The sequence below is a fragment of the Ananas comosus genome, linkage group 16 (genome assembly GCF_001540865.1).
Source record: "Ananas comosus cultivar F153 linkage group 16, ASM154086v1, whole genome shotgun sequence".
Classification (NCBI taxonomy): Eukaryota; Viridiplantae; Streptophyta; class Magnoliopsida; order Poales; family Bromeliaceae; genus Ananas; species Ananas comosus.
The window spans coordinates 10,527,286-10,581,166 of NC_033636.1; the positions used below are offsets into that span (position 1 = coordinate 10,527,286).

A 53,881-nucleotide genomic window follows, 5' to 3' on the forward strand; every position below is an offset into this window, starting at 1 on the left:
ACCGATGTGTATAGTGTGTATAATGAAGAGTAGCTTATTTTATTTGTATAGGATGACACTTCTAATACAACTTGTCTTGTAAGAGGGTTTTTCCTTTTCTCTAATTTTTAGATCAAATTCTCTTTTGTATTCGATAAACGATGAAGAATTGCAATTCCTGTTATATGTTATGTTAGTTGCTCTAATTATGCAAGAACTAAATGGCGAAGCAAAAGATATTTTGGCATTGTTCGTATTAGAGAAATAGAGAATTCAACATTTTTTTTTTTTGGGTAATAGTTCTTTACTAATTTGCGCAAATTCAACTGTTATTGTCATCTCATCTCATGTGATGACTTTTGAATTTTCTTTATATTAGTAAAGTAGACAAGACTAAGTTTTGACATAGTTCCTGTCTCCACAATATATAATGGAAGTTGATGTGTTAAAGGAGAAGCCAAATTGCTCTATGAAATACGGAAAACCAACTTGTGTGGAATATCTCGCGCATATCTGTATACAAATAAGAAGCTTATGCACAATAGTAGTTCTTTTTTGGTTTCTTTCTCTCTTTTTTTTTTGTTTCTTGAATATATATAGCATTTTATTCTTATTATTTATGTTTGGCTATATTCATTTAAAGTTGCATAATTTGTGGCAAAGCCAATGGTATCCGGTCCTTGGCCTCATAACTAGCAATAGATGAAGAAAATGTTATTACTAATTATGCAATAAGTAGAAAGAATAGCTTTAATCTTTTCAGTTTTGTAATAACGAAATGATTTATACCTAAATTGTTGTTGTAGGAGTTCATTTCCTTTCGTGATGGCGAAACAAAGTCATTCTCATGCATTCTTGAGTTTTCAGAGTACAGATAGTACCAGCTTTTTGAGAACTCATCATACTCTAATCTTTAACTCATTGTCCTTCTTGTTGCTGTTTTTTTTTAAACAAAGAAAATAATACTAATCCATTCTTCTTAGTCAACAAGAGATTCAAAGCATCAAAGTACCCAATAAAATAAGAAAAGAAAGAGTAGTTTGATTAACACTTTGCTTGGTAGCAGGGTAATTGTACCTTCATTTGGATGTGCAATGGCAGTGCCTATTGGTGCGCCTGAGAAAAGAAGAAGATCACTGACTAAGTTCAAACCAATTTGCGTGATCGGAATTAGATAGATAACCTTTGTGAGGAAGAGCAAAGCAAAGAATCTTTTCTATATCTCTCTTTGCATATGCAAATATGTATAATGAAATTCAAGAAAAAACTCTGGAGGTAGCTGCTAAAAAGCGACATGAAAGGAAAAGTATATTAACAGCTAAACTGATAGAGTTACTTATAGCATCCTTTTCACATCTACTGGATGGTGCTGTTCCTTTTCGTTAGTTCAACAGAAAATTGACAAATAGTTATTATGAAAGACCAGAATTTCAGTTGTTCGGAGTATGATAAGATGCACGGTGGGCATACAGAATACGAGGGAAACTGATATATTCTTAATTTCTTCTCTCAGGTGAGATCCACCATCTTCAAATCGGTTGCTACCGGAGACATCAATTGCATTCGCAAGCACGGCCTCGACAACGCACTGGCTTCGGTGCAGGAGAACATTCTCCGAGCTCTCTTCAGACGTGGCTTTCTTGAAAACAATTCGCCAAAGTGTCTTTCCCGGAAGCTTCATAATCAGCTGAGGCAGGTAAAAGAGCATGATGGTTATGTACTCCCTCGTAGGTGGTTATCACGTAACGCGAGTCCTCTTTTTCTCTCTGCACTCTTTTCTTGACATTGCATCCGTCGCTTGAGCAGCGATAGTAGTTCCTGCGATCCATTTCATCCATATGCTGTTGATGATGGTTTTATCATGCGAATACCCAAGAAATAAAACTTAATTGTGTATTCAATTTTATCTGGATATATCATGCATATAGAGTCTATTCTGCATATACAATCTTTCTCTCAAAAAAAAAAAATGATATGATTTCGTTGTTCTACTCATGGCTTTTTGTTTGCCGGAGAAAAAGAGACTAACATGAACTTTGATAACATACACCGACTTGCCGTTGCTTCGCTTTGTTTTGCTCGCTTTCCGGTCGCCTAACTAAATATGGTCTTATTAGTTGAAAGATATGAGCTTCATTACCTGGGATTGGGACTGTTCTTCACCATCTTCTTCCCGTACTTCCTCCACTTGTATCCATCATCCAACACCTCAAGCTCCGACTTAGTTTTGAATGCAACCTTCATTCTACCGCCCTTCGAAGAGCTCGCTCTCGCACTCTGACTCCTGCAAACAAATCGTATGTTAAAAAAAATCGTATAAGCGCAAGCAATGGTTTCGAAGATAAGGTCTCGAACCGAACACTTGCTTGCTGCAATCACCACCAGAAGTTCTGCTCGCTTCGCTGCTGTTCTCTTGCAGGACAACATGACTCTGCTCCCAAAATGGGGGCTGATCGCGAGCCGAGGTCTCTTCTCGCGGATGTTCACCGAAGGTGAGGAAGTCCATGATCTCGAAAGACATGTCGTCGGGGTGATCATTCTCCGAGGAATTCGATGATAATAAGGAATACGAAGACATTGCAAGGAATCCCCAACTCCTATTAGCTAGCCAAAACTGCTGCACAAAAATTACAGAAGCTTCCCAATTTCTGGGAATTTATGGGGGCTAACTTGAGCTGGTGCGATGACTTTAAGTGGACTTGAAGAGTTGAGGCTTGAATTCCAGGTACTCCTTTTTCTTTTCTTTTTTTCATTTTTTGCTTTTCTCACTACCAATCAATTGCATTGTAATGTGAACTGAATGAACATTAGTAGCACCTGGTGCGTAGACTAGTAGTACACTGCAGTCCTTTTCTCAGCTGCGAGTAACTCATTGCCTGCACACTGCATACCACGTCGGCCGTGGTTCAGATTCATCGTCACCTGATGATCGATCATCGTGAATTGTTTCTCTCCAATATCAGATCACAGAGCGCGCGAATTGTGGTTTAAGAAAAGCTGCGACTCACCAGTTGGTGAGATCGTAAGTCTCTCCGCCGTGGCCTACGAAAGGAGCCGGCGAAAGCGAAAGGTTTTTGGCTCTTTATGGTTTGTGTGGTAGTCTCTTTTGCGTAAATGTATATGTTAGAAATGCCGAGAGGTTCCCATGAAGTGGACACAGATAAGTTTGCGGTCTTTCATTCAACTTCGGTCTCTACGGTGATGACTTTGACCTGTGTGAAGTCTTTCGTGGCAATAGATAGGACAGAGTGCCGTGTTTCGGCTTTCAATTAATGCTAGAGAAAACTTAGTGCCGTGCTGTGGCGTCAAGTTTTCTGCATCTCCTGAGTCAATTCCATCTGAGAACGACTCCGACGCCTTCACCGGGCAAAGGAGGGATTAATTAAATGCTTAAGTAATGTTGTGTGCACTGACACTTTTTATAACTGTTTGTAGATAAGATGTATGGTGGTACCGATCATAATCAAAAGAATCGATAAAAATTTGTTTTTTTAGAAGAGAAAATTGAGCAAAAATGAACATTTTAAAAAGAGAAAATTTTAGCTCCTTATATGTATATAGATGTTGGGTTTATGGAGGTATCAACGTTTTATATGTTGGGTTTAGTTGGTTGTTGACTCTAGTCTAGGCTCACCTAATAAAGTTTGGGGACAAATTAAGTTTATTGTACATAAATCAAACCATATGTGCCATGCTCGCTTGATCTAAATTAACAGTAACACATTTAATACTAATTATTAATTATCCTTCATACTAATTAAGTAACCTAGATATATATTCAAGGTGCGTGCACTTCATTTCATTTTCCCTTTCTGCTAGCGCAGTTGATAAAGAAGGCTTTCTGCGTCAGCCTATAATTTAATTCATGTTTTTATTACCATTCGAGTGCACTCGTACTCGTTATTACTTATAAAAGTATAAGGAGTGGGGAGAAAAAAATTATTTGAATGAAAACCATTGGAAAATGACGTTGCTCAATTTGAATTTTATGCAACCAAACTTGATACTTCAGGTTCATTGTGGGATAGGAATGGTGAGTCATGGGGGTCCATCGATACCCCTTATGCGAAGTAATGCAATGCACACCACAAAGAATCTGATGGGTTGATGTTGCAACCAATGCCATCACCAAACACACACCATGCATTAACATCTCTCTCGCCCTTTGCATATTATAGAACTGTTATATTCTTATGCGTATGAAGTTCTTCATACTTAAAAGTTATTATTTTTTAATGATAGATTTTTTGAATGTATGATTCATACCGTTAAAATGATCTAAAGTGTTTGAAGTATGTAAAAGTCGAATCTCGCTACTATCTGAATTTATAATAAAGTTTATTGGGTGGGTATAAAATGAACAGTGAAATTTAAATAATTTTCTACAAATAGGGGTATAGAAGTTTTAAATTCAAGGTTGGAGTTATCAATCTTGGTTTATATAGTGAATAAAAATATTTTATCAAAAATTCAACCAATCATTATTCTTCTATACTGTTAATTGAAAAATATCTTATACTGTCCGCTAAAAATGTCACTTTTGAGGCTTTTAATCGTAAAAGATATTATGTCTAAAGATATATGATTTGGTTTCTAGATAAATATTTTAAATTGTATTTAATAGTATGGATCGTCCATTTAAAAGTTTTATCACAAAAAATGACTTAGGAATATAAAAACGATTATTATACTCATAATAGTATAGCAGTCAAATTCTATAAAATTCTACCAACCTTACGGTGGTCGATAATATAATTTCCCTACTAATATATTCCCCTGTGGGTTTTCCATATAAAAGTTGTGTCAAATTTGTTAGGGAAAAAAAATAGGCCAAAAAACTCAGCAGATTGAATTTTAAAGAAGGAATTTTTTTTTTATTAGGGTAAAGAAGAATGCTTAAAATGTGGATCTTTTACCTTCACAACCCCTTCGGAGAATATTGGTCTCTTTCCTTACATATTGATTCATCACAAATCTTGCATTTAATGACCGACCGTCCTTAGAGCAAGTGGCAAAGAGCTTAGTGGTTGGTATCCGAGACCCAAGTTCGAATCCTAGTTGATTCACATTTTCAGTTAAGTTTATTTCTAAATGAAATAAACGAAGCGGGTAGTGTGCTATCTATCTCTCAAAAAAAAAAAAAAAAATCTTGCATCTAATGGGGTGCAATGCACATATGTGCTTTTTTAAGCAAAAGTTTTACACTTAACATCTAAAAAAATCTTTCTGAAAGGAAAAGTGATGCATATTTTTTAAGAAAATTATTAAACTTTGCAAAATTCTTGTGAAAAATGAGAAAGGGTGGTTTAACTGTACAAAACCAGAGGCACATGAGAGCAGGAAAAATTGTGGTGTTTTGTCTCATTTCCTGTTAAGTAAAAAACAAAAGATCACTGTCACAATTACGGGAAGAGAATGATTTGACAAAACCCTTGATTAATTAAATATCTAATAATAAAAAATTTAATTTAAAGCACAAAATACAAGCACACATTGGATACTCCTAATCCTAGCATCTCATAGTTGTAATCCAAAACTCTTACAAGAAATACATATTTTGGATTACATAGAAAGATGCAATAAATATAATTAAATTGTTGCTAACGGAGCGAATTCACATCAAAGAAGGTCACCAACTATATTTCATACACCAAATATATATACCACCAACTATGAAGTTATAGCTGCCTCTTTTTTTTTTTCTTTTTAGAAAAAAATAGTATGCTTCTTATTTTATTCATTAGAAAAATAAATTCGGCTGCAGAAATGAAACTGCAAGATCTCAAAACAGGATAGAGAAAAGCAAAAAATCCAAAACAAAGAAACAGAAAAAAAAAAAAAAAAAAAAAAAAAACCTATGAGGCCGTAAGGGCCCAAATAGAAAAAGAGAGAAAGAAAAAGAGAGCCACTACTCACATTTAGCCCGATTGAATCAGCGCTTATAATTTTTTTTTTTTTTGAGAGAGAAAGGTAGAACGGAAAGGAGAGCCACCGCACACATTTAGTCCGATTGAATCAGTGTTTATAATGTTTTTTTTTTTTTTTTAGAGAAAGACAGCATGCTACCCGCTTTGATTATTTTTTTAGAAATAAATTTAGCTGAAAATGTGAATCAATTATGATTCGAATTTGAGATCTCAAATACGAATCACCAAATTCTTTGCCACTTATATTTGGAACGGTCGGTCGGCGCTTGCAATGTTGGTCTCATAACCCCCTAATGGTTGAAATATCACTCCAAATTCTTGTCGGATCGTTGGCGCTAATCATTAATTTCAAAAGCTCGAGCTGTTAGAAATACGCAACCAATTTACTTAAAGCGTACAGAAACAGCGCCCACAGATCTCGATTTGACTCAGCCTATTTGGCCTCACGCCACTTCGAACATGACTCAGCCCAATCCAGCCTCATGTCATTTCGAATATGACTCGGTCCACATAGCCTCCGGCCACAAGACAGGATGCTGGCCTATTTAAGCCAACAATTCTAACTACATTACGACCCTTCTTCTGGAAAATCTTACTATTCCTCTCAAGTCAAAGTCGTCTACGGCTAAAGTAGTTAGCTCTCCTCTCCTTTGGGGGCTTTTCCTGTCTGAAATAGAGACTTCCCAGAGTTCCCTAAAACATCTTTTAAATCTCCGAAGAAGATGCAAGTAATTGTGAGTCGAAAACAGGGTGGTCTCGCAGTTCGCAAATAGGTGGTCAATCATCTCCGAGATCTCCAATGCATAGCACACATTTGTTGTCTCGTTTGTTCTCTCTCTTTTTACAAATTATTTATTACGAGTATTTATTTCCTTCACCACTAACCTCGCGAAAACCTCAACTTTTTCTGAAACTCTTAATTTTTTTCTTTTTTGAGAAAACTAAAACTCTTAATTTTCATATCTATATCGTGGTAACGTTTCTAATCCCCTCATTCGTCAAAAATTCATAAAGCGACGTAACCGTAAAGTGTAGCTGCTTATTATTTCATTTGTATCAAAACTATGTTAGCTTTAAAAAAAAATAAGTAACTTTTTTTAAAAAAAATCTAGTCAAAGAATTATATAGAATGGGAGGACTGCATTCTCGACGGTCAGATGGGTTTCTTAGGCTTCGTTTGATTCGGATATAAATAAAAACTAGCTTATATAAGGAAGAGTAAGAACTAGCTTATACCAGGAATAGTAAGAACTAGCTTATACTAAGAATAGGCACAAGTTTAGATATAAGCGAGAATTAGATCAATTTTGTTTTTGGATGAAAATTTGGTTGTTTTCGGAAGTAAGAAAAATAGCATTTGAATAGAAAAGATGGAATAAGAAGAATAGTTGATAGTTATAAATAGAAAATAATAATATTATTTCTCTCATTATATTTAAAATTTAAAATTTAAATATTTAAATTTAAAAATTTTAAATTTTAAATTTTAAATTTAAGACCAAATTTAAATTTGAAATATATAAAATATAAATTTAAAATTTAAAATGTTAAAATATCAAATTTAAAATTTAAACTTTAGAATTTAGAATTTAAAATTTAGAATTTAGAATTTTTAAATTACAAATTTTTAATTTTAAAAATTTAAGTTCTATTTTAAAACAAAACTCTCTCCTTTTCTTTCTCTTTCTCTCTACCCGGTGGGTGGGAACAAGTTTGGTGGGAACAAGCTTGTTCCTGCCTTAGATGGGCAACTATAGTTCCCACTAAGCTTAAAAAGGTGTTTGGGTACAAGATGGGTATAAGTTTACACCCTATCTTGTACCCAATCCAAAGGGGAGCTTAGGAACTTGATCGGAGAGATCAAGAGCGTCGACTCATAAGCCACTAAGTGTCTGACACGTGGACGAGTAAAACCGAAGCCTTAATTCCGATCGACCTCTCTTCTCATTGGTGGCGGGAGATTATTAAACACCATAAGGGCAATTCCGTCATTCGGACGGTGCGACGGGACTTTTCGGGGACCGTAACGGATTTCGGAGAATCCGACGCGGCACTTCCGATTCGTGTCCGCATACTGTCGTGTTGCTCCGGTCCCCGTATATAGAGTGTCCGCACCTCCGGTGAGGTTACCGCACCTCCCATCTACTTCACAATACTCGCTGTTTTTTTAACATTTTGTATTTTGCAGGGCGCATATATTCTTAGCAGATTCAACGTATTAAATTTATTTTATATTAAATTTAATTTTATGCATCCGTATCTAACTGTCCATTCACGATGCATATAAATTTCCTTGATTATGATTTTGATGTTGATTGTCGAATTAAAATAAAAAAATAGAAATATCATATTACCTCAATGAGAATATGCTACTCTTTCATACAAAATATTACTCTTAGGTTTGTTTTGTTCACTTATTTTACATTATAGAAACGGAATGAGATTTATTAATTTTGATAGTTGTTATTTGTTCTACAAAAATTGAATTTCGATTAAAAAAACGGAATGAGATTTATTAATTTTGATAGTTGTTATTTGTTCTACAAAAACTGAATTTCGATTTTAATTCTACTCTGTAAAGAGAACGGTTCAATTTATTTATAGTTCAATTTGACTTTCAATTCTAGCTTAGATAAATTTTAAAGTAAACAATCCAAACTCCTCTCTCACAAAATTTTACATGTCCTAATAATCTATTCCGATTTAAATTCCAATGATCAACCAAATACTTTTTACTGATTTATTATTTTATTTTTTATTTCAATGTAATTTAATTTAATTTTTTATTTCTATTTTAATTATGAATTAAACATGCCCTTAATACTATGTCCATGTTAAAGAATAAAACGAAATTTTTTTTTTTATCAAAAGTAACGAGAGATAGGTGGCATGCTACCCGTTTCGTTTATTTTATTTAGAAATAAACTTAGCTAGAAATATGAATCAACTAGGATTCGAACTTGGGTCTCGGATACCAACCACCAAGCCAAAGCCACTTGCTTTAGGGACAGTCGGTGTAATGGTTTGAAAATTAAAAAGGAACTTTTGAGTGTTTTGTGACTTTTTGGTGATGTATATGCATCTGAATTTTAGTTGTGTGGACGTTGATCTGATCTACCAAAATATAGTTACATGGGTTTCGTAGTCTCTCCAAGCCAATGGATGGCAATTTGTAGTGTAATTAATGTTGTATGCGTAGACCTTCATAATGGTCTCAAATTAATTGGGCAATATTTTATTTCTTTTTTGAAAGGTATAACTCTCTAATTAATAATTGAATGAAATGTATTTGAAGGAGGGGACAGCTGTTTTGTAGTTGGAGAATATAACATTGCCAGTATTTAATTGTGGAAATTTCTAAGTTTTGGGAGTTCTAAAGATATTACAACAATTAAGGAATATGCGCCTTGCATCTACTCTGTCAATTTCATATCTCTTTTTTATTTTCGTGTTCTGCTATCGACGTCTAACATGACATCTCGTAAGGAGTGAAATATTTTTATCAACTGAATCAAAATTTGATCAAAAAGAGAGAGTTCTTTATAGCTGCTCCAACATGATTGTTTCCTGAGTTTCAGGTATTTTACTTTTGGACTTCTAAAACTCATTTTAGTTTTTACATCAGTTAAAAATTTTGAAAATTTTTGCTAGCCAAATATATCGCTTCTGTTTTTTAAAGCTAGATTTGGTGGTCTCATGTGTTAATTGGAGATACGTAAAATCAGTGCATGCATGGGCCCAAGTAGTGTTGTTGAGTTAACATATATACCGGGCCAATATCCAATTTATATGGTTGAATTTATGGGTATTTATTATTCTTGTACTCTTATTTCGACGTGTTAGTTATAGTCTAAGATTCACCTAACAAGTGAAATACAACTTATTAGCATGTTTGCGTTACCTAGAAGTACAACATATGTACAAATTTGTTGAATAAAAGAAATTCCACTAGGTACAACCTTAAAATTAATGAAAGAACAAAGAAGTATTATGTATGTATGGTGTATCTGTTGAATTATGTGACATCATCATTATTTTTTGCTTAAACTTAGCTAATAAATTGTGATATTTTTAATATTTATGTTCACCAGTACCGTTCAAGAATAGATGAAAATAGCCTATTGCTGAATTATACTAACATCTCTCCAATTGGCAAAAGATAAAGAATGTGTAATCAATGTTGAAAGGTATGTATGAATTTCTCTTTTTTATTTGGACGACAAAAAGGTACGAATACACAAACTTATCTGAAACGAAGACTAAAAAGATACATACGCTTTCGATCTTGTGTGCATGCTGATAAGTTAGTTGTAATGAAGGTCGAAAATAAACGAATATTATTAACTCTGATCTCTTTTTCAAAAGTGGGTAAATTATTCTTGTAATATTTACCTTCTCTCTTTCAAATTAGTACATCTTTATTTTGTTTTACCAGACAAATAAGTTTGTTTGCTTTGCGTTCCTAAACTTATAGCTAAATGTTTTGTGGCAATCTTTGTATATGATTCTCCACACTAGAACCATGTGGCATTTAAAATAATGCTATGCCCGCTTTGGAAATACACGAGAACAGTATCAGGTCGAATTGATTGATTAGTTTTATTGATGTGAGAGATTCATATTTTGTGATCTATATAAAGCTTTTGATGATATATTTATGTTCCTACTTACTTTGATAAGTGAACATAGTATTGCTCATGACATCAATAGATATGTTTGTTCTGAAATTGTGCCAATTAACGCTTGTAAAAAAAAAAAAAATCCCACAAATCAAGATGTAGACAATCCACATTACCTTGTTATTGTCATGGTACTATTTAATAATCTATAGAATAATAATATTAAATTTACCTTAATTGCTTCATTAAAATAATTAATTGGGTACTATTAGCACCCAAGGGAACACCTTACAAAAATAAACCACAAGGCCAACTTGGATTAGTGGGCCATGGCCCACTAGCCAGCCTATAAAGAGGCCACCCAATCCACCACCATAACCGTTCATTGCGTTGGGCCTACTCTACATCCCTACAAGGACACAATTTAGTACAATCCCGGTAATATAAAATCAGAGCAATGCTATCTGTACACCTGCCTTATAAGTCTAAGATTTATATTTTATGCTTTCTCAAAGATTAGAATAAACTCAGTTGTCATATTATTATTTTTTTTCTAATACAAAAAATTTTTAAAAAAAAATCATGGATGCAAGAAGTGTAAAATATTCGCCCAATAAAGAATATAGGGATAATATTTTTTATAAAATTACATGTGTACTTGGTATTACCGTTTTATCCTTTAAGCTATTTTAAATTACTAAAGGTGAAACTGTATGGAGATTCCCTCCACAATGGTCTCTTTTGAAATTATTTTTATTGTCCCTCCATAATTGAACGATATTGTCCTTACACGATTATTGATGTGTTTGCATTGCTAATGTCCCAAACTTTGGTTGCTTATAACACGTAATCTAAATATATTATATAAATTTATTAGCATATTATTGATAATATATAAGGACAATGTTTTGGAAAATCAAAGCACCACCCATTTCAAAAATGCCCCCTCCAACTTAATTTTTTCAATCGCCCACACTTTCAATTTAGTAATTTTCATTTGAATGGTTTTAACTATTTTAAGTTGACGATTTTACTATATTCAACAGTAATTTCGTTAAAGTTTAATACTTTGACATTTTTTTAGTGAATAAAACTATAACAATCAACAATCAATAAACTTAAAAAACTGTTAAATTTGACAAAATTCTTTAACTCAACTACACATAATAACACAAATTAAAAAAATTAAATTTAAAACATTAATAAAGGATAAGTTTATATTTATTATTATATTAATATATTCGAGAATCTATGCTATGCTATGCGTTTAAATTGAAGGGCCATTCGAAACATTCCACGCGTCAGTTTCAGCGAACATGGTGCTTCCGGGTTTGCAGAGGATCCGGTGGGGAGGGGGGAATGGGTGCGGCGGTGCACGGACTCGACCGAAACGGCGGACCCGAAGGGAGGGGCAAAACCGTCATTTGAAAAACTCGGAGAGGGGTGGGGGGCAATTTCGTCCTCGCGGGGACTATTAATGCCGGAACGCCGACCCCCTACAACACATTTTCGACATTTTCGCCGTTTCTCGTCGAGCGAAGTTCTCGGGGAATTACCATCCCTGTCCTTTCTCTCGAGCTCATGCACACCACGAAGCCTCCCTTCGCTTGACCGACCCCACAACACCCCACCCCTCCCTTTTCCCTCTCTCTGTCTCTCTCTGTCTCTCTCTCTCTTACACACACACACAACGAAGAGAGAGAAAAGTAGAGAGAAAGAGAGAATAGAGAGAGAGAGAGAGAGAGATAGAGAGAGACGAAACCAGAGGAAGAGGAAGAGGAAGAGGAAGAGAGAGGGAGGGGGAAGGGGCGAAGGGGAGAGGCGGCGCCGTCGATCGGGATCATCCAACGAATCCCTCCTCCCCACCTTGGGATCCTCTCTCTCCGCATCGCCGATCTCGTCCTCGATCGATCCCTTTCCGTAGCCGCAGCTGCGATCCATCCCGATCTACCGCCGATCCTAGTCGCTGAATCGTCGTCTGATGATCTATGGTAAGGCGAATTGTTGTTTCCTCGGATTTAGCATCGAATCGCTTCGATTTCCGATTTTTGGATTGGCTTGATTGTAGTTTGAACTCGATTTTGAGTAGTTGCGTGGTCTATTTCTGTGGTTGTTGCGGAGATGGATGCTCCGATCCTGCTCGCGTTATTTAATTTATAAAGTTAGTGGTAATTGTTGCCCTCAGAAAAGTAGTAACTGGAGGATCTCTACGAAGTGAAATGGTGCACAATTTTGCAGGTTTAAGATGATTAGGTGATTAAACTAGCAGCGGCAATTTAGTTGGAATATTCATAACTTTCCATTTGAAAATTTCAGTTCTGGTGCAATTTAAACGATAGTATAAGAATCTTCTACTGGGGAATTTGCTGTTATAAGCCTTTACTTCTGGGGGATAAGATCTGTTGCGTAGCATCAGCTCCTATGTGGTGGGAAGTCCTTCTTTACATAATTTTTGCCATGTGAAATCACAGTTTAAGGCCCATTCATTCACGGGATTTTGCAAAACTGGAGGCAATTACGGGTGAGGCTTTTGGTTTAATAATCCTGAAAGTGATGTGCTCCATTTTTTTTTTCTTAGGAGTTTTCGAATAGTCATTTAGCAAAATGCAAAATAAAGGGCAATGCTCTTCACCCTAATTTTCAAATTTTCAAACTTATAAGAACTATGCTTTTCTATATATATTGTAAGAGATTGCTTTTCTATATATGTTGTAAGAGAATTAGCTATTACTTCTCCAATTCTGGGTCGAAGACTGACTAGTAGTTTTTGGTACAAAAATTAACAACCATCCATTAGCAGGTAATCCTGTGTTGCTTACTCTTTTTGTTTTTCATTCTTAACATGTTGTGTATGGACATCTTCTCTGACTAGTACGCTATTTTTCAGGCATCTACGGATAACATTATCGTAGGCTCCCATGTATGGGTTGAAGATGCAGATTTAGCTTGGATAGATGGGGAGGTTTTCAAGATCAGTGGTCACGAAGTCCATGTGCATACAACAAATGGAAAAACAGTAAGTCCGGGCTATTGGCTCTATGCTCTATTCTTTGTATAGTGTAGAGTGTTACAACTCCTGATTGTTGCATCTTTTATTGTACAGCACCTTTGCTTAGTGTTCTGCACTGTGGTAAAAGTTATGCATTGTTTTGTTTATTTGTTGATTAATTTAGGAAAGATATAGACTGTAAAAGTCTAACTACAACTTTGGACAGAAGGCACAAGCCTCTTTTGGTTGAGTATTTCAAGTTTTCTGCAGTCGTTTTTTTCTTTTCAATTTTTGTGAAGTTCCCTAAATGACACGCTCTGACGGAACAAGAGCTTCATCCTTTAGTCTTCATTATGTTGGACAAGTTTCATATGCTTTGACATAATGAACTTTGTTTCTTATGTGCTTCCCGTTCCCAGTTTTGGCAGCTTAATCATAATATCTTTCTTTCATCCTTATATTGAATTTTTGTAACCTTTTGCTCGGTGGAACAAGTGCGTCTAATGTGTATGAATTTACAATCTTAGGGATAGGTAGGACATTGGAATAATTCTTCATTAGTGTTGAAATTGATCAATTGCATTTGATATGGTTACCCAAAAGGATTCTCCATTTGCAGATATCGGCATTATTGCCACCTGCATGCGATAGGCCTTTATGTTGGTCTAACTATAGAGTATTTAATTGTATAACTCTGTAAAAATTGCAAGATTTTTGTGGTTGGCAAATTTGATTCTATCTGGTTCTTGCCAACAGGTTGTTGCAGATGTATCAAAAGTGTTTCCCAAGGACACAGAAGCTCCACCTGGAGGAGTTGATGACATGACAAAGCTATCATATTTGCATGAACCCGGTGTTTTGCAAAACCTAGCCACTCGATATGAGCTGAATGAAATATATGTAAGGGGCTGCTTATTTTATACTTTTTTTTGACACTAATACTTTTATCAAATGAAGTTCTGGATTTTGACACTTGACGCTACTCTCTTGTGTTTTTCAGACTTACACGGGCAACATCTTAATCGCAATAAACCCATTTCAAAGGTTGCCTCATCTTTATGATACCCATATGATGGAACAGTACAAAGGCGCCGATTTTGGGGAGTTAAGTCCTCATGTTTTTGCGATTGCTGATGTTGCTTACAGGTGATTAATTGCACAGTTTTCTTGACTGAACCATATTTGAGCTGAACCTGCTTTAACACTAGTATTTGAACAACAAAAAAAAAACAGGGCAATGATAAATGAAGGGAAAAGCAATTCTATTTTGGTCAGTGGTGAAAGTGGTGCTGGTAAAACTGAGACAACAAAGATGCTAATGAGATATCTTGCTTACTTGGGTGGACGATCTGGGACAGAAGGAAGGACTGTTGAGCAACAAGTTCTAGAAGTAAGATATGGACCTTTTCTTTTTATGCTATTTGTTAAGTAATTACTTGCTTAAATGTTTTGGTTGATCCGTTTGCTCTGGTACGACATTCAGTCTAATCCAGTTCTTGAAGCTTTTGGGAATGCAAAAACTGTTCGGAACAACAATTCAAGGTAAGCTATTGTTTATTCTCATTGTTTAAAACAGTTAGCTTTCTATAACATAGTTCCATAAAGTGTAGAGTCAAGAAAGATATTTCCTGCCGTTTTCCATACGCCATTTCCAATTAGCTGATCAGTTTTCATTTCTGTACATGACACTGTGATTAAGTCGGTTTGGTAAGTTTGTTGAGATCCAATTTGACAAAAGTGGACGGATATCCGGTGCTGCTATTAGAACCTACTTGCTTGAAAGGTCTCGTGTTTGCCAAATTAATACTCCGGAAAGAAACTACCATTGCTTCTACTTTCTTTGCGCTGCACCAGCTGAGGTAACTTCTTTCTGATTCTTTGCTTATTTTACTTCGGCTAGTTCATTCTCCACCCTATTTCATTAATAGTACAAGATTATCTTATGAAGATTAGTTACCGATGATGGAATTCATTTTTGTAGGATATCACAAAGTATAAATTGGGGGATCCCAGAACATTTCATTACCTCAACCAGTCAGATTGTATTCAGGTCAGTGGAATTAATGATGCTCATGAATATCTAGCAACAAGAAGGGCCATGGATATAGTTGGAATCAACGAGCATGAACAGGTTGGTGGCTGTCAGGTCATTCAATACTACTTGTTAGAAGTTCTTTACGACCACGTCATTCCTTTTCCATTCATTGCTTCAGGAGGGTATATTTAGGGTTGTAGCCGCAATACTTCATATAGGAAATATCGACTTTGAAAAGGGAACAGAAATAGATTCATCTGTAATAAAGGATGAGAAAGCAAGGTTCCATCTGAACACAGCAGCAGAACTTCTAATGTATGTCGATTTCATTCCAGCGCCATAGGTCATTTTTTTTCTGTAATTTCCGAAAGCTAGATGTTTGTAGTTTGTTATTCATGTAATTCATCAGCTAATGTTTTTGCAGGTGTGATAGCGAGAAACTAGAGAAAGCACTGATAACACGTGTGATAGTAACACCAGAAGAAGTTATTACTAGAACGCTTGACCCTGCTTCTGCAATTGTTAGCAGGGATGGATTAGCAAAAACAATATACTCCCGGTTGTTTGATTGGTAATGTGTTTGATTATATAAGATTAGCTCCTACACAAATTAAAGAGTATTTCGTTATTGATGCAAAGCAAGAAATTTTATGCTTGGTTGTACTGTCCACAGGCTGGTAGATAAAATTAATGTGTCAATTGGACAGGACCCAAACTCAAAACAACTTATTGGAGTTCTTGATATCTATGGCTTTGAAAGTTTCAAAATTAACAGGTAGGCTACCCAAGAAAAGTAATTACATCCAAGAAGATATTAATTGTTAAAATTTTAGTATCTCTTTATCCTTATGCTTGGGCTTTCATGGGAAACAGTTTTGAGCAGTTATGTATCAATTATACAAATGAAAAGCTGCAACAGCATTTTAACCAGGTATGCATGAAATATGGATTATATAAAAGTCTACTGTAATCCTAATAATTGGTTTACTTTTGTATAACATTAACACGATGTACCTACTTTGCAGCACGTCTTTAAAATGGAGCAGGAGGAATATACTAGGGAGGAGATTGATTGGAGTTATATTGAGTTTGTTGATAACCAAGATGTGCTGGACCTGATTGAGAAGGTATAATTATATTCCTCTTTTGTTATAGTTGGAAACTGACTATTAATGAATCTGATGGATGAAAACAGTGACTGGAAAAGCTATAGGTATTTATTGCAATTAAGTTTAGTGATATCTGTTATTTGTAATTTATTACACTAAAAAGCTCAGTGGTTAGGCAACAATTATATAAATAGAGAAAAAAATGATTAGTATTATGCTACAATTTTAATGCCCTTCTGGTTCACACCCAAATCGTGAGAATAGAATACAAATACACACACACACACATATATGCTTCTAAAAGCACATGAATAGTACCTACTGTTAACTTTTCTGTCATTTGATTCATAATAGTACCACCATCAAATAGTAAACTCTAGGCATCCAAGGGTTAAAAAGTTGGGAGCAAGCACTAGTCATGTGCTTCTAAAAGTATTCTAGCCTACTACACACACACACACACACACACACACATGTATATATATATATAGTTCACCTGCAATACTATTGATAGTAAATAAATAGTGTTTACTATCAATTTTCTAGCCCTTGGAATACTATTGCACCTACCACCACTAAACCCTAGGTATCTAAGGGCTAAAAAGTAGATAGTAAACACTATTCCTTTACTATCAAAAATATTCTAGCTTCACTATATGTGTGTGTGTGTGTGTTGATTTTATCACCTTCTTGTACAAATAATAATGGCAAATTTACCCTAATTCCGCTGTCCTTTTTTTCTTCTTTTACAGAAACCAGGTGGAATTATTGCACTTCTTGATGAAGCCTGGTAAGTTTCAGTGTTCACTCTGCTAGTTTTTGTTCTTCTATATCCCTCTTAGGCCTAGTTTGTTAATGTGGTGGCTAAAAGCATCTATTCTATACTTAGATTTAAAAATTCCAAAGCGCTTTTAATCTACCCTCTTTTTATGCTATAAAACTACGATGGCAACTGTCACCAGAAAAGCATGCAAGTGTATGCTTCTCTGGCGGCAGTTGCCACCACAATTTTATAGCATTGGAGAAGGAAAGATCGGAAGTGCTTCAAAATTTGTGGACCTTCTAAAGCATAAAGTAGGTGCTTTTCGCCACCACATTAGCAAACTAGGCCTTAGTTTACCAATGTCATATATTATTGGTCAAATTCATTTGACACATTCTCTTCCCAAGCTTACTACTGTCTCTGATTTGTGTTGTCAGTATGTTCCCGAGATCAACACACGAGACATTTGCTCAGAAATTGTACCAAACATTTAAAAACAACAAACGATTTATCAAACCGAAGCTTTCTCGTACAGCCTTTACAATCTCACACTATGCAGGGGAAGTAAGCATTTATAAACATTTTTACACATCTATTTATATTGGTTTTACATGAATTATGGTCAAATTCCTCCTAATCTTTATATCTTTGCAGGTAACATACCAGGCTGATCAATTTCTAGACAAGAACAAAGATTATGTAGTGGCGGAATATCAGGACTTACTTAACGCTGCTAAATGCCCTTTTGTAGCAGGATTATTTCCACCGCTTCCTGAAGAAACATCAAAGTCCTCAAAATTTTCCTCAATTGGTGCACGCTTTAAAGTAAAATGCTTTTAGTTTCCCATTTTCATAATATAAGTTTCTTTTAATGGTTTTGATAGGATACTTATTTTTATAAACATTATTCTTTCCTTCCACTCCACCCTATTTATTTTTTTAGGCTTTCCTTTTGATCCTGTTCAAAGTGAATTTCTTCCAATTAATATAGTAGTATGTTTAAAGTAGTATTTGATTGTTTGCCAACATGGGTATAATTACTTCTGCTGATTGTATTCATGATTAAATAAATTTCAGCTGCAACTTCAAGCCCTTATGGAGACTTTGAGCTCTACTGAACCTCATTACATTAGATGTGTGAAGCCTAACAACTTCCTCAAGCCATCTATATTTGAGAACTTCAACATTATCCAACAATTACGATGTGGTGTAAGAAGCCAACAATATTTGCATCGTTTTCAACATTTTTCTAAGCATCGCTTATGGTCATATTGTTGATAAATTGATTTATTTATACTTTTAGGGTGTTCTTGAAGCAATTAGAATTAGCTGTGCTGGATATCCTACAAGAAGAACATTTTATGAGTTTCTTCACCGGTTTGGTGTTCTAGCCCCAGAAATTGTAGAAGCAAAGTAAGTCAGATTATAAAGTGCTATGTTTCTCTTCATCTTATTTATTGTAGTCATTTTCTACTTGATATATTTGGCACACTTTTCAGTTTTCACTCACTCTCTCTCTCTCTCTCTCGGTTCTGGATAGCAATGATGACAAGATAGCCTGCCAAAAGATTTTGGATAAAATGGGACTAAAAGGTTACCAGGTAGGCCAGCTGTTAACAGAATGCATAAACTGTCTGATGATGTTTTATTCTAGTAGATATTATTCTAAAGGCTTTAATAACAGATAACAGATTGACAGAACATGCTAATATTGCTCTTTTTTGCTCTATTCTCTTGCTTTATACTGATTTTGCTTTGAGATGGCTTTTATACTCTGATGCAGCATGGTTAAAGGATTCACATGAATTTCTTTTCTCCTTCATTTCTCTTAGTAACTTTGTTTCCATAATTTTGGAGCTGTTACATTTTTTCTTGAATCAGTTTTAACGTGTGTTTCTTTGCATGTTATTTTGATGCTGGAACCTGTGTCTCTTACACTGGATTACATGATTGGCCGTGGCAGATTGGAAAAACCAAGGTGTTCCTGAGAGCTGGCCAGATGGCTGAACTGGATGCACGAAGAACAGAGGTGTTAGGACGGGCAGCCAGAGCTATCCAGAGACGTATTCGTACGTATATTGCCCGCAAGCAGTTCCTGACCCTAAGGAAATCGGCTATCTATGTGCAATCTTGTTGGAGAGGTAAAGTCATAAATTCTAGTTAAGGTGGAGATTGGTCCTGTTAACATCTTTTTTTAGATTGGCCTATAAATGCCTGTTTGTCCTCACTGGTTGAACACCTTCCCTACTCCAGAAAGCAGAACTTTCCGGAAATCAGGAATTTGGCTAACAGATAGGCTTGTGCTTTTGTTGTAGTGGGCAAGTAAATAGAGCTTTTGGACCCTAAATGCAGAAGATTCAATTTGAAGCTTCAGCTTCTTTTGCAGCAGGAAACTATTTGGAGATTTTAGCGACAATGCTATTAGTGCTTCTTTAAATAACTCAATTCAAATGGCACTTCTTCAGAAACCACAGCCCTAAACATGATTGATCTTTCCAGTGCATCCCTAGCTATCTCCTTAGTTGAAGCAAGGATTCATGAAACACGATTAACAGGAGCTATCATGTGTTCTCCCTGAATACTCTCTTTTTGGTTGAATGTAGGACGGTTGGCTTGTAAGTTGTATGAGTGCATGAGACGGGAAGCAGCAGCAGTGAAAATTCAGAAAAGTTTGCGGAGCCATTTTGCACGCAAAGCTTATTCCGAACTCCAATCATCTGCTATTGCATTGCAGACTGGAATGCGTGCTATGTCTGCTCGCAATGAATTTAGGTTCAGAAAGCAAACTAAAGCAGCAATTCATATCCAGGTTTGCTTTTCTTCCAATACAACGAAGCTGCTTCTTTTTGTTATCTATTTGAGTAAGCACGATAGTTTCTGATGTTCCATTTATTTGACTGCAGGCTCAATGGCGTTGTCACAGAGAATATACATATTATGAGAAGCTGAAGAAAGCAACACTCACTTATCAATGTGCTTGGAGACAAAGGCTTGCAAGGAGAGAGCTTAGGAAGCTCAGAATGGTCCTTTTCCGTTCCTCGCTCTCAATTTCCTGATATTTTTTCAGTTTTTGGACGATGCTTTAAAGCTTTTTACACACAAATACAGGCTGCAAGAGAGACAGGAGCACTCAAAGAGGCGAAAGATAAACTTGAAAAGCGTGTGGAAGAGCTAACATGGCGTTTAGGATTGGAGAAACGAATGAGAGTAATTACTGTTCTCTATGTTTGATTCCTGTTGCTATATATTCCGCCTGATGTTTGATGTCCTATTAAACAATAGCTGACTTTGATTATACTGAACTTTCCCTTTACTGAACATGGTGTGGCCAATTTGCAGACGGATCTGGAAGAGGCAAAAGCGCAGGAAATTGCTAAGCTACAGGAAATGTTACATGAGATGCAACTACAAGTAGAAGAGGCAAATGCTATTGTTGTTAAGGAAAGAGAGGCAGCTAGAAAGGCTATTGAAGAAGCACCTCCAGTGATCAAAGAAACCCCTGTATTAGTTGAAGACACAGAAAAGATTAATTCCTTAACGGCTGAAGTTGAACAGCTGAAGGTACCGTGATCTAAGCTCTGCACATTTTCACTAGTGTTGCTTTATGTAATTTATTCTATCTAGCATATAGCATGCGGACCGAGTAGTGGAAGCTATAGTGATATATAATCAGCTAAATTTATGTCAATCAATCATGACACCTTGCAGTTAATCCTCTTAATGGCTTGTTCAAGCATTTATCTTTATCCTTGGGGATAAAATGGTACAACTCTATCATAATTTAGATCATAATTCTATTAAAATATTGGACAGAAAAAGGTTGCCTAAAATATGATTTAATAATTTGAAGGTATGTACTAAATCTTTTCGCCATTTTGCTATCTTGGCAGGCTTTGGTGCAAGCAGAAAGACAAGCAACCGAAGAAGCGAAGAAAGCGCACGCTGAAGCTCAAGCAAGGGGTGAAGAGTTGCTTAAGAAGTTTGAAGAAGCTTCCAAAAAAAATGATCTGCTCCAAGATACTGTTCAAAGGTTCTTGCTTTACAATTTGCAGTTATACAACTTTTAAATCCTAAGAATCATTGGTTCTATTAAATGCTAAACAGAAACTGTGATTTTAAATTCTCATTGTGAACCTTTATTTCTACTTTACAAGTTAATAGTTGTCATCTTTCTCCCAATAAACACAGGCTTGAAGAGAAAAACACCAATCTGGAGTCAGAAAATCAAGTACTTCGTCAACAGGCCGTTGTGATTTCACCAACCGCCAGGTCATTAGCTGCGAATCCCAAAACCATTTTGCAGGTACTCTTACATCCCTGAGGGACTTGTTTTGTGTAATACACATTCATCACTTTTTTTTTTCTTTTGATATGTAACGATTTATGTTACTATACTGTTTCTTGACAGAGAACCCCAGAGAATGGCAATGTTGCAAACGGTGAGATGAAACCAACACCGGTATGTTCAATCAGCAATTCGAATGATTTCAGTGTCGCACAAATTAAAAGTATGGAAGTTGAATTCTAATCTTGATAATCAATTGTAGGATACTACTACTGCTTTACCTCTAAAAGAACTCGAAGCCGAAGAAAAACCGCAGAAATCACTTAATGAGAAGCAGCAGGTATATTATTTAATATACTTAGTTGCCGTTTTTGTATAGGAGTTATACATTGGTCCTTCTTGTACCATATGAGATTTGTTTTGGCAATTTGTCATTGTTCATGAACTTTGTGATGCAGGAAAACCAGGACATGCTGATAAAGTGCATTTCTCAAGATCTAGGGTTTTCTGGTTGTCGACCTATTGCTGCTTGTCTCATATACAAATGTCTTCTTCACTGGAGATCATTTGAAGTTGAAAGGACCAGTGTATTTGATCGCATTATTCAAACAATTGGCTCAGCAATAGAGGTATGGAACTGTCTGTGCCGTCATGCTCAGATTTGTCTTTTTAATTTAGTTCTTAAATTAGTTGAATTTGTGGTATCTTTCCATGAAGACTCAGGATAATAGTGATGTATTAGCATATTGGTTATCCAATTCATCCACGTTATTGCTGCTCCTTCAACGGACGCTAAAAGCAAGCGGGGCAGCTAATATGAGTTCGCAGAGGCGGAGATCATCGGCTTCTTTGTTTGGCAGAATGTCTTCGGTAAAAAAAGCAAATTATTTGTTCTCTTTTATTTGGGTTTGTAAACAAGCATATAGGAACAAGGGTTGTTAGTTATCATCTAATTGTTTACTTCTGTTACCAACTTAAGATCCGAGCTTCTCCTCAAAGTGCTGGGCTTCCTTTTCTTGGTGGTCGCATGATTGGTGGACTAAATGACTTGCGCCAAGTGGAAGCAAAGTATCCAGCTCTGCTTTTCAAGCAGCAACTTACTGCTTTCCTGGAGAAGATCTACGGGATGATAAGAGACAATTTAAAGAAGGAGATATCACCACTCCTTGGTTTGTGTATCCAGGTACTGCAAACAGCTCCACTGTTTTTCTTGACAAGAAAAATGACAGAAAAGATTTTGATAGTTTTTCCTTTTATTTATTTTTTTTTCTGAATATTCTATGGCTTTTTCTTGAGAGACTTTTCAAACTGTGTTTCAGGCCCCAAGAACATCTCGTGCAAGCCTGGTTAAAGGATCACGCTCTCATGCAAGTGCCTTGGGCCAACAAACTTTGATTGCACACTGGCAGAGCATCGTGAAAAGCTTAACAAATTGTTTGAAAACCTTAAAAGCCAATTATGTATGTGATAGGCTGTCAAAGATTAATGCTTGAAATTGAAATGTGGACTACAAATTCTAATGTTGCCAACTTTTCAGGTCCCTCCATTCTTGGTCCGCAAGGTTTTCACCCAAGTATTTTCATTTATAAATGTCCAGTTGTTCAACAGGTACTTGGTTATTCCTTCTATACATCTATTACTGATAACAGCTGAGTAGCTTACTAGTGCACAATCAGGATATAGTAATGCCTTATTTCTTTATTGTAGTCTCCTCCTCCGACGTGAATGCTGTTCATTTAGCAATGGCGAATATGTCAAGGCAGGATTGGCTGAGTTAGAACATTGGTGCTATGATGCCACAGAAGAGGTAACTTACTATTCTCTAGGAAAAACAAAACTATTTTATTTTATTTTTTGTAGTTTACTGTTTGCTAATATAATTTGAATACAGTATGCAGGTTCTGCCTGGGAAGAACTAAAACATATTAGGCAGGCTGTTGGATTCCTGGTATGTCATATTTAACCAGGATACTAAAACTTAACTGAATATTGTTCTTTTCCACTAACAAAGCACACAAGTATTATTTACTACTAAGTTAATGTTTCTTGAGAAATAACCCGAATCTTTTAACTCATCAGGTAATTCATCAAAAGCCTAAGAAGACATTGAAGGAGATAACTAATGACCTATGTCCGGTAAGAAAACCATTTTTGCTGACTTCTGTACTTGTTAAACTCACTTTAACTATTGCAGATGTAACTTTGGTTCATCTTATAAATAACTCAGGTGCTTAGCATACAACAGCTATACAGAATCAGCACCATGTATTGGGATGACAAATATGGCACTCATAGTGTTTCATCAGAAGTAAGTCCGCTGTGCTTCATTGTTGTAATATTCACTTGTAATCCTTTTTAATTTGTCACTAAATGCTTTGGGGAAGGAACCGGCTGGATAAATTCTGTGTACAGAAACTTTACTCTTTCTATTTTTATGAAATTTCTGATTTCATCCTCCTATAGGTTATTTCAAGTATGAGAGTTATGATGACCGAGGACTCGAATAATGCGGTCAGCAGTTCTTTCTTGCTGGATGATGATTCAAGGTACTTTAAAAGCACTCGTTTTCATCAGTGTGTGTAGATATGTAAGAATCAAGGTTTTGAATTGCATATATGAGTTCAGCTATTGCACCCTTATGAGTATAGCCTCTCTCTCTCTCTCTCTCTCTCTCTCTCTCTATATATATATATATATATAAATGTATGGTTAGAATGATGTGGGTTCCCTAGAGTTGAGTGAGTTATTGGTTTAATAATAAAATCTAACGGGTGAAAATAGTCAAAGGGTTAAATCTAACGATGGAAAACTTGATAGCACCAAACGCTTGGTGCTATCGATAGTATCCCAGCCGGGCTCTAATTATGTGAAATTCTTGCTTTTGGGATGCAGCATACCATTCTCAGTGGACGATATCTCCAAATCAATGACGGACATCGAGATAGCTGATGTCGACCCCCCACCTTTACTGCGGGAGAATTCAGGCTTTGCATTTTTGCTGCAGAGAAAGGAATAGTGAGTCCCATTTTTTGCTACGATTGTGCCACCATTCGACTCTCCTGCAACCTGTGCATAAAAAAAAAAAAAGAAAAACAGAAAAAAAAAAGGAAGAAAAATCTAAAGCTCGTTCCTTCTCCATCATGTATATACTATATCATTCCTTTTCTACCCGAATCAGCTAGTCAGCCACCAGGGTATTCGATAGATTTCATTATTTATTTTTTCCCTCTAGTTTTTGGATTTGATTGATTGATTTTTTTGGCCCTTTTTTGGTCATGTTTGTGTTATATTTAAGTTGATAAGCCGTAGTCCGACCGTGAGCTGCTATTGGGAAAAGCTCAGGGTCGTTTTAGCCACTTAAAAGGGTTTTTTACAGCTGCTTAGTCAAGCATTGTCTAGTATTTTGTCTAAGTATGTATTGTAAATTATTAAAGCACCAGTAGTAGGGCCGATTGAGGCCAGGCTTTGCCTTATATCCCACTGTTTCAATGTAATACACCTACTCATGTTTGGCTGTGTTCTAATTGAGGTTGTGTTTTGTTTTTGTAAAAAGCTAATTTTTCGGTTCTTGCTGGTTTCATTGTGCCATTGTTTTCTCTTTACGCGCAGAAATGTTCAATAATTTGTGTTGTTGATCCGTTGCCGTGATCTGTGCGAGGACATTGCAGTATTCTTTTTTTAAAATAATTTCCTTGGTTTTTTCTTCCATCATTCCTTCGCTTCAGTTTGAGATATTGCTAATATTATTACGCTATTGGAGAACTTTTGATCGGGATCGTACGCCATTATTAAGTTGCTGATGGAGCCGATTGCGAGACTCAGTTCTGATCTGTATCTAATTGGAGTTTGTGGCAACAATGCCCCTTTTTGTTCTTGTTTTTCTTGGGTGGTGGTGGCGCCCTGATCGCTTGACCCACCTTTCTCTAGGCTAGCCCAGCCCTTTGAGACTAAACAGCATAATCCGAACCATTTATATGTCAAATTTAAGATTACACACTTTTAGCAGCGGCACTACCCCAATATATACAAGCAAATGTAGAAATTATACCATAAAACTTGTTACCTGCTTTGCCGAAAATTTAACATTAATGACTAAGCCTGCATAGTTGTGCATAGTAGTAGTTTAATTTCTCTCTCCTATATGCACATTCGTGATCCAGAGTTGAGATAATTTTTTTCTCGTGGAAAACTTCTGGGATTTTTTTTTTTTTTTTTTTTTTTTTTTTTTTTTTTTTTTTTTTTTTTTTTTTTTTTTTTTTTGTGGTTTCTTGAGGGTTGGTTATGGCCAGCTAGAGGAATTTTGCCAGCTCAGCCTTCATGATTGTAGCTGAGGTTGCATGGTGTTTCTTACTTGAAGGATTTTGCCCTCAATAACGATGTGCAGTTCTTTAGTCTTAACCGGTAATGTCACTTTTTTTATGTGCCCACTGATATTTAAGCTGAGTGGCTCTGCATAGGATTAGTCACCTAAAATAATTCAGGCGAATTTCCATAATCAAAAGCTCAAAATTTTTCACAAGCATCAAATTAATAAGAGAGTAAGCATACTCATGATCTCCACCACCAAATCAAGAGTAAATAATCAAAATTGTTATATTAACAGACGGTTACTAGTTCCAGAAAACACACGAGGGATTAAAAGCATCGGCTTGTATGTCTTGAAACAAAATGGATAGAGTTTTTTTGAGAAAAAGGTAGCGTGCTACCCGCTTCATTCATTCAGAAGGTGAATTAAGCTATATGGGTGAGGCATCAAGGCCTCAAAGGAGACGGAAACAAAGAAAAGACAGATGGTGTTTACAGGTACAAATAATACCGCTATGCTGTCAACAAGGCCTATCTACCTACCTGTCTACCTACCGGTCAGAATTTTCCACTGAGCCATCAAGTATTTGATCTTATGGGTCCCACGGAGAGGGTCCGCCTGGTCCTTTGAAAAAATCGCTCCGTTCCTAATCTCCCACACCACCCACCAGCAAGCAATAATACCACATAACCCGTTATTCATGGGTTGTGTCCCCTTCCGACCTTTCCAAATATCCCATAGCTGGTGGACGTCAACTCCCAAGTCTCCTGATTGGACATCTTCCAGTGACTTCACCATAAGAAATCTGAAGAACACGCACTGTGTAAAAAGGTGATCAATCGTTTCTATTTCCGACCCACAAAGCACGCAACTCGTATTCCCAATCCATCCTCTTTTTACCAAGTTGTCCATAGTAAGTATCTTTTTCTTAAGCACGAGCCAACAGAAAACCTTCACTTTAAGGGGTGGTTTCATAATGGATTGAGTTCATTGTAATATTAGAAGGTAAGAAGAGGTGGTTTCATAAAAATCCAATGGACGAAGATAGTATATGAGGTTTAAGAGGGCAAATTAGATGGCAAGCATAGATGTGGGACACTAAGGCCAACGCTAACGTAGTGAAGAGGTGCCAAAAAAACGTTTTGAGTGCGACGTACAACAAATCCTCATGTCTTTTTATTTTATCTACTACATATAAATTTATAATAACTATGGGTCCCCTTTGCTACGTAATTGAAATCAATCGAGCTCGCCAACTAAACCGCGGGGCCACCACTTCCAAAAAGGTGCTCCACAGCTATATACATATACAGTGATGGTGCATAATGTTCCTTCACTTTTATTATTTTGTTTTTTTTTTTTCTTGTTTTTTTTTCCCTCGTATTTTTGTTGCATTAGATAGTGATAATTCAAGGATGACGGTATAAATGTTGCTAAAGCAGAACATGCATCTCAAAATTTTAGAATAAAGATTAATTATAAGAAACTATCCGTCTGTCTCTAAAGCAAGTGGCAAAAGGTTTAGTGATTGATGTCTGAGGTTTTAAGTTCAAAACCTGATAATTTTATATTTTCAACTAAATTTCTTTCTATAAAGAAATAAACAAGATGGGTAACATGCTATTTTTCTCTTAAACAAAAAAAATAATCATAAAAAAGCTTCCAAACAGAAACTAGATAATTTAAATTTTTATTATATCTAGTTGTTACTGACTTTGTGATTTTAATACCTACCTTTTATTTCTCCGTTGAAGATGCTTTTTTTGGTATGTTACTTACGTGTGTTTTTACCTTTTCTATCCTTAAGCAATTAATATTCCAATTTTACAAGCAATGCCAAGGGCAAGGGGGCAGAACAATAGCACCAAAAAGGCAAAAACTAGCCACCTATTAGTTCGTATTAACTGTACTATAATCTATAGTGATGATCTACAACAACTTGTACTTAAATCCTTTTTTTTTTTTTTTACTTTAATAGTTAATCTGCTTTTTACCACTCACAAGGATAGTCTCAATCTTGCCTCTCTCTTTTTTTTTCGCTTTTATTTTTAAAAAAATATTAACATAATAACAACAACTCTGAAATATTTAAACTTAATAACACCACTCAATTGAGCCTACCAAACACAAGAAATATTTCACTTACACCAAACTCACCAACAACCTAAACCCCTTCACATGGAGAGATTAGTTGGCTCCCTTAAGTTGGGACAACAAAGTCACACTACTCGGAAGAATAAGATAACCTAATAATAAAGCAACAAGATAAATGCCATATATTATATATTTATTAATCACTAATATCTTTCTCACCACTCATTTTATTACAACAAAAGAACACAAATTTTTTTTTTTCCTGCTTAAATGAATCATGACAACAATGCATGCATTTTCATATGTATATATAAGTTTGCAAGCCCGGACCATGTAAAAGTAAACCCATGGGCTCTCTTCATTTCTAACTCGACACAAAATACACACGCACAAGCCACCATTTTGTCATTGTAGGTTTTCATCTGTATAAAACTTTTTTTTTTTTTTTTTTTTTTTGTAGTTTTTTTATAGGTATAGTGTCAGTAACAAATACTAGATAACAAATCCAATCCGGTAATAAATTCTCAATCTGAAAATGAAAATTAAAAAAATTAAGATTAAAAAACAAAATGTAATCTCTTTTTTTTTGTTTTTTGAGTGAAATTCCCATTTTATCCCTCGTCGGCGTCGACAATGCGCGAGCGAGGGTTTAGGTACTGATCGCGTCGGCGTCGTCGTCGTCGTCGAAGATCCCTCCCACCATCATCAAAAACTCCTCCTCCTCCGCCGTCGCCGTCGCCGTCGCCGTCGCCGCCGCCGCCGACACCTCCTCTAAGCTGTGGTTTCGCCGGTGCTTCTCCCGGATCGAGTGGAGCTTCTCCAGCTTCAGCCCCGCGCGGAAGCGCCGGATGAACTTGTCCGCCTTCGTGTTCACGTCGGGGCTAGGGCAGAACCCCGGCGGCGGCGGCGATGGGGGCGGCGGAGGCGGCGGTGGAGGGAGCGGAGATGGAGGGGGGAGCGGGTACCTGGCGAGGAGGGCGCGATCTATTCTCTGATGAGAGTGCGACGATCGAGGTTGGGAGAGTTGGTGCTTCGACGATCTGAGCGTTTGTGGCGGAGGCGGAGGAGGCGGTGGTGGGGGAGTGATGGGGATCTGCTGTTTTCTGGATCGCCGTGAGGTCGTAGGCGGTGGTGGAGGAGGCGGCGGCGGCGGCGGTGGAGGAGAAGGTGGAGCGGCGGAGATCGAGTAGATCCTATGGCTCTTGCTTCCCCCATTCTTGCTGGAGAAGAGATGGTGGAGCACAGAGGAAGGGGGCGGCGGAGGAGGAGGAGGAGGAGGAGGAGAAGCGGATGCATTGGAAGGGGGAGGTGAGATCTCGCGTTGTTTCCTCTTCGTTTTGGTGCTTCTCTTCTTCTTCTTCTGGTAGAATAGAGCTATGGCGGAGGCGAGATCCTTCGCCCCGCCCATGCTCCCGCTCCTCTTCCTACGGCTCCGCCGCTCCTCCTCCTCCTCCTCCGCCATTGGCGGCGGCGGCGGCGGAGGAGGAGGTGGCGTACGATGCTTCTTCTCTTCCACCGGAGCTGCTTCTCTCTCCTCCGCCTCCGCCATCTTCGGAAGCTTCTCGGCGCTCCTAGTCCTCCTCCTCCTCCTCCTCATCACCGGCGGCGGCGGAGGCGGCGGAGGCGCCGGCGGCGCCGCCGTGGGGCTCGGCGCCTCCTCTTCCACTGTAAGCTCTTGTTCTCTCTCCTCCTCCACCATCATAGGAAGCTTCTCGACGCTCCTCTTCCTCCTCACCTCCGGTGGCGGCGGCGGCGGAGATGGGGATCTCGGCGGGCTCCTCCTCCGGAGCACGAAGGTGTCCACCGGAATAGTCTTGGGCAGCGCATCCTCGTTCTCCCCATCCCTATTCCACTCCGATCTCCGCCCCCGATACAGCTGCGCATCGTCGTAGAACCGCCACTGCGCGCCCCACCCCGCCGGCCCCGGCCCCTCCTCCTCGTGCCTCAGATCCGGGTACGAGCTACTGCTCCTCATCCGCCCGATCCCCACCGCCCGTTCCGCCTCCCCCTGTCTCGCCCGTGCCGTCGTCGGGTTCGCGTACCCGACCCACTCCCCCGCCCCGGCGCTCCTCCTCGTCGGCGAATTCTCATTCCCATTCTCCTCCCCGCCACCACCGCCGCGGCTGAGGACGCCGCAGAGGATCGCGAACACGACGAGGGCGAGGTTGAGGACGTCCCAGCCGTTCCTGAATGCGAGGCTGGGGCTGGGGCCGCGGCCGCGGAGGGAGGAGGAGGAGAATAAGGAGGGGAGGAATAAGAGGGTGAACAGGGATAGTAAGAGGACCAGTATCCACGGCCTTATTCCGGAGGAAGAGGCAGAAGAAGAAGAAGAAGAAGATGATGATGAAGTACGAGTCCAAAAGGGAGGGGACTGCTCTCTTTCTCCCTCCATTCCTCTCACAAAAGCTCCCCTTTTTTCCCCTCTTTCTTTTGTCCAAATTGGAGGGGGCGATCGATATCGGAGAAACCAAGCAAATTAAGCCTCGGTGGAAGGTATGATTCTACTTCTATACTTTCTCTCTCTTATTCTCTGCTTTATTCCTCCCTCTCCTTTGCTGCTTTGTGTTTAACTATGTTGATGATGATAGGTTTTGCTTTTGTAGTAGGGGTGGGGTTTTGATGATTGAATAGAAGTGTGGAATGTGGGTATTAAATAGTTTGGTATACTATTTATTTGTTTTAGGAACTTTAGAGAGACGGATCGATAGGAAGAGTCGAAGAAATTGATGGGTCCCGTAGGAAACGAACGAGAGTCCTTTTTTTAAGTGTAGTGTAAGCCTTTCCCACTAGTAATTATCTATTTCTTTAGTCGTATAAATGACTTACATAAGGTTAGCTAATGATTTGGACACCACCAAAAAGCGCGTCACTTTCTTGCACTGGAATATCCCTCTCATTACAGGATCCAATGAGTTTTTGGTAGAATCACTATTGAATTATCTCTGACCGCAAGAAACATCGGTAAAAACTTGCTTTTGTAACCTAATGAGATGGATGAGAGGAATCCAAGGATAAGGTTGTAATTGAAGATGTTTACCTGGAAGAAAATGACCTTTGGCTTGCTTCGCTTTCCTGTAGCCATCTACTTTTCTCTTTTTTTTTTCCCCCCTGCAGGTGGTCCACAAGACAATGCATTTCCATTAGTTTGAAAAGGACCTTTATTAGTTTGTGTATCACGAGCTAGTTTGTACAATGAGTAACAGATACTAGTTGATTCTTTCATTAGGAATGATGATAATGAGTCGGGTCAACTTTGATAGTAGTGTTGTCATTTTAAGAGGCTGTTTTGTTAGCTGCATCCATTTAGTAGATCCGATATTGATCCAGCTATTACTATTTCGCCTATTCTTGCAAAAATAGGAAAAATAATGAGTAGGGTGGTGGTACATTTCAGTAGTCCAATTAATGACTGGACGATTTAGGTTTCAGATCAGCTCGTAGCCAAAAATAAAAAAGATAAAAAAATGGTGGAGTGTGGTAAACAAAGCGTTGATTGGGGACCACGCAACAAGTCTCTCATTAGTCTTCTATTTTTATTTTGTTATGTGTTTCCTTCCATCTTTGTGGTGTCGTCCACGCGGATGAAAGCCGTCGCTTCTTCCGCGGCGTCTTCGTTGGCGTGTCTTGCATTGACGGGTTTACTTCGCTTTGGGGTCTGATTGTCTTATGAAAATGTGAAGTTTAGGTTGAGGTTTGGATTAAGACATGTTTGATTATTTGAAAGTGACTAAACTGGTGAACTAGAGTTCAAATAGAAATTTTTTTTATTTCGTTATTCATTTGTGTAGCTGCAAAACTGAAGTTTTGTTCGGTTATGTTGTTTGTTTGGCAAAAAATAATAAGTTAATATTTTATAAAAAAAAATGGTAATTAATTTCGGGCTGGCATGGTTCCTAAGCTGTAGTCTATTATACTATTCTTGAAAATTTTGAGTTTTGACTATAAATGACGTTACGGTGAAGTGAACAATAAAAATAGATATTTATGATAAAAAATTATTTCATTTCTTTTCACTCTCAGTATAAAATAAACATATCCTTAATCACCTAGTCAAACTATATATCTGGGTAAATACACGTGTCAAACTATATATCTGAGTTGATACACGTGTGTGACATAAGCTGAAACTACTAAAGGGTTATGACTATCCGGCGCCTATTTCACCTTCTAACTGTCCGTGTTGACCTAGTATTTTCTGATCCGGTGTGAATCACTTTCGTGTTCATCAAAAGCATTTGGCCGGTGCGTGCGTGTGAGTTGTTTTGGGTTTTCGTAAATGTGAAACTGTAAACCAAAAATAGCAATGTCAAGCTTCTGAGTTTAGCTACATCGGTGGCGGTCTGAAATTAAATGTCTCTCTGTAGAAGTTCTTCTTAAAAAGCACTTCACTGAGGAACGAACGCTACACCATGACAGCTAAAAACACTAATTTAGATTTGATATCTTAGCTGAGTTATAAATTGAATATCTCACTCTATTTTCATATTAAAATCAAATTTACTAAATATACTTGTGGGTACCACATTGGACGCTCCAAGCTACACTTACAAAAATGAACAAATAGATAAAGGCACTTAAAACACGACTATGCAGCAGTGAGGCCATGATTAGCTAGCGTGCTCAGAATTAATTAATGCTTAAGAATGGATGGGTAATTAAACACGTCACCTATCATAAGATGCTTCGATGACACGCACACCCACCCACTGGAACTGCTGGGTCGCAGCCTCGCAGATGTTGCTGTATGATGAGACTGCATAGAACTTTTCTGGATGATGGAGCCACCGTGGCATATGACTTAGGGTTTGGGCAAGCAGAAGAGAAGCCGGACACGGCCGGTTCAAGAACACACGATTATTCCATGGACCGCCATAATCCACAAACCGGGAACTTCAAAAATTAAGCTTAGTCTTGAAACTAATATAAACTGTTAAAAATGAGACATAATCTCCAATTTTCGCCAGCTTTACCGGCAACATAAATTGTCAATTGAATCTTCACCAAAACGAATGTAAAATGAGCTGTCCGATCTCTCCCAGAAAATGACATAGTAATAGAACTAATTAGCTCATAAACAGTGTCCCAAATATAAAATTTATCCAACACAAAATTTCCTTCGATTTATAATCTGCTAAAACTTCGATATGCAGCAGCATGCTGATCCCCTTTGCATGCACCCGTGAAATAAACAAGCTAAGTTTCGCAAGTTGATTAAATCGGCAACATTTCTGATATGGAGTAGGCATGGAAGCATAGAATTCCAACAAAAAAATTATAAACCTCAGATGGTAATACTATTCACGCCGATTTTTTGTGAGGAATTTCATCTCTGGTCCCCAAAAAACATCATGATTCTCCCCCCTCTCCCACCAACTTAATATGCTTCTTATCAATTGAAAAACGGGAACTCGTACTTATCTGCAATCAGTAATAAATCAGAAACTAATTACCAATTGTAAATAAAACAAAAAAAGAAAAATCTCTGTATTTTTCGTGATGAATACCTTGTCCATCAACAGCTCATGAAGATGCTCCTTGTCGTCAGTTAGACCAGATTCCCGAAGTTCCTTCACCACAAGCTTTTGTAACTTTTTAATCTTCATACACTGATCCGGATTCTGCCATAAACAGCACATAAGCAAGGTTAATGCCACCAATTGAACATTTAAAACTTTAACTGAATGAAAAAAAAAAAAACTGTCTCTCCCAGAGAGTGATCTGATAGAAAACAGTACTCGAATACGTCGTTGACAAGAAGTGCCCCAATAGTGCAAATGAGAGACTTCACACATTAAATATTCGATCTTGTGAAGGTTTTGTATGAGAAAAAGTGCTTTGGCTATAACAAAAGACTTAAAAAACTTGGCCCTAATTTGGTAATGTGGTGGCTAAAAGTACCATTGTCATGCTATAAAAAGTCCGAAATTTTAAAAATACTTTCAATCTTTTTTTATATTATAAAATCGCAATTGCAACACCAGAGAAGCATGTAGCCACATGTTTCTTCGGTTGCAGTTGCTACCATAATTTTAAAGCATCGGAGGAAAGAATATTGTAAGGCTTTCAGATTTTTTGGACCTTCTATAATATAAAAATGATACTTTTAGGCACCACGTTATGAAAATAGGCCTTACTCTAACTTAGTAAAGGGATCTCAAATAGAGGTTCAGATAGAAAATCCACAACTATGAAATCAAAGGCCAAGCATATCAGATTGAAGCATAGGGCAAGAAGCGTAACCAGAAAAGACTACTTTGCATCCATGATTGTCAACAAAGTGGCAACCACAAGAGCAACACAAGACAAAATGGGATAGAAATAACTGCACTAACAAAATGTATGAATCATTGATTAACCAATGCTTTCTGTACTAGACATGCTTACCGACTTCAAGATTGAAGTGGCGATCTTTTTCCACTTGAATTTATGCTTCGTAATTTCCTTACTTTCCTCCTGTTTATCTTCATGATCTTTACGCTTCTTTGGTTTTTTCGACTCTCCAGCTTGAATCACTTCCCCATTGTTCAAGCCACACAAATTTTGTCTCTCCACATTTTTGTCCATATCTCGATCTGATTCTTTATCTTCTCTCTTTCTTTTTGTGGTGCTCTCCTTTTCTTTTGGGACCAACACTTTTTCCTCATGTTCTTCAATCTTCTCAAGACCATTTGGCTTAAAAGAATCACTGCTAGGAACATAACTTTGTATTCCTTTCTCATTTGCAGCTGAATCTACAGCATTAGATTGTTTTTGTGAAGCATGAAAAGCTCGTGCTTTTGCTCTGTGCTTCTTGCCCTCCGCATGCAGCAGTAAAGTTTGCTTGCTAGTAGTGGTTGTATTGCAAAGACTGCAAATGCAAATACAGCAGCAGATAGAGAAACCAAAATCAGTATCGTTTTCAATTAAGAAAGCAGTAAAAAACAGATGGCAACACTCTCTTTAACGTTTAAGTTAATAGCACTCTCGTTATGACAAGAACCAAAATACTAATTCTAAGGGCCTGCTTAATATCTGCTTAATATCTATGAATCGGCACGACATAAATAATTATCAATGTGAATTGTAAGAGCAAGCGGCTTACAAGTGGCTTATTAACACTTCTCATGCTTCGGGAAAGCTAAATCCAGCTATTTTTACAAAACATTGAAAAAAAATGTGGAATACAAGGAAAGGCGTCAACGTTCTCTGTATTTTGGAAACAGTAATTTCACTTGCAAGCTAAAGAATATACAAGATATGGAAGATTCTAGTGAGAAAACACAAAAAAGTAATTTCATGGCACCGGATCTCCTCAACTATTTGTTTTAGCTGCAGAACCCAAGCAGCCAAATCAAATCCTAGATCCCCGAACTAAGTCCTAAGAAAGAAATACCCATTCAATATATCAAATCTATGAAGTAAGAAAGAAAGGCAAGGGATCTTAAAAAGCTCCCCTAAAACAATTATATGCTTGACTACACTAGTAAAATAGGGAAAATGAGAAACGTGTCCAATTATTGGGAAATGTAAAGGAAGAAGGTTATAAATGCGTATAGTAAAAGGCTATAGTCCATGACGCTAATTTTGTGTCAACTTTATGATTATTATCACAATCAATTACAAAATTGCTTTAATTAGTTGGTCCAGGAAAAGTAGTACAGTCCCAAACAGTAATTGGAAAGATTTTTAGCGTCCATTTCTATGCAAAATGGGCAAGAAGTTCATTAAAGAATATTCTACATAAGCTTTTATTCTGTAGGTTGTTGTAGGATGTGCTATCAAGCTTACCTACAAAACCAAGGAGGATGTGAAGATAAACCAACATTTATGTCAACATCTGCATTTTGCTTAGGCTTGTCGGGCTTAGCTTGCGTGGTATGTGAAGCTCTACCTTGATCCTTGGGACCATATTTCTCCTGAAAGCAGTTATAAGTGAGATAGCTGCGTCATGAGCTAAAAAGTACTGCAACAACTATACATTGATGCAAAGGAGGGGGGGGGGTACAAAAAGTAAAACAATGTGTCATAATTACTCATAATATCAGCACATCCACTTAGGAGTGGCATATCATTCATCCGCAAAAATCTATAACTGTTGTATTATAAACTTGAATACATAGAGAAATAATACAAAAGCCCGAAAAGAATCCACTACAGAGATCCAACATTCAAAAGTCTCAGTAATCCATGATATTCATCATTTAGACTAGGAAAACTTTGGCCATCTTACCAGGCCATAGTGTTAAGTATTTAACAAAAGAGATATGAGCTAAAAATTTTACGTCTCATTGTGCGTTTCTAGAAATTTTGAAGCACCTTCTTTCTAGAACAACAGCATTTAAGATAATACGATCAAAATCTGTGGATTGAGTACAAATCATAGAATACATCATTAAACACCAAAAATCTAGGGTATCACAAGCTGCTGAGCACTGGAAACAGGCCTACATAGCTTTTGAAACAAGCTACTTCATGATCGTGTTCCTCAACAGCACTAATACCATCAAAACCAATACCAAACGCCAAAATTAGAGAAATATCACAAGGCATCGACACGAACCGCTTCGGAGATGCACTGGGTGTGGCTCTGAACGCTCTGTTGGCTGAAGATCTCCCCGCAATCGATGCACGAGAGCTGTGGAGGAGAGCACAGTGCGAATTAGGGCTTCAAACTAAAGAAATCGAGAGAATTGGGGACGACGGATCGATCAGAGAGAGAGAGCGAGAGATGGGAGCTTCTCTACCTTGTAAGCGGAGCAGATGCGGAAATGGTTGGGGAGCTTCGGCTTCTTCAGGTTCTCACCACAATCCTCGCACTGGAACCACACCATCCTCTCTCTCTCTCTCTCTCAAAAGCGGCGGGGTTCAGAAGCGAATTAGGGTTTTAAAACGGAGGGGACGAGAGAGGTGAACAACAATGCTTCCCGAAACCTCTCGGGGTTGAACCAGTAAATACGTATGCGTTGGACAGCAGAGAGCGCAATTGCGGAGTGGGCCTACTTACTGGGCTGATGAATTGAATATGGGCCATATACCCAAAGTTTCACTTGGCCCACTTGGGATTCGTTTAGCTTTTCTTTTGTAGGTTGTTTTTTTTTTTTTTGTTAATTGTTCAATTAAAAGATTCAAGCCCAGTATGACAGATGTGGGGACCTGTTGTAGGATCCAACTGTTCTGAAGTTATGAAGAAGTGAATCCACGACAACCACAAACACTATTCAATTTATGTTTCAATACAAGTACTTGAGAAGATCCCTTAAAATGAGGTCGTAGATTCAGGGCATCTGAGTCGAATATTGAGTCTTACATGCTTGCTCACTTAGCCATATTATCACACTGCAAAGCTAAATGATTAACTACATTTTTGAATATATTCAATGAGAGTTGAACTAGAATACCTTTTGTTATACTCGTGGAATCAGTTCTACGATCTCTTCATTGACCTCTTGGTAAGCTAGAATGTTAACTTGTATCACGAACAAGCGAAAATAGCACGTATGTATCTCAAAACCGATTCAACATGCAAAAACAGAAGCATCGATTGTTTCACTAGTTGATGTTCCCTCGAGAGCCCACTCTAGAAAAGCCATTCATGTATTTCATGTTTCAACAGCATCAGTACAGTAAACAACAAAAAAGGAGGAGGAAGTCTAAAAGTGTTAAACAAAAAAAGAACACCTCACAGAGCCTTCAAACTCGGAGGCGAACGCGGCGGATACTATAAAGCGGATCAACAAAGTCAAAATAGTCGTTACATAACACCATTTTTTTTGTTTTTTAAACTCTACAAGCTCAACATATACATAGCCAGTAGCTGGCCCAGTTAAAAAAAGAACGAAACTGCTAAGATCAGAGCACCAGCATCTTGAAGCATAAGGCAAGAGTTGGCCTGCAGAGCAGAATCAGTATACAACACAATACATTACTTGAGGCCCATCGGGCGAAATAAATATGAGGGCCTATTAAGGCATGCGTAACTCAGTAAAACTAATCATTAAACTGCAGTAAACTATAATCATATTGCTTTCTAACCTATATATCATCAATGATATTAATTTCAGACCTGGACCTGGCAGGGTTATATTTTGGCCTTAAACTTCCGCTGGGCTTTGAGGTCGACAACAATCACGGTGATGTTGTCCTTGCTTCCTTTTTGGAGAGCAAGCTTTGAGAGGCAGTCGGCTGCTGATTGGGCAGCGGGGTCTGTGAAGTCGCCCCCTCTCTGTTGAGTTGAGGAAGAAGAAGAAGAAGAAGAAGACGAAGAAGAAGAAGAGACGCCATTCTTTTTGTGCCATACGAGAAGCCTCTTGCGCGCAACATCGCACGCTTCTTCATTTGATATGACATCCCATAGACCGTCACTAGCTAGAATAAGACACTCATCGTCCTTTGCACGAGGAATAATTGTGACTTCGGGTACTGGAATTATCCATGGTTTTAGGTATCTGTCTCCTGCAGTTAAAGAAGAAATTTATCTGTCAGGATGGATATGTCTATAGCAGTAAATAGTACACTAGCAGCGACAATCGATAATTACGTAGAGAAAGACACGTCGCCGTAATTCTGCTTTATATTATGAGTTTGGGATAATTGCACAAGAGATTCGCATACGTACAGAGATGGACTGGGAGCTCGGATAGGTGAAACTGAAATTAACATAGCATGTTAGTGCCTAGCGGAAATAACTTAACAAGCTAAACATGATCGAAAACCAATGAAAAGCATACAAAGAACAGGGAAAGGATCAGTAGCTCAAGTAGGTAAAATTAAAAATCACGGTACAATTGGAAATAAGTTGGCAGTTGTGCACTAATTAACACCTCGTGTGTTCTCTATTGAATTGTACTATCTTTCAGCAGCAGGCAGCAGAAGTACGACCAAAACAAAGCATTGTGTAGCTCGGTGATCAAGGTAAACCTTATATCATTAAAACCATAATAATCTAGTTGTACAACCAAGCATGTCCAACAACAGGGAAAAGTCATAATTCCTAATCAATGCTCAAACGTGACGATGTTAAACCAACAATTATTCTACCATGTTGGATGACTGAGTGATGCACGCACCTATTGTCAAACACTTTAAAAGTCTGTCTTAAAGTAGCTATTCGATTACATAATACGTCCTAATGAATGAGCCAAAAACTTTGAAAGTCTGTTTTTTATAACTTTTCTCCCAGGATCAAAGATCAGAACAAAATACAAACTGCCTATAAAGAGCGGCATTAAGTACACCTTCAGTCTAAATACATTCTAATGAATATTTTGATAAGGCAGTTCTGGTGTCAAAGAATGATCTTAGGACTGCAAGTGAATCTAATCACAACTATATTCATGATTGGCAAAAGACATGCATAAAAGTTGATTTTTTGGAACTGTTAAGCAAAAATTTGACTGCGCAATCAGATGCTCAAAGTGGTTACTGTTCCACACGGTGAGCTCCTCAGACATCTTTTGCATTTCACTGCTTTTCGTCATATAGATTTCATTGCCATAACATCTCTGGCCTCCTAGGATAGTTTTCCTTGGCAATGTAGTTTTCAAGCAATTCACGATGGTATAGGGACATAAACACCTAATTTTTAAAACGGCAACTTATTCCTCAGATTCACACTTGCCAGAGTAAACTGTTATCATCCACAGCTTCGCATTAACTATACGAACCTTTTGCTGCTGTAAACCACCTATGCCATCCGTAGAGTCTTGCATAGTAAAGTTGCAAGATTATCGTATTGTTATTTTCTATGATTGTGAAAAAGTTTCCAGCTATCTAGTTTAACACTACATGCCCTTCATTAGACAAAAATGTGCTTCTATCATCAAAATGTACATTTACACTAAACAGCGTACATATGTAACAAGCAACATCGGTTCAGACATCTTGTAATAACTGGCAAAATGAGATCTTTCCTACTTGCATTGCCAATGGGCAGCTCCCTGAAAAGAGAAAGCACTCACCAATTGAACGTGACATCGCGAGAACACCAAATACACGATATCCATTCCACTGTATGACCTTGCCCCCACCTGCTTCAATCCTTGCGTACTCATCTTCTCTGTTAGGCTAAGAAAACATATAGCAACAACTTTTTTCATCACAAACTACAAGCAGATGGTTTTAATACGGCGTATGATCAAAAGCCTTACTTTATGATCAACCGATAGAGGCACGGGTTGCTTGCCGCGGCAAAGAACAGCTCGCGAATCCCCACAGTTTGCGACGATAATGTGCGAAGAGCAAATAACAGCAACGACAGCTGTCGATCCCACAGTCTCCGGCGCAACAGGTTCCGACGGCCCTTCTCCGATTCCATCGGAATCCTCCTCCATACTTTGAGCATTCGCTCTCCTCGCTTTCCCTCCGACCTCATCATCTACCTTCTCAAAGCAATCGACGAAGGCCCTCTCCCACTGCTTCTTAAAATCGACGACAGGATCTGTTCCTAAACCTTCATCTATACTGCTCAGCTCCTCGACCAATGCGACATGAATTCGATCGCGACAATAGTTAGCCACCTGAGAGTAGATAACATGATCGAGTCAAAAAAAAGAAAATTTGCAAAAGCAGCTAAAAAGGGGAGAGGAGGAGGAAGGGGAGTCCAACCTGGGCACCACCGTGGCCGTCGTAGACTCCGAAGAAATGGGCGGGCAATCGAAACGAGCAGGGATCCAGCCCGTCGACGGCATCGCTGGTCAGCAAGCGAAGCGGTATATCGAAGAACCGAGGCGCGGCCACGACGGCATCCTCCATCTCCGGCCTCCGCCCGCAGATCGACGTGCAGCCCCAAAGCGGCACGTAATCGAGCAGGAACACGCTGCGCACGCCGCCGCCCGCTCGGCAAGTAGCCGGCTCCACCACAGCAGGGGCCGAGACATCATTCTCGCCCCCGATCGCCATAGTATCACCGCTACTCTCACCAACAGCTTTGGCTGCGGCATCTGCGATCTCACAAAAGGGCGTGTCCGAATTCAGCAGCTCCTCAGCTACGCTGCTCGAATCGCTAGCAATCGAGCAGGGGCTCTCGGCGGAGAGCTCGGGCCCGATCGACGCGGCATCGTCGTCGTCGTCGTCGTCATCGCTCCCGGCGATCGACCGCAATTCGACGTCCTCCGCAGCGGCGGCGGCGGTCGCCGGGGAGGGATCGGGCGCGGGATCGGGATCGGGGGGCAACAAGGCGGCGGCATCGGTGATGAGCTTGAGGCGGGCGATCTCCATGGGGTTTTCGAGGAGAGGAGCGGGGAAAAGGGCGGGGGCGGCGGGGGACAACTCCTCCATCGCCTCCAGTCGCCGTCGAACCTGTGACGTCACATGCCACGCGGCGCGCTCTCATTGGACGCCCGCCGCCGCCTCTTCATCACGCGCCAAAGGCTCGCCCAGAAAAATTAGCGCGCCGGAGAAGGGGCACTGCTGACTGCTGGGCTGGCGTCGGCGCGCGCGCGCGCCCCCCCNGGGTCGTCAGTCGTCACGGGGAAGAGGCCGCGCGATTAAAAAGATAACACCCAAAAGTAAAATTATAAAAAAAAAAAAAAAGAAAAAAAAAAGAGCGTGGGATTTTGATAGGTATACACAGCAGCTGGAACCCAGATCTGAGTACCTTCCTTTTACAGAAAGCACCCTTTTAGCTGAAAATAATAATATGAGAGAGAGAGAGAGAGAGAGAGAAGAGAGAGAGAGGAGTTTTTAGGGTTTGTGATGGATTAGCCTAGAAGTGGAAATGACCCACTCACTATGGCACTTGCGCTCTCTCTCTTTGATCTAGCTGTATCCACACACAGTATAGCGCCTACCAAACTTGTTGATGGGGAAAAAAAAGAAAAAAAAAAAAAAGAAAAAAAAGAGAGAGAGATAAAAGAGCAAAAACAAAAGAAAAGAAATCAAGTATAATTAGGGTAAAAAAGAGTGGATTAGAGAAGAAGAACAGGAGAAAAGTTAGGTCCGGGAATCACAGGAAAACCCACGAAAAGATGGGCGCCCTTTACCCATCTGAGTTCCCTGGATCCAAAGGAACCCGGGAGAGCCTCTTTTTATTTTTTTTGAAAAAAATAGAAAATTAATTAAATAATCAACTCATTAAGTAGGATTTTTTAAAAAAAAAAAGGGGGGGGGGAGAAAAGAACCGCCCCAGTCCACTCTGATGCTTATCAACAACTTGTGTCACATTATAGACACCAGTAGAGAGGAGGGAGAAACCCAATTTTTTTTTATTTTTTTTTTAATAATTTTCTTAAATCTCTTTTATATGATTGGAGGGGTCTGATGATTAGATGTGAATTGTACGGGCGCGAGGGAAAAGGAGGAGGAGAGGGGGAAAGCAACGTCCACTCCAAAGTAGAGGCAGTGGGGAGAGAGAGAGAGAGAGAGAGAGAGAGATAACTAAAAATCGACCAACAAAGAAGCGGAAAAAGAGGAAGGAGAGGGAGCACAGTGGGGGGAGAGAGAGAGAGAGTATTGGGTGAGGAGGAGAGAGAAAGTGGACAGGTGTCGAGCGAAGAGTCGTCGCCGTCCGCGCCGATCAGCTGTCCCGTCCCGAACACGTTTCGTGGGCGATGCGACGCGTGTCCTTTCGCAACTGGGGCGGGGCACAAATTACCCCCCGGCGGGGCCCACGGGGAGTTATTCTTCCGAGGTGACACGTCATCGATCAGCCTCGGCGCCATTGATTTACGGAAGTGCCCTTGGGGCCCGGAATCCAACTATCCCGAAGCGGTGGTGGGACTGGACACGTGAGGCCCACGGACTCGGGATGTGATGCTCGGTGGGCCCCACACACACCCCACCTCGCCACGGACGGCTGTGAGGATACGATTGGGTGACGCTCGATGACATCTGAGCCGTCCAGCCCATCAGCCCCCGGAGCCGTTGGGTGCGGCGGCTTCGGTGGGGCCCGCGGCGGTGCGCGGCTCGCCCAATCACAGCCGATCGATCGCTCCGTTCCCCCGCGATCGATGCCGACCACGTGCTGAGCGATTTGGCACGTGCGCAATCTCTCTCTCACTCTCTCTCTCTCTCTCTCTATTGAAAACGCGGTGACTNAAAGTGCAAAAAGAAAGAAAACAAGAAGAGGTTTTATTAAGTGTGAAGTACTAATTATGAGAAAAGAGAAAAAAAAAAAGGGGGGGAGAAAAGAACCGCCCCAGTCCACTCTGATGCTTATCAACAACTTGTGTCACATTATAGACACCAGTAGAGAGGAGGGAGAAACCCAATTTTTTTTATTTTTTTTTTAATAATTTTCTTAAATCTCTTTTATATGATTGGAGGGGTGTGATGATTAGATGTGAATTGTACGGGCGCGAGGGAAAAGGAGGAGGAGAGGGGGAAAGCAACGTCCACTCCAAAGTAGAGGCAGTGGGGAGAGAGAGAGAGAGAGAGAGAGAGAGAGAGAGAGAGAGAGAGTTAACGAAAAATCGACCAACAAAGAAGCGGAAAAAGAGGAAGGAGAGGGAGCACAGTGGGGGGAGAGAGAGAGAGTATTGGGTGAGGAGGAGAGAGAAAGTGGACAGGTGTCGAGCGAAGAGTCGTCGCCGTCCGCGCCGATCAGCTGTCCCGTCCCGAACACGTTTCGTGGGCGATGCGACGCGTGTCCTTTCGCAAGTGGGGCGTCACCCCCCGGCGGGGCCCACGGGGAGTCATTCTTCCGAGGTGACACGTCATCGATCAGCCTCGGCGCCATTGATTTACGGAAGTGCCCTTGGGGCCCGGACTCCAACTACCCCGAAGCGGTGGTGGGGACTGGACACGTGACGCCCACGGACTCGGGATGTGATGCTCGGTGGGCCCCACACACACCCCACCTCGCTACGGACGGCTGTGAGGATACGATTGGGTGACACTCGATGACATCTGAGCCGTCCAGCCAATCAGCCCCCGGAGCCGTTGGGTGCGGCGGCTTCGTTGGGGCCCGCGGCGGTGCGCGGCTCGCCCAATCACAGCCGATCGATCGCTCCGTTCCCCCGCGATCGATGCCGACCACGTGCTGAGCGATTTGGCACGTGCGCAATCTCTCTCTCTCTCTCTCTCTCTCTCTCTCTCTATTGAAAACGCGGTGACTGTAGCCGCTGCTTCTGGAGGGGTAATTTTGACTTTTCGTAGAGGTTTAACGGCGATTTAACGGAGGTGGACGGACGGGCGAGAGTTACAACGCCGAGCGTGTACTGGTGCCGTCCGAGAAAGTTAGAAGGACGCCACGCGTCCCGATCGACCGACAAAATTGTCGGAGCCGTCACGATATCGTCGCCATGTGTCAGAGGGAGACACATCTATACAACGAATAAAAAAAAAAACCTTTTTATATATATATATATATATATTAGAAATAGATAGCACGCTGCCAGCTTCATTTATTTTATTTAGAAATAAATTTAGCCGAAAATATAAATTAATTAGGATTCAAACTTGGGACCTCGGATATCAACTACCAAATACTTTGTCACTTGTTTTAGGGACGGTCGGTAATTTAATAAAAAATAAAAAAAAACTTAATATAAATTTTATTCTAATTTTTCCATCTAATAATATTAGATGCTTTTTTAATATCAAACACTCTCACTACTACTATTATTATTACTATTATTATTATTATTATTATTATAGATCATTATAATTTGGGCCCTCCGTGATATAAAATCGCCACACGGCAATATTTTAGGCAGGTGGGGTGGCCCTCGACTGTGGCTCTTTCAATGTTATTATGTTTGTATCCTGCGACGACTAATAAGTAATAACTCTTCTTCTTTTTGGGGAAAGGGACGTGGGCAATTCCTGTGATGCCTCTTCCTTGTAAGCGTAGCGCGCTACTTGGGAACACGCAAAGGACTCCTCAAATGTTCTTTATCACGAGCCGCAGTGGTTAATTAGGTGGAAAGTTTTATGTAGTCTCCCTGATTTATAGGACTTTTTGAAATTGACCCAACAATGCCTTTTTCGAATTAACAAGTTATCGTGTTCAGGTTGGATCGCCCCAATAAGATTGTGCTGATGTATTATCGTGCGCACGCGAATTTTATGCATGAAGTAGCTCGCGGCACCGCAGATTCGGCATGTTCACATCTCCGGTATTGATTCTCTTAAAACTAGGTCTCCAGTACGTACTGAAGGGCGAAAAAAATAAATAATTTGAATGTGTATAATTTAGTTCTTTACCTCGGCTTTTTTGACACAACTCAAGCTCGAAATTGAGTTCAAGTTGTCCAGATAGACAAAGAAACTGAAGTAGAGCCAAGCTGAAAGTGATCCCGATCAAGCAGCAAACTAGGGGTGTCTACTATTTGGACTTAAGAGCGGTGATCAAACAAAATAAGAACGATTTGACTTGATTTACTTTGTTTCCAGTTCAATTCGATCTGTAAATTAATGAATTTTAGTCATCAGTTTGAATTGATTTAAAATTTTCCTATCCACAGGGACTGAACTGAAATAGGAGCGCGCGAACTTGTTATTTTATAACTATAGATCATAACCATCTTCTAAGAAAATGCAATTCGGCATGGTAAGCTCAAATCCGATGTTCTTTAGGAAAGGGATTCCGCATACTACACAACCTTAAAATCTTTTATCCAAACCTCTGTTTTTTGTAGTTAATTTGCTCTCCAACAAAAACAAACTGCTACAGGGCTGTTGTGATTGTTCAAGCCGAAATGTATGTCCTGTAGATATTATGGGCTAGAACTCTTAACTTTGGGCTCATTGTCAACATTGTGTCAGATCCAACTCGGCCCATTTTTCATTCTGACACATACATTTTTTTTTTTTTACATTTTTGTATGACTCATTGTATTTTGCACTATATTCATCTTTTACAACTGATTAAAAGTTTTTGGTGAGTGAGAAGGAGAGGTATATATGCCAGCAAAAACTAAAATGTCCTCCAAATTTACAAACAAATTAGAAAACAAAATTATTTTACAGAGAACCAGGAGGTAGATCTAACTTGTGGCTTAGAGATTAGGTGTCTAAGTGCTGACTGTCTTTTTCTTTTTTCTTTTTTCTTTTTTCTTTTTTTTTCAGGCGATACGCCCATGATGAGGCCCTCGCTGCTTCGGCTTATTTCACCTAATTCATCTTTTCAATGAATAGAGTGGGTAGCATGCTACTTTTTTCTCAAAAAAAAAAAACAAAACAAAACAACAAATCGGAGCAAAATTAACGAAAGTCAAACCAGTCAGCTCTCTTGCTTCAAATTGCATTTAGGTAGTAATCAAATGAGATCAAATGCGCCGGTGAAGCCAAGAAGTGACTAGCGGCCTACCGCGACGAGCTTTCTCGCAAGCAAAAGAAAAAAGAAGTGCGCATGCGTGTGCATTGTCCTTCGTTCGGTTTTTTCATTTCGTTTAGTCGTTTGAAAACGCTAAAACAAGAACGTTGAAGTTTTTCCCCCAAATCAAAACAAAAGTGTACAAGTGGCTAAAGTCGAGCTCGATTGAGTCCAATCGTCAAGGTGATTAAGGTTGTCCTTTTGCACACCCTATAAAAGTTTGGTAGGTGACTCTAAAAGTCTATACTTGCCTCTCCTGTGCATGCATGGCTTGTGTTCACATTTGAAAGCGAAAAACTCTTTATCAATCACTAAAAATGTTGGCCTTGACTCCTGATCAATTCTATTTGTGGTTTATTGACTACTGATTCGCGCTAGCATCTGACTTTTGGAAGTGATTTTTACTGAAGAAAATTTGCGAACATAGACTCTATTTGGGGTCTCTCCAGGAAACATAGACACATCTATAAACTAAATCAGCAACTCAAGTTTGGACTCATCTAGAGTTTTTTTTTTTTTTTTTTTCCTTCTCCTAACTAGTACACTAGCTAGTACTCCTTAAAAGCTATTAATTGTAATAATGTACGTCGATATGAGAAAAAAAAAAAAAAAACTGATACTTAACCTATTCACTAGATTATATAATGGATCCATCTCATTATGAGAGCCGACGATTAGAAACCGCGAGACAGCTGATAGATCTTAATACTTATAATCGAATTCTGATCAATCTAAATTCATTTAAAAGTTCACTAGCTTGCACCACTTTTTGACAAGAATGACACAATCTCAGACAACAAGATACCTATAAGCCAGCTTTGCCAGCTTACCTGGAGGCTGGAGCTTCAAAAGTCTGATGTTTCACTAGAGTTGTCTAAGAAGCTTGCATGGCATTTTCTATTTTAAATCATTTTGTAGCAACTTTACGGTGGTACAGTCAAAAGCAGAAGTCACATAGGAGCTTTAATTTTTGAGGTGTTCCCTGTCCTAGCATCTTTGAGGCTCACCTGCATAAATACACTTTTAACATTTTCGCAATCATCTCCTTAAGAGAAGATGGACGCTAACACGACCTGTATTCTGTGCGGGACGAAAGAAGAAATTGTTGATAACTTATTTACTTGGTGTGCGTTTCTAGATTTCTAATGGCAATGCTTTGGAAAATATGCAGTCAAGTGATTTACGCGATGACGTGTCTTTTGGTCTGGAATAGATGGATGAGCAGGAAAGGCTCGCCACCGTCAAACTCCGGGCTAATAAAATTAATAGTCTATTGGTGGGTCACTTAGGAGACTAGAAACGATACGATTTTCAGAACGATCAAGTCAGATCCTTTCCTTGGAATCCGTAAGATTAAACAACTTATGATTCAATGGTTGGAATTTCTTTCTGGAGATTAACTGCTTACAAATCAATGTGTGGGCTTTTTTTTTTTCGCCCCATTTGGACCCTATGTTGCCTCATTTATGTAGTTTAATTTATTTCTCTAATGAATGAAACAAATACAATGCTATTTTTTTTTCTTAAAAAAATATTTTCAATATATATATATAATTGCCCTTTGTCACTTTGCCCTACGTCTTGCGACATTGTTATGCGAGAATCTAATGTATTAGAGAGAAAAATCTAGCAAAGGAAGAAAAAATTATTATTTGACACTAATAAGTTATATTAATGGACCAGTCATTAAAGAGGGCGGGTTGGAATATCAAAGAAAAAATAAAAANAGCCGTCCAGCCAATCAGCCCCCGGAGCCGTTGGGTGCGGCGGCTTCGTTGGGGCCCGCGGCGGTGCGCGGCTCGCCCAATCACAGCCGATCGATCGCTCCGTTCCCCCGCGATCGATGCCGACCACGTGCTGAGCGATTTGGCACGTGCGCAATCTCTCTCTCACTCTCTCTCTCTCTCTCTCTATTGAAAACGCGGTGACTGTAGCCGCTGCTTCTGGAGGGGTAATTTTGACTTTTCGTAGAGGTTTAACGGCGATTTAACGGAGGTGGACGGAGGGGCGAGAGTTACAACGCCGAGCGTGTACTGGTGCCGTCCGAGAAAGTTAGAAGGACGCCACGCGTCCCGATCGACCGACAAAATTGTCGGAGCCGTCACGATATCGTCGCCATGTGTCAGAGGGAGACACATCTATACAACGAATAAAAAAAAAAAAACTTAATATATATATATATATTTTTTTTGTTAGAAATAAATAGCACGCTACCAGTTTCGTTTATTTTATTTAAAAATAAATTTAACTAAAAATATGAATCAACTAGGATTCAAACTTGGTACCTTGAGTATCAATTATCAAATATTTTGTCACTTGTTTTAAAAACGATCGGTAACTTAGTAAAAAAAAAAAAAAACTTAATATAAATTTTATTCTAATTTTTCCATCTAATAATATTAGATGCATTTTTAATATCAAACACTCTCACTACTACTATTATTATTATTATAGATCATTAAAATTTGGGCCCTCCGTGATATAAAATCGCCACACGGCAATATTTTAGGCAGGTGGGGTGGCCCTCGACTGTGGCTCTTTCAATGTTATTATGTTTGTATATCCTGGGACGACTAATAAGTAATAACTCTTCTTCTTTTTGGGGAAAGGGACGTGGGCAATTCCTGTGATGCCTCTTCCTTGTAAGCGTAGCGCGCTACTTGGGAACACGCAAAGGACTCCTCAAATGTTCTTTATCACGAGCCGCAGTGGTTAATTAGGTGGAAATTTTTATGTAGTCTCCCTGCTTTATAGGACTTTTTGAAATTGACCCAACAACGCCTTTTTCGAATTAACAAGCTATCGTGTTCAGGTTGGATCGCCCCAATAAGATTGTGCTGATGTATTATCGTGCGCACGCGAATTTTATGCATGAAGTAGCTCGCGGCACCGCAGATTCCGCATGTTCACATCTCCGGTATTGATTCTCTTAAAACTAGGTCTCCAGTACGTACTGAAGGGCGAAAAAAATGAATAATTTGAATGTGTATAATTTAGTTCTTTAGCTCGGCTTTTTTGACACAACTCAAGCTCGAAATTGAGTTCAAGTTGTCCAGATAGACAAAGAAACTGAAGTAGAGCCAAGCTGAAAGTGATCCCGATCAAGCAGCAAACTAGGGGTGTCTACTATTTGGACTTAAGAGCGGTGATCAAACAAAATAAGAACGATTTGACTTGATTTATTTTGTTTCTAGTTCAATTCGATCTGTAAATTAATGAATTTTAGTCATCAGTTTGAATTGATTTAAAATTTTCCTATCCACAGGGACTGAACTGAAATAGGAGCGCGCGAACTTGTTATTTTATAACTATAGATCATAACCATCTTCTAAGAAAATGCAATTCGGCATGGTAAGCTCAAATCCGATGTTCTTTAGGAAAGGGATTCCGCATACTACACAACCACAAAATCTTTTATCCAAACCTCTGTTTTTTGTAGTTAATTTGCTCTACAACAAAAACAAACTGCTACAGGGCTGTTGTGATTGTTCAAGCCGAAATGTATTTCCAGTAGATATTATGGGCTAGAACCCTTAACTTTGGGCTCATTGTCAACATTGTCAGATCCAACTCGGCCCATTTTTCATTCTGACACATACATTTTTTTTTTTTTTTTAACATTTTTGTATGACTGATTGTATTTTGCACTATATTCATCTTTTACAACTGATTAAAAGTGCAAAAACTAAAATGTCCTCAAAATTTACAAACAAATTAGAAAAGAAAATTATTTTACAGAGAACCAGGAGGTAGATCTAACTTGTGGCTTAGAGATTAGGTGTCTAAGTGCTGACTGTCTTTTTCTTTTTTCTTTTTTCTTTTTTTTTTCCGGGCGATACGCCCATGATGAGGCCCTCGCTGCTTCGGCTTATTTCACCTAATTCATCTTTTCAATAAATAAAGTGGATAGCATGCTACCTTTTTCTCAAAAAAAAAAAAACAAAACAAAACAAAACAACAAATCGGAGCAAAATTAACGAAAGTCAAACCAGTCAGCTCTCTTGCTTCAAATTGCATTTAGGTAGCAATCAAATGAGATCAAATGTGCCAATGAAGCCAAGAAGTGACTAGCGGCCTACCGCGACGAGCTTTCTCGCAAGCAAAAGAAAAAAGAAGTGCGCGTGCGTGTGCATTGTCCTTCGTTCGGTTTTTTCATTTCGTTTAGTCGTTTGAAAAAGCTAAAACAAGAACGTTGAAGTTTTTCCCCCAAATCAAAACAAAAGTGTACAAGTGGCTAAAGTCGAGTTCGATTGAATCCATTCGTCAAGGTGATTAAGGTTGTCCTTTTGCACACCCTATAAAAGTTTGGTAGGTGACTCTAAAAGTCTATACTTGCCTCTCCTGTGCATGCATGGCTTGTGTTCACATTTGAAAGCGAAAAACTCTTTATCAATCACTAAAAATGTTGGCCTTGACTCCTGATCAGTTCTACTTGTGGTTTATTGATTACTGATTCATGCTAGCATCTGACTTTTGGAAGTGATTTTTACTGAAGACAATCTGCGGGCATAGACTCTATTTGGTGTCTCTCCAGAAAACATAGACACATCTATAAACTAAATCAGCAACTCAAGTTTGGACTCATCTAGAGTTTTTTTTTTTTTTTTTTCTCCTAACTAGTACACTAGCTAGTACTCCTTAAAAGCTATTAATTGTAATAATGTACGTCGATATGAGAAAAAAAAAAAAACTGATACTTAACCTATTGATCACTAGATTATATAATGGATCCATCTCATTATGAGAACCGACGATTAGAAACCGCGAGACAGCTGATAGATCTTAATACTTATAATCGAATTCTGATCAATCTAAAGTCATTTAAAAGTTCACTAGCTTGCTTCACTTTTTGACAAGAATGACACAATCTCAGGCAACAAGATAGCTATAAGCCAGCTTTGCCAGCTTACCTGGAGGCTGGAGCTTCAAAAGTCTGATGTTTCACTAGAGTTGTCTAAGAAGCTTGCATAGTTGCATGGCTTTTTCTATTTTAAATCATTTTGTAGCAACTTTACGGTGGTACAGTCAAAAGCAGAAGTCACAGAGGAGCTTTAATTTTTGAGGTGTTCCCTGTCCTAGCATCTTTGAGGCTCACCTGCATAAATACACTTTTAACATTTTCGCAATCATCTCCTTAAGAGAGGATGGACGCTAAGTCGCTAACACGACCTGTATTCTGTGCGGGACGAAAGAAAAAACTTTTGATAATTTATTTACTCGGTGTGCGTTTCTAGATTTCTAATGGCAATGCTTTGGAAAATATGCAGTCAAGTGATTTACGCGATGACGTGTCTTTTGGTCTGGAATAGATGGATGAGCAGGAAAGGCTCGCCACCGTCAAACTCCGGGCTAATAAAATTAATAGTCTATTGGTGGGTTACTTAGGAGACTAGAAACGATATGATTTTCAGAACGATCAAGTCAGGCCCTTTTCTTGGAATCTGTAAGATTAAACAACTTATGATTCAATGGGTGGAATTTCTTTCTGGAGATTAACTGCTTACAAATCAATGTGTGGGCTTTTTTTTTTCGCCCCATTTGGACCCTATGTTGCCTTATTTATGTAGTTTAATTCATTTCTCTAATAAATGAAACGAATAAAATGCTATTTTTTTTTTCTTAAAAAAATATTTTCAAAATATACATATATATATATATATATATATATATATATATATATATAAAATTGCCCTTTGTCACTTTGCCCTACTTCTTGCCACATTGTTATGCGAGAATCTAATGTATTAGAGAGAAAAATCTAGCAAAGGAAGAAAAAATTATTATTTGACATTAATAAGTTATTATTAATGGACCAGTCATTAAAGAGGGGCGGGTTGGAATATCAAAGAAAAAATAAAATAGAAATATATATATATATATAATATATATATATATATTATATATATTATATATATATATATATATATATATATATATAGAATTAGGCCACTTATACTATCTATAGTACGAGCTCCGGTACTATAGTGTTTGTTTCGATCTTAGGGCATCAATCAACGATCCACACGTTAAATATGATCTAGGTATATGAATTTCTTAGGAATAAAATTTTAGTTTTTTTCGATATCATTTACCTAGTAAATAAATTATATCAAAATAGACGGTGGAAATGAATAATCTTTAAAATTTGAGCATAGAACTTTTAAATTCAAGATCAAGAATGTTAACCTTAATCTATATAGTTTAAAGTATTTTCTATCAAAATTTGAAGAAATTTAGATTCTTCTTACCGTGTAAACTCCAAACTCGTCATAATAGCCATTGAAAATGACAATTTGAAATAGTTTGATCATAAAGTAACTATGTCGAAAAAATATAAAATTTACTTCTAGAACTTTAAATATCCTAAATCAGATTTTAACGGTGTGGAGTTTGATTTGAATGCCTAAGATCGAAAAACCAACACTATAGTACGGAGCCTCCGGACTATAGATAGTATATAGCTAGCCTCTATATATATATATTATATATAATATATATTATATATACACACACATTATATTGAACGTCATGCAGGCAAATAATGATTCCAAAAATAGCAAAAATATTCTTTTTTTTTAGCCTCTCTTGTGGACTTAATGCATTTACTGTCTGAGGTTGATGAATCAAAGATCTCATTATTGGCGGATGCAAGGACGGTTGGTAGGTAGCTAAAGTCAAAACTCTCAACTGAGTTTGACAAGCGAAAAATGCATTTCTGGATTCTACAAAAAAAAAAAAGAAAAAGAAAAAGAAAAAAAAAAAAAAAAGGGCAAAGTAAACTTTAATTCGAGCTCCAACTCCCAATCATATAGTTTGACAAAAACATTGATCCTCCCACCCTCCCCCACAAAAATATAAATATATTTTATCACATTAGGATACAAACAAATCCAAATTGTAATTACAACTAATGTATGGGCACAACAGGGTCAATAATATTAAATTATGCAAATTATTAATATTTTTTTAAATTTGGATTGAACCCACATGTTACTTTCTACAGCTAGTTCCCTGCTTTGACCAGAATCCCCATCCAACCTCTCCTCAATGTCCTCATCCATATCCCCCCCCCCTACAGCAACGCGTTTGGGACAACTCATTTCTATGTACTACCTCTCTCTTCCCTTATCCTATTCCCCATCCCTTAATAAAGAGCTCATCACTCACGTCATCTCCCCCTACCTCTTCCTTGTCCATATCCTATTCCACACCCATCTTATCCTACTCCTATCCCTCCGAAGCGTGTGAGATGGTGGAGTATTATCGCCTCTACTCGGTGCATACTTACATCTCATACACCGCACCGCTAAAGGCATGTTGGATGAAAAACCACTATATATTAAGCTTTTATTGCGGATTGTAAGCACTTTACCGTTCAGATAAAAAATACAAGAGTAACGACTTGAATATTCATTTTTTACAAATTAAATAATATTTTCTTTTATATTGATCGCTAGACATACACTCTTTAAATTTTAAATTCATATTTTAACTTTCTTTTTTTTTTTTTTAAGTAATAAGTAGCAAGCTATCTACTTTATTC

The 53,881-nt window shown here is 38.5% G+C and overlaps 6 protein-coding genes across 10 annotated transcripts in view; 2 read left to right on the plus strand and 4 right to left on the minus strand.

The window, feature by feature from the left end:
* The window catches only part of LOC109722491 (protein PLASTID MOVEMENT IMPAIRED 1-RELATED 1-like), a 4,221-nt gene extending 4,117 nt beyond the window's left edge, over nucleotides 1–104 (plus strand). Inside the window, 1 exon segment of the mRNA XM_020250571.1 lies at nucleotides 1–104. This exon segment is cut by the window's left edge and continues 828 nt beyond it. The gene's annotated coding sequence lies outside the window, so the exon portion shown is untranslated.
* LOC109722013 (probable WRKY transcription factor 75) lies at nucleotides 1,263–3,084 on the minus strand. 2 transcript variants are annotated; one of them, XM_020249854.1, is made up of 3 exons: nucleotides 2,340–3,084; nucleotides 2,120–2,263; nucleotides 1,263–1,797 (listed from the first exon to the last, which is right to left on the minus strand). In XM_020249854.1, exons 1-3 carry the CDS (start codon nucleotides 2,555–2,557, stop codon nucleotides 1,605–1,607), a joined length of 555 nt encoding a protein of 184 aa, XP_020105443.1. In that variant the 5' UTR covers nucleotides 2,558–3,084; the 3' UTR covers nucleotides 1,263–1,604. The 2 variants fall into 2 exon arrangements, with proteins under 2 accessions (XP_020105443.1, XP_020105444.1); XM_020249855.1 differs by having other exon boundaries at nucleotides 2,346–3,077.
* LOC109722029 (myosin-17-like) lies at nucleotides 12,029–25,273 on the plus strand. The gene is made up of 39 exons (XM_020249880.1): nucleotides 12,029–12,516; nucleotides 13,413–13,541; nucleotides 14,271–14,414; nucleotides 14,515–14,660; nucleotides 14,748–14,904; nucleotides 14,998–15,056; nucleotides 15,214–15,373; nucleotides 15,496–15,645; nucleotides 15,728–15,864; nucleotides 15,974–16,120; nucleotides 16,223–16,324; nucleotides 16,423–16,480; nucleotides 16,575–16,676; nucleotides 17,411–17,448; nucleotides 17,859–17,985; nucleotides 18,076–18,246; nucleotides 18,499–18,630; nucleotides 18,725–18,834; nucleotides 18,962–19,022; nucleotides 19,385–19,562; nucleotides 20,025–20,230; nucleotides 20,325–20,444; nucleotides 20,530–20,628; nucleotides 20,761–20,982; nucleotides 21,312–21,451; nucleotides 21,610–21,724; nucleotides 21,830–21,880; nucleotides 21,969–22,046; nucleotides 22,165–22,335; nucleotides 22,424–22,576; nucleotides 22,686–22,889; nucleotides 23,026–23,166; nucleotides 23,244–23,314; nucleotides 23,414–23,513; nucleotides 23,598–23,654; nucleotides 23,786–23,842; nucleotides 23,934–24,014; nucleotides 24,170–24,252; nucleotides 24,599–25,273. The coding sequence occupies exons 1-39, from the start codon at nucleotides 12,514–12,516 to the stop codon at nucleotides 24,720–24,722; spliced, it is 4,584 nt and encodes a 1,527-aa protein (XP_020105469.1). The 5' UTR covers nucleotides 12,029–12,513; the 3' UTR covers nucleotides 24,723–25,273.
* On the minus strand, nucleotides 28,266–31,925 carry LOC109722030 (histone-lysine N-methyltransferase 2B). The gene has a single exon (XM_020249881.1). The coding sequence runs from the start codon at nucleotides 30,496–30,498 to the stop codon at nucleotides 28,756–28,758; it is 1,743 nt and encodes a 580-aa protein (XP_020105470.1). The 5' UTR covers nucleotides 30,499–31,925; the 3' UTR covers nucleotides 28,266–28,755.
* Nucleotides 32,774–37,008, minus strand: LOC109722033 (UBP1-associated proteins 1C). Its single transcript, XM_020249886.1, has 6 exons — nucleotides 36,830–37,008; nucleotides 36,646–36,720; nucleotides 35,874–36,001; nucleotides 34,491–34,953; nucleotides 33,611–33,724; nucleotides 32,774–33,524 (listed from the first exon to the last, which is right to left on the minus strand). The coding sequence occupies exons 1-6, from the start codon at nucleotides 36,914–36,916 to the stop codon at nucleotides 33,453–33,455; spliced, it is 939 nt and encodes a 312-aa protein (XP_020105475.1). The 5' UTR covers nucleotides 36,917–37,008; the 3' UTR covers nucleotides 32,774–33,452.
* LOC109722031 (probable protein phosphatase 2C 6) lies at nucleotides 37,664–41,454 on the minus strand. 4 transcript variants are annotated; one of them, XM_020249883.1, is made up of 5 exons: nucleotides 40,689–41,454; nucleotides 40,232–40,600; nucleotides 40,043–40,148; nucleotides 38,149–38,537; nucleotides 37,664–37,974 (listed from the first exon to the last, which is right to left on the minus strand). In XM_020249883.1, exons 1-4 carry the CDS (start codon nucleotides 41,358–41,360, stop codon nucleotides 38,164–38,166), a joined length of 1,521 nt encoding a protein of 506 aa, XP_020105472.1. In that variant the 5' UTR covers nucleotides 41,361–41,454; the 3' UTR covers nucleotides 37,664–37,974; nucleotides 38,149–38,163. The 4 variants fall into 4 exon arrangements, with proteins under 4 accessions (XP_020105472.1, XP_020105471.1, XP_020105474.1 ...); XM_020249885.1 differs by lacking the exon at nucleotides 37,664–37,974 and adding an exon at nucleotides 38,701–38,731 and having other exon boundaries at nucleotides 38,327–38,537; XM_020249884.1 differs by lacking the exon at nucleotides 37,664–37,974 and adding an exon at nucleotides 38,623–38,731 and having other exon boundaries at nucleotides 38,327–38,537.

What these genes read in the sequence shown, in the direction of transcription:
- LOC109722029 (XM_020249880.1), top strand. An exon ending in GAATCAACGAGCATGAACAG is followed by an intron (nt 15,646 to 15,727) that starts GTTGGTGGCTGT and finishes TCATTGCTTCAG; the next exon opens with GAGGGTATATTTAGGGTTGT. An exon ending in TGTGCAATCTTGTTGGAGAG is followed by an intron (nt 19,563 to 20,024) that starts GTAAAGTCATAA and finishes GGTTGAATGTAG; the next exon opens with GACGGTTGGCTTGTAAGTTG.
- LOC109722030 (XM_020249881.1), bottom strand. Translation starts at nt 30,498, where the DNA reads ATGGAGGGAGAAAGAGAGCAGTCCCCTCCCTTTTGGACTCGTACTTCA.
- LOC109722031 (XM_020249883.1), bottom strand. Translation starts at nt 41,360, where the DNA reads ATGGAGGAGTTGTCCCCCGCCGCCCCCGCCCTTTTCCCCGCTCCTCTC. An exon ending in CTCTATCGGTTGATCATAAA is followed by an intron (nt 40,149 to 40,231) that starts GTAAGGCTTTTG and finishes ATGTTTTCTTAG; the next exon opens with CCTAACAGAGAAGATGAGTA. An exon ending in CGCGATGTCACGTTCAATTG is followed by an intron (nt 38,538 to 40,042) that starts GTGAGTGCTTTC and finishes CTTTAACTGCAG; the next exon opens with GAGACAGATACCTAAAACCA.
- LOC109722013 (XM_020249854.1), bottom strand. Translation starts at nt 2,557, where the DNA reads ATGTCTTCGTATTCCTTATTATCATCGAATTCCTCGGAGAATGATCAC. An exon ending in GGTGATTGCAGCAAGCAAGT is followed by an intron (nt 2,264 to 2,339) that starts GTTCGGTTCGAG and finishes ATTTGTTTGCAG; the next exon opens with GAGTCAGAGTGCGAGAGCGA. An exon ending in AAGAACAGTCCCAATCCCAG is followed by an intron (nt 1,798 to 2,119) that starts GTAATGAAGCTC and finishes AATGGATCGCAG; the next exon opens with GAACTACTATCGCTGCTCAA.
- LOC109722033 (XM_020249886.1), bottom strand. Translation starts at nt 36,916, where the DNA reads ATGGTGTGGTTCCAGTGCGAGGATTGTGGTGAGAACCTGAAGAAGCCG. An exon ending in CATCCTCCTTGGTTTTGTAG is followed by an intron (nt 34,954 to 35,873) that starts GTAAGCTTGATA and finishes TTGCATTTGCAG; the next exon opens with TCTTTGCAATACAACCACTA. An exon ending in CCACTTCAATCTTGAAGTCG is followed by an intron (nt 33,725 to 34,490) that starts GTAAGCATGTCT and finishes TGTTTATGGCAG; the next exon opens with AATCCGGATCAGTGTATGAA.